A 71,431-nucleotide genomic window follows, 5' to 3' on the forward strand; every position below is an offset into this window, starting at 1 on the left:
GTGCAGAAATTTCATGATAGTTCACACCATCTAATAGAGGTTGTCTAGTCACAACTCAGAGGAAAACGTTGTCTTCCTCATATGCTTGACAATAACCTTTCTTCCTTGAAGTTCTGTGTACTCTGTCCCACAGTTCGTGCTGTACCTGAGCTTAACTCCGAATTCCTTGAATTCAATAATAAACTTTTCATACAGTTGAAAGATATTTGACTGACAATCTGTTTCCAGGATCTTATCAGTTTATTGTTATTTTTTGTGAGGGCAGTAAGTTACATTGTTATTTGTAATACATGTGCAATTACTGTATGAATTGTGCAAATTTAAATAAAGATATTTTGGTAACGTTTTCTGCCAAGAAGCAGTTCCTGAATTTCACCTGGGTAAACAGGTAGGAAATAAAGTTCAGCAATTTTTTCTCTCATGAAAACACTGTGACTGTAGATTATATGTGACTTCAGAGATGTTCCAAAAGCCAGCAGAATCTTGGTCCTCTAGTGTGAGGTTTGGACAGCAAACTTTAGACTTAGACTATAGATTATTGGAAATGTTTCCTCACAAGAAACCATTGCTGAAAAATGTTCTACTGAAACTATTTTGCTCCTTTCTCTTCTTCTTTATTTTCAGTTTGTAAAAATGAATGTTTTCAGACAACTTTAACTGGTAACTTTTCCTTCATTTAATGCACAACTTCTCACCTAATGAAGAAAACGAGAGACCCTCAAAATCAACCTTCTTCAGGCAGTCATTCAGGTCTGTTTTGCTGGGATTCCAGACAAGAAACCTACACGCTAGGGACATGGCTGACCTGAAGGAACACATTAGTGATGTTTTTGAGGGATCCTGAGTCTCCCCCAAGGGGAAACACTGCTTCATCTCAGCGTTTTCCAAACTGGTGACAGAACCGTTTACTGCTCTTCCAATGAGATGCTGAAAAGGAGAGAAAGAAAAAAAAAGAAAGTGTAAAACACTAGTAGAACTGCTTTCTCTAATTCACTTCTACATTTGTATTGTTTTTTCTTTTTTGGTTATAAAGTGATCTGTCATTAAAAAGCCTTTTCATCCACTCCACCTCCAACAAGAAAATATTTCCTGAAGGCAGCAGAAGAAACTGCACTCTGCTGCCCTTTTGTTCACCATAATATCAGGGCTTCTGCTTGTTAAGCAGCCACCTATGTACTGATTGATGTAAAAGCCTGGAAGCACTTTGCGTTGGAGAGCTGCATGGGGACATATATCCTACAGCACCTGAGTGTTTGGATGGCTTCTGCATTTCCTGGGCACAAAATCCAGAGCAATGAGCCAGCATCAAATAGATTTTTAGAGAGATTCCTGTTGGGAAATTTTCTAGTTTAGCATTGAAAGATGGCGAGTGCAGATGTATGAATACAAAACAACTGGGTGGGTTTAGTAGACATTGTGCTAGGTAACCTCTAAAGAAGAGGAAAATCCTAGTATTAACAGTAATTTTTGTTGAGTAAAATCAGACATTCTTAATAGTGAATATTTTGATAAAGAATCGCGCGTATCTTTTCATATAGTTGTTTACAATATTCTTCAACTGCAACCAACAAATAAATAAACAAAACAAAAATCTTAGTCTTCCCCTTCTTTGCTGTTGTTTGTGGACCCACACTTTCTATTGTGGGTGATTTATGGCACCCAAGTTGAAATACTAGCTGAGAACTGCTAGGATGAGAAAGTGAATGCAAGCTGCTAGGAGATGTCTTCTGGCTGATGTAAATCTGCTGATGTGAGCAACAGTGCGCCTTCTTCCAAGATTTTTCAAATGGGAGCACAGCTCATTTCCTGCCATTCCTATTTTTCACACAGTACAAGTCCAGTTCTGAGCTCATGACCACTTGCTGAAAATGGTGCTCCATTTACATTTCATAGATCTTCACTCCATTTCTTCTTTCTAGGAGGCTTGTTGGGCTCACATCCTCCTCTTCCTGGCATTCTTCCTCCTAATGTCTACAGTCTGTACCTGGAGTTCTCAGTTCTGGCCAGAATTTTTTGCAGAATTTCTCACACAAAGCACTTGATTTTTCATCAGGCAGCCTCATGATTTTCCTTTGAAGGCTTTTGAGCTGTTATTTTAATGTAACCAGATTTATATTTTATTACACAACTTGGTTTGCTGGCAGATTTAGTCAAATGTTCTCAGCGTACCTTGGATGAGTTGAACGGGACAAAAGAGTTTCACAGCCTTCTTTGTAGAGGATAAAGGGCAGAGGCTTGACTACGTTTTTATTCACAAGATTTCAGTTACAAGAAATGAGGCTCTTATCCCACAATGGGAGTGAGCAGGGGGAACCAACTTTCCTGTAGACTTTCTCACTGAAATACGTGACCGGCTGATAGCAAGAGCTTTTTTTCCTTTTCTCTCCCTTTTTTTTTTTTTTTTTTTTTTTCCTTTTGTTTGTTTATTTTCTTTCTTTTAGCTAGTGATCATTTCCCAAGGCTTTTGAGATGTAAACTTACAATCTTCTCTGTTATTTACTTTCTAATACAGTCCTAATTCTAACTGTGCTGTTGTATTTCAAGAGGAGTTTGTGGTCTGTATTTTATTACTTGTTAGAATACTAGCTAGAAGAAGTTAATGTACTGTATGTGAGTCCGGTGATATGAACATTGACTTGAACACTTTGCCCTGCTGGGGAGTGGAAAATCGCCAGAGATACCAGCGCATCGCTTGTACACTGAATACTTTTCCAAAGCTGAATAAAATTTCATCAAAAGAAAACCTGATACAAATCAACATCAGAGCTCCGCTCTGAACTTAGGAATGGCTTACAATGTGGTATTTCTATGTGATGTTAAAAAGAAATAAGCAAACAACAATTGGCTTGGCCTCAATTGATCCATTTCTATCACAGAATGGATCAGACCCTAAAGATCACCAAGCTCAAACACCTCTACCATGGTCTGGGCTGCCACCCATTCAATTGTGCTGCCCAGAGCCCTGTCCAGCCGGGCCTTGAACGCCTCCAGAGTTAATCACAACTTCACCAAGCATCCTGTGCCAGTATTTCAATGCCAGTGTCTTGAGTAAAAAAAATTCCTACTTTCTAATACCTAATCTAAATCTCTTCTCTTTTAGTTCAAGTTCTGCCTTGTCCTGTCCCTATCAGGTTATATGGAAATGCCAAATCACAGCTTGAACAGGTGATCGAGCACCTGGTGAGAAGGTGGGGCCAACCCAGAGAAGCTCAGGTGCATGCAATGCAGCTGAATGACTAGGAGGGGTGAAGCCAGGATCCGTGCCTTCCTAGACCTCATCTAAGCGTTGGCAGTGGAGGTGTCTTGCTGGCAACTCCTGCCTCCTGGAGGCCTTCTGAAGGTAAGCAGCTACGTTTCTTTGTTTCTGCATCTGCATCTGCATCTGCTGCTGCTGCTGCTGCGTTTGGGCTTTTTCTCGTTTGCTGCAGCTGAGGGCTTTGCCACTCTGCTGTTATTGCTGTACTTTTCATCACATTACACAGACTGTGTAAGATGTCATTCCCTCTCCTGTTTATAAGCTCCCTTCAAGTGCTAGAAGCCATAATGGGGTGTTTTCTTCTCTGAGACAGGCAAACCCAATTCCCTCAACTTTTCTTGATAGGAGGGCTGCTGCAGCTCTTTGCTCATCTTTGTGGCCTTTCTCTGGACCCATTCCATGAACTCCACGTTCTCTCTCATGCCAAGGGCCCCAAGCACAGTGCTCCAGATGGAGCCTCATGAAAGCAGAATAGAGGGGACAATTGCTTCCCTTTTCCTGACATCCCTCCCTCTCTTGATGCAGCCCAGGATACCTTTATTTTCTGGGCTGGAAGCACACGCTGTTGGCTCACATTGAGCTTCTAGTCCACCAGAACCCTTGAGTTCTTCTCCACCTCAGTGAGTTCTTCTCCTGGTCTGTGCTTGTATCTAGCAAGGCCCTGAGCCTGGGGTGCGTGTTATCAGGCCCCGTAGACTTGTATGCATTCAGCCTCATCGTGTGGTCTCAAACGCATCCTTATCTTACAGTAGGAGGGATTTTGATCTCCCAGCCTGTGCCCAGAGTTTTAGGGACACAAGAAATATGGAAAGCCTGACCACCAGCAAAGATTGAGTTGAAGGATATTGGGCACCTCAGCCTTCCCTATGTCTGTCATTGCCTTTTCTCATGAGAGTGAGTATGTTTTCCTTGCCCTTTTTCTTCTGAGCAATGTGCATGTAGAAATCCCTTCCTGTCTTGTTTTTTGTTTTATTTTTAAATCTTCTGCTGAGTTCAGTTTCATCTGAACTGCTGGGGGCTGGAGAACTGTCATGCTCTCAGAAAGGTGTCCTTAAAGGGCTCCTTTCATGCTCCTTTCTAATATATATTATATATTATATATTATATATTTTTTTTTTCTTCTCCACATTGAGTGCTGTACTCTGTTTTATGTAGTAATTTCATAATTAGCCTCCTCTGCCTGAGTTAACTGAAAGTTGTGAAGCATATCAAATGCTGCAGAAACAGAACCCATCAGACATAACTCTGCTTGGCTGGCGTTATTCCCCCTCATTGCAGGATTTCATAACGATGGGGCTTATAATATTGGAACTTGTTTTCTATTGGAGGTTTCTTTGTTGTTTATTGTCTTTTGGATTCTAAATGCTTCTCTGAAACAATGGCTCAGGTGTAGGTAACTTACAGTGAACCTCTTTCATTCCCTGTCAAGTCTCAACAGAGAAGCATGGTGTTACCTGATCCTTCTGTGGAGATTGCCGCTTCCAGCATGCTTTGCACTTTATTGGGATTCTGCATACTATGTTCCCATAAAACAATAAATGCTGCCTGAAGAATGCAATTGCTTCCTAGAGTAAAGAGTTCTGGTAGGGGTGGGATAGCACAATGATGTTGTGAATCGCTGATCTGAGCACAGAGATATTCACAAAGGAGGAGGTCAGTCCAACTCTAAGCAAATCCCATGGAAAGGGAGAACAAGCTTAGTCTTGTGATCCCTGAAAAATCTTTATGGCAAATTCACCTTTTCCAAAACTATGAAATTCTTGACTGTTTATGCCAGTGGGCCTTCTTAATTATGTGAACCTTCTGTGGGCTTCTCTGAGTAGAGAATATAATGTGAAGTTAACAATTTGGGTTGCCATAAGAGGATATTTCCTAGATAATTTTTTTTTTATATATCTATACAAGTAAGTGAAATACTCTGAGTTGAAGAGGAAAAAAGTATCCATTGCCAACTTACATGTGGAAATCAGTTTGGTTGGAAACCAGTTATTTCTTGAGAATGGCAATTAAATTTCCTTTAAGAGCTAGATAGTTGCCCTGTCTTGGAACTGGGCAAATTCTTCCTGTGCCTTTACTATCTCAGTGTAATTAATGGAGAAGGGGGTTCAGAAAGTCAGAGGATGACTTCAGGGATGTACTTTTCTGTTTGTTCATCCTACTTTAACTGACTTAACTAAAAACAAAATGAAAGGGCATCAGCCCAACAATCTCCAAAGCTGTTTTCCATGGCAGTACTGACAGGTGAGTTCTCTTTTCTTCCTCAGTTTGTTGGACGTGTTCTTGTGTGTTTTTGCTAGGTTTGTGAAGTCTGTGGGGTCTTATCTCTTGGGAAATGCATTTAGAAGGATAAGCGATTCTGTCCGACTTCTCCAAGGCCAGCATGTCTCTGTAGCCTAAGGACCTCATGCTGTAAGGAATAAGGTGTGCAAGATATCTGAAACATTCTTCTTTCCTTAGTTTTCCTGCTTCTACTACTTTTGTTGTTGTTGTGTTGAGTACATAAGAATCCATGAACCCCTGAGTACAGTTAAATCACATCAAGTTTAAAAGACCTCCTGTTATCCCTGTATGGTTTATTTTTACTGTTATTTCTTTCTATTTAAAAAGAATCCCCCATGGTTTGTCACAAAGCATGTAGGTTTGGGGAAGGGATTTATCTTCTCAGCACAGTTACCCAAAATGATATGGAAGGGAAATAACTACGGCCATAATTACTGCAAGTCAACGTAGAAATTGGAGAAGGCTAGAGCTTCCTCAGATGGTTTGCAACAAGGCATTGGTGTTCAGTATAAACAATGAAAGAAAAGGAAATGGAAGGGCTCATGGTCAGATGGAGTTACTAAGCTTGTGTGAATTAAGGTTATTTATGATTTGTCATTAAAGGAAAACTAAAAAAAGACAAAGGAAATAGTTTCTTCTCTTTACCAATGGAGGAACACACTTGTGCAGCTCACAGGCCTCTAGCTAAAGAGACATTAAAAGGGAGTTCATGTTATTGCGTTTAAGGAAAGATACATCATGAAGAGTGTTACGCATGTTGGATGTTCTCTTTTGAATGTGCGCATTATGAATCAGTGGAAGGGGATTTTTGGCTGTTTTAAGCTTTATAGCTGCAAATGATATTTATCACTCAGCCATTTTGGCTGTTTATGGTAGAAAACATACTGTTACATGAATAATGAAGTGACAGGGATAGCAGCAGTTAAATATCCAACTCTGGGTGAAAGAAAAATCTTTACTCTTTAACAAAAGCAATTACTCAGCCCCATATAAAATAGGCACAAAGTGTTAGAACAAAAAAGAGCATGGAGGCCAGCAGACCAGCACCAGTCAGAGTCCACAGGGCTTCAGTTCAGGGCAAGTTCTCTTCAGTAGTTCTACAACTGATCAGGGCAAGAAACTTACATGTTTATTAAGCCACACTAGAGACTATGGCAAGTTCCTTCATCAGATTGTGGTTGGGTACCAGAAGAAGTCCTGAGGGCAGCAACCACAACCCAGGCTGATCAAGTTGGAGAAGAATTTGGACACTGCTCCTGGAGATAGCACTTGCAGTTCAGGTGATCTCATGCAGAGGTAATAGTTGTAGGTCCCTTCCAACCCAGACTGCATTCCTATTCTATGTAAAACAGATATTTTACTGTTTAAGCTTACCTCTCATCTCAGTAATATACATTTTAGACATCCCTCTGGAAAAGAGCTATGCCCTGTTAAGCACCTGCAGAGAGGTGCACTAATTAGTCAAACTAATAACTCACTGAGATGCTGAAGTCAAGTCATGACAAGAGCAGTTATCATATTTAAGTAAATTAGCTCCATTTTTTTAATCCTGCATTAGCTGCTGTTGCATTTCAATCACAGCAGGACTGCTTTTAATCAGTTAATGATCCAAAAGTTATTAGTAACTTCAAACTCTCACATTAAGGTACAATATACTGCACACAAACATTTAATGCAGAGGCACCACCCCAGTGAAGTCTCTTGTCTTTTGTAAAAGAGCAAATGCAGAGTACAACATATTAGCCATTCTTGCTGGAGTTCGGTCTCAGGGTGGGAGGAAGGCTCCCAGGAACTCACTGAGATTAAACACAAAGGGTTTCATCAGGACACGCTCCTGTGTAATCAAGCAAGAAAACAGATACAATTCTCAGCAGCGTCATCTTAGGAAAGAAAGCCAGAAGTTTGTTGCAAGACGGTCAATGCCACTGCTCTCAGGATGGTACATCTGTCTTCAAGCTCTGGGGAAGCTCTACCACATTCAAGAAAGGCCACTGTGCAGAAATTCAGCTGCAACAATACAAATACCAAAAACATACTGTGATTTCATGTGGTGAGTAAAGCAAGTCTGAGGTATCGTACTGTTGAAGTAGATGATTTGCAAACATTTGTTGTTGACATAAGTTTGTTTGTTTGTTTTCAAAGCAGAACACGCAATGCTAAATGGCCAACTGCAGAAGGGGTCATTTTACTCCCCTTTCTCATCCCTCAAGATAATTCAGCTAATGGCGTCAGCCAGGGAATAAGTCCAAAGCACAGAAATAGCAGGTGCATCCTTTGTCTGTGGTAAGGATTTTTATTTTTTATTTTTTCTTTATGTAGAGACAGACAGGTATCCACTTTACCACAAAAGCTTTAGCTTACTAGCTGTTCCATTTTCATGCAGATACTCTTAGGCATCCCAGATCCCACATACAGCACAAAGCCTTTCCACCTGCAGCAGAAACTGCCTTTTCAAAAAGCTGCCACAAGCTGATATTCTTCTATCAAGAGGACCTATCATCACCCACTTCTCACCCCAAGGGGCCAAACTCTGTTACCAGTATTTTGAGGGCATATAATTTGAAAGGAGAAGAACAGAGTTAGACCTATACAGTTTTGTTTCAGCAAGGTAAAGTGAAAGACAGCTCTTAACCAGAACTAGTTTTTCCACTATTAAAAAGTTACAAACTTGTAAGTTTCAAGTTGCCTGCCCCTCAATGCAGCTCATTTTGAGGCATGCTCGTAAGTATCCACAGGAGATACTTTTTATTTAAACACAAAACCAAGTTGGCCTTGTTAGAGACCTCTGGCAAGAGGAGAGGTCATAAGCATTTTTCCTGTTTGTCTTTAGTTTTTCCATTAGTCTGATCACTTTTTTTTCCCCAAGAGTAGCTTGCAAAAGCCTCAGAGAGCAGCAGCTTCCATCCTTCTTGAGGGGTTTGTCTACTTAGGCTGTTGATATTGTATACATCCTGTGTATGCTATAGCTGCTTTACTCCCACACACTACAGGTGAATACCACCTCCAGCCACTTACCAAACCCCCAGAGTGCATTCAATTAGCACAGAACAAGTAACCTATTAACTCACAAGAGTTGTTTCCAAGAGGGTTTACCTGAGCTTTGAAATAAACTCGCTCCTCCTCCTTTCAGCCCAGGAGCACTGCTGCAAAGCAGTCACCACCACATAAGAGCCACTCTAGCGCTCAAGGGGAGCTCTCCCCCCTCCCTCCCCACTCAGGAGGAGCCTCCCTCAGCCACTCCTCTCTAGCCAAAAAATTTCTGAGACTGACCGTCCCACCCTCCCACCCCCAAAAAATAATCTCTTTCAAGATAGTGCAAATCCCAGCAAACAGCCCCAAACTAGCAGCCAAAAGCACAATCCCCACAAAGTGGGGTGTTGTGCTTTTGGCTGCTAGTCATCAATAACCTCAAAGCCAACTCCACCTAACACACACCAACCAGACAGCTCCAAAACACAGAGACAACCAACCTGCCACACCAAGTGCTAACTACACACAAGACACTTCCAGAAACTAATACAAACCTCAAAGGCAACAAAACCAACCAGGCACATGCCAACATCTTATGCCTACCTGTTATCTCTGCTCCTTCACCAGATCAGGACCCCACACTCCAGCACAGAAGGGCTGCTCACACTTCACTCTATTCCTTCAGGCCTGCAAGAAAAGCACACCACACTCAGTCCCGGCCATAAACTCTATCCCAGAGGCAGCGCACAGGTAAGGGATGAATAGATACAGCTCACCTTGCTCCACAGAGGCACCACTGGGCTCCTCATTCCAGCCCTTAACATGCAGGAAGAGACATAAACCAGTTCCACTCTCCAGTGGGAGGGTTCACATCACTCACGGCCAGTCCTCACCCTGCAACAAGAACAACGTCACAGAGCCATACAGAATGGAAACACCCCTCTAGAAATCATCTGGCCCACTTCCCTACCACACATGACCCAGGAAAGCATCCAGACTACTGGAATGAGCCCCAGCAAAGGGGGATGAGCAGCCTATTCCATCCCTCCCACTTTGTTCGTTCTCCTTTCTGTTTTCATAGACCTTCTGGTGTTCAAGACAATGAACGCTTCCCCCCCAATGCTACCACCCTTCTCTCATCTACCTGGACAATCAATACAACATACAAAACTACCATTTGGCCCAGCACAATTTCCCCTCAGTGAATCCACCTTGTCTGCTCCTCGGAAATTTCTCTTCCAGTCACTTGGAGATGACACCTGGAACAAGTTGTTACATCACCTTTCCAGAAACAGAGATGAGGCCATGCTTCTCACCCTTTCTGAAGGCCTGCAGTGACGTCAGCTATCCTCCAGTCTTCAGACATCTTTTCTGTAGGAAAGAGCAGAGGAAACATGATAGAGCACTATCTGGCAGTCACCTCTGCCAGCTCCCTCAGCACACTCAGGCATTTGCTGGCATCCATCCTGCCAAAACTACCTTTGACCAGCTCCTCCACAATCAAAAGGAAGTTATCTTTCCTCCAGAATCCAGGGTTCCCGAGAAGCAGTCTCACAGCAACAACTGAAGACAAAAAGGCACTCAGTGCAGAAACACATCCCCATTACCAGGGCCTCCACCTTGTAAAGCAGAGGCCCACACATTCTCTAGTCTCCTTTTCTCTGTTGAAAAACTTTTGTTAGCCTGGACCCCCCTCCTAAAGGGGGTACTGAGAGGACCCTCACCTTCCTCAGCCCTTCTTTCTCTCAGATGTGAAAAGAAGAGAGATCTGAATGTGTGGAGTGAGGGGAGAGATCCTGCCGAGGATATGTGATATACCATAGCATTCTCCAGGAGAAGAAGCAGGTTGTGTCATATGTAGATGTCCACTGAATTAACTCTAACCAAAACAATCTAAAACTGTCAAGTGAACAAAGCCGCAACCAACTTCAACAATACATACACATCTCCTTTTAGGAGCAGTGTTTGAGCAGAATAGATATTTTATATCCCAAGAGGATATAAAATCACAAAATCATCAATTGTCAATACCAATGTTATGTGAAATCCACAAGTACTTTTTTTTTTTTTTTTTTAAGAAAAATGAGACTTGTTGGAACAAACATGCCAACCTTCACTGCTCAGGTGGATTGCAAACCAAAGTAGAACAAGGGGCCAGCAAAAACATGGTGCTCTACATTCTTAATTTAATAAAGCACAGTGGAATGCCCTCGAAGAGCATGAAATTCAAAAGCCTTTGGTCGGACTGAAACATTGTGGCAGGCAGATGTTTGTAAAAGTGCTAAACTGTAAATCTTACTGTTGATAGAATTTGCTGTTAAACACTTACTGGATACAACATGACAGCCAAGCTGGATGAAAAGGAGAATGTACGTGAACACCCAGAACTAGCAGACCCAGGGCAGTGTGTCTGGGCTTGAACTAGGCGCTGAGAGTAAGTTCAGACAACGTTTATACATGTTTTTAATATTGAAATTGATCCCCATTGGGACTTAGTTAAGGCGAGCTGTACAAAGTTAATCTCATTTCCTTTTATATTCCATTTCATATTTAATGTACGTTACAAGAGAGATACTGCACTATGCTTCATTACTTTAATCCCTGTCCTGTCCTACTGTAGTTCAACAATGCGTGCAAGTATTCTTGTTAGAGGCACGGTCCTGAGAAGATGGCTGGGGAGCTGAACAGCATTTCTATTTCAGCTGCTGAAGCGTTGTCATGGTTTTGTGATTTTTGGCTTTCGGTATTCCACATCATAACATCATGTGGGGCACTGGGACTTTAACTGTTAATGCTCAAGTCCTGGGTACCTGCCCTGAAGAGAAGAAGAACTACATTGCCCAGGGGACCTTGCGGTCAGGGAGAGGAGGTTTAACTCCTGGCAAGGTCGCCTGATTTCTTCTTTCTCGCCTGCCCTTCATCGGGGACACTGCTCCCGTCTCCCTGCTGCTCAACTGGACTGCGCATCTCACCTCAGCGTTGTGGTGAGGCCTATCCACCTTTCAGACATTCTCTCTCTCATTATATTTGATTTATTAGCTTCAATTCTGATTATATTGTATTATAGTGTGTTATCTTGCATTCCGATAATATACTTAGTAAATTAGTTTGTTTCTCCTCAGATCAGTGCCGCTGTTTTAATTATTTTGGGGTCTCCTGTTTCCTTTTTTTCCGGAGGCGCGGATCTGCGGATCCCTCCGCCCCGCTCATCACGGAACCGGGCCGAACCAGCCCGTAAACCGTTGACAAGCGTCCAGTAACTTTGGATGTCATCTAAACCCTCAGATGGAATACTTTCAGGCATTCTCATGGGGATTGGTACATAGCAGTATGCCATAACTACTGTTGCCAATTTGGGGTGAGCACTGTAAAGTGCATTTAGAGAAGAATGTACTTGAATGTAGCATACATGAAAAGCTTATTTTAGTATTTTAGACAGCTAGATGTAATGTTGGGGTCTTAGAGCATTTTTCTTTGGTGGTCCAGGTTTTTGAAAATCTTAGGAAAATATTTGGAAATGAATATTGTTTTCACATGCGATACAATTGCAAGAGGGGGATGTTTCACCCTTCTCAACAAAGTATCTGTGTTGATGAGAGTCTGTAAATGACTATAGAACTGACAAAGAAGTCCAGAAGCATTTTCTTCGGTTCTGATTTTTATTTTTATTTGTTTTAACAGTGAGATTAAAAAAACAAAACAAAACAAAACAAAAACACAAAAAAAACATTGTCCATGTCCTTGCTCTGCGGGTTTGGGATGTATTGTTGGTTTTTTGTTTGTTTGTTTGTTTTTTCCTGGGAAGTAAAACAGGATAGGATATTGGTAATAAGGGCAAGTGAATTTATTACTGAGCAAGTTGTACGCTATTTGACAGAACATTTCTGAATTCCAGTGTTGATAGCAGTTGGTGCTGCCTTTTCTGAATCTTTTACTTAGTTTGGAGTTCTGGGAAGTGTTTGTGGGTTTAATCAATTTACACTTTTGATAAGTAAATGCATTCCATGAGTAATGGAATGAGATTATTGCTAAGAAAAGATGAATGGAACAATGGATGTTCTATTTTACTATATATCCTGGGAAAAGTTATTCTTTTTTTTTCAGATTATAACCCTGCTTTTCTTAGTACAGTATTATATACTACGACAAAACTACTGTCTTACAATATCATGAGGAGAACCTCTGGGATGATGTCGTGTTAGCCTGAAAAATCCCTTTACTGGATCATTAGTATTGTTATTCTGATGTTATGTAGCCAGTTCTATGAGAACATGCAGGAACTGTATGCACATTGAAATCAATTTACATGATATTAATGTCTTTTTAATCTCAACTGTATGACACCGTATTTTTCAAAGTACTTCAAACTACAAACAAAAGTAAACTTCAAACTAGAAAATGAATGCCCTGAATTATGTCTTCCAACGCATAAACATTAATTTTCCCCACATTTCCAGAAGCAACTTCAGCACAGCCTAAACCTACTGCCTATCATGGCTCTTGAATAAAGTTGCATTTTATGAATAGACTGCTCAAACAAAGCACTTGAAAAATAGTAAAATCCTATGTTAATTTTCCTACTGTGTTCTGATCTCCAGGTTGGACGCCTGTGCTACACACCATCTGTACCACAGCCACTTCGCTCAGGTCCTGGGAGCCTTGTTCCAGGCAGTCCCTTTGCCTGGCTGACATGAAGGGTCAATGGCCTTTTCCTCGCAGCTGATGAGAGCCATTTCTGCTGCAGGCTGTTTTGGCATCACCCATCTCTGGAAGCACCTTATGTGCCGTATCCATCATGTGTCGCCTTCATGGACCCCTTTTCTACCATTGTTACAATGAGAAAGAACGTAGCCAGTGACAGAATGAAACAAATTTAGCAAACACAAACTGCAGGGCACAGCCATTACATGAGTGTTTCCAACCACGGTGTGTAAATGAGTTATAAAACAGTCTATAGCAGGTCTACAGAACAAGGATATCCTGAGTTGACAAATAAATTGTATCTTTCCTACATCAGGTATCACTTTTTTTCACTCTTTTTCCTCCATAACAGTATCTCAGAGCTCAGAAGGGATTTTTGCTATAGGGGCAGAGGTGGAAGGTGTCACACTGAAGAATTCCTTTAAAAATACATACATCTATTTTATTTTTTAATTACTTTTGTGGGCATCTACAGCTCAGAAAGGAACACCTGATGTGTAGACGACTGTTAAAAGAAACACTGAAATGGAAGAAATGATCTCCCCACAGGCAGCTCTGCCAGGTGACCGTTTGTGGGGTGAGATCACCTGTGAGGCAGCTCTGCCCCGAGGGGCCGGGTAGCAACGCCCGAGAGAAGGGCCGTGACCTTTGGGTGACGCCGGCCCTGACCTTCAGGTGACCCCGACCCGGCCGCCCTCAGCTAGGAAGGGTGGGAACGCTCAGGTGAAAAGAGAAAGCGGCGGGAAACGACAAAGGCGGGAAACGACAGCAGCGTTCTAGGCTCCTATTGGCTGGCCGGCAGCCCGGACATCTATATAAGGTGCGCGGGCGGACAGGTGAGAGACGCAATCTCCACAGTGCGTGAGAAGAAGCGGGGGCTTCATGAGGGAAAGGCAGAGCGTAGAAGCAGAGGCGACGAAGGCGGCAAGCGGTCTCCAGAGCTGAGGTACGAAGGGGCCGGGGTGCGGCGAATTTGGGCTGAGGCGTGAGGGGGTCGGAGCCGGACTGAGGTGCAACAGGGCTTCGTGAGGCGGCGCGCCGGCGGGGGCTTCGTGAGGCGGCGCGCCGGCGGGGGCTTCGTGAGGCGGCGCGCCCGCGTGCAGCCGGTGGGGGCGGCTGCTGACCCACTCCAAGCTTGGCAAACTGCTGTGTGGGATAAGATGCTACGAGACAAGAAGCAGCTACAATAAAGGAAATTTATTAGCTGTTGCAGTTTTCATTCATACAGGCTTAATTACAAATCTTAAACGGGGCTGTGGGTATGGGTGAGGACATGAGATACTCAGTGTGGTTGGAAGGTGTGAAGTACTGAAGTACAGGTCTGCTACCTAAGAAGCTAGAGACGATAAACAAACTATAGGAGAAAAAGGTAGGAAGCTCCAACAGAAATATAAACATGAATGTCAGGTTGTTAATTCTCCTCTAAGGCGATAAAATTTAAAAACTACCAGTCTCACTTGTATCATCATCAGGGAATGAGTAAATAAGATAAAATTACAGAACACAGAACCTGACATGAACAAAAAGACGTGATGATCTCTGGTCACAAAAAAACCCAAAACACATCACTGCTGCAAAGGGACAACTCAAATGAAAAAAGAGATAAGATGGCACAATGATTAACTTGGTATTGGAAAAATTACTGCAGAGAGAATGAGTACCTTTGCAATGGAGCCAGTGGCTGGGGGTCCCCTGTAAGCAGGGAAGCTGACTCTTTGGTCACTGCTTTTTGCGTGCCCAGCCTCATTTGCCCAGTCTGCCCGCCTCTGTGATCTCCCGCGGCACCGGCTGGAAGTCCTCCGTGTGTCAGTGAGGTGAGGAAAAGCTGCTCAAAGTAGTTTTTGCTGGGATGAGCTTGGGGGCCGGCTGAGGGGAACGGGGGGGCAGGGGAGAGGGTTGCAAGGCCTTCCTTGGCTGGGTGGTCGCGTGCCGGGTTGTTTGGCGACGCTGCGTTTGCCTTTTCCTTCAGGTGGGAGGCTTGCCACTCCGCGGGTCTAACGGTGTCCCCGCTGATGTTTCAGGTGCTGCTGCAGAAGAAAGAAGCAGCGGCGTGGGGACCTGGGAGGCAGGAGCGAGCAAGAAGAGGAAGCCGAAGCGTGCAGATGCAGGGGGGAAGGAGAGAGGCACCCTGGGCAAAGCACCTGTCCCATTAGCGGGGGCGCAGTCCCATTTGAGTTGAGCGTTGCCGGCGCCTTTGGCGATCTGGCCGGCTTTGTGCTGGGCGACCTCCCTGTAAGCAGGGCTCGGGTCTTTGCTGTAGTTGGCCTTTTGCCTTGCTGCTCCTTTGGCTGCCTGGGGAGCGTGGCCCCCTGTAACGCAGGGCGAGAGCCACCTCTCCGCACCCGAGTGGGAAACGGAGCTCGCCGGACCCCGAGGCCACCCTGTAAGCAGGGTAGTGCCGTTTCCCTGCCCCTCTTCCTCCTCTGGCCCCTCGGCATCGTTGCCTGGTGGCGGCCTGTCAATGCGACGGCCCCGTACTCGGGGTGTGCGTCGAGGCCTCTGGCTTTACCTGCGAAGCCCCTTGGCGCGTTGAGGTCTGTGGCCTCCGTGCAGGCTAGGGACAGGTCACAGGCTCTTGTCTGTTGCCCGTGGCTGTGGGTTTATTCCCAGGGTTTGGCTGCGCTGCGTTGTCCTTCCCTTCTGGAAAGTCGTGCCTGTGTGCGTGTTCCCCTTCCTTTCCGTGTTTGTGTTTGTGGAGCGACTGAGCTTTCCCTTTAGGCCCCCACAAGGATGGCTGCAGCTTAGCTTTGGCTTCCCGGGGGGGAATGGAGGACTTTGGCGCATGCCGCAAAAGGGGTGTTCCCTCTTAGTCCCACGAGCGCAGCGAGTGTCCTGTCTTCCTCCTTTTTACTTAGTACAGATCAGAGCCACACGGTAGCTCTGTGGCCGAGGCCACCCTGTAGCCAGGGCTTGGGCCTGTCCTTGCTGGCGGCGTGACAGCCCCGTACTCGGGGTGTGTGTGTCCCAAGCCGCGGAGCCCTCTGTCCCTGAGCAGCCCGCCCACCCTGTAATCAGGTGTGGGGAGGCTGCGGCGTTGCAGCCGGCTGCTTTAGCCATCCAGCTGGTGGGAATGACCCCTCCCTGTCCCGTCAGAGGGTGCAGGTTGAGGTGCTGCTTGTGTGTGGAGTGACCTCCCTGCTCGGTGGGTCGAGGTTGCTTCCTAGGCTCCCAAAAACAAGACGTTGGTGATGTTGTGCTGCTGCCGGGCGGGCCAGCCTGTAGCTCAGGCATTGGCGGGAGCCTTGCGCTCCGCGGGGCTTCTTGGAGAGGGTGAGGTGTGGGGGTACCGTCCTGTAGGCAGGGCTGTGCGTGCCCCCTGTGTGTGCTTGGGGAGCTGCGTTCTGAGAGACCCCCCGTACTCGGGCGGGAATGTGGCCCCGGCCTTTCAGAGGCACGGGGCCGCAAGATGTGGGGTTGGGCTTGCGCCCTCCCTGGAATCAGGGTTGGGATCCTGACAGCGGCCTTTGGCCGTGCCGCCCCGCTGCCTGGCTGCTGAGAGTTGTTCCTGCCGCTGGGGGGGAAACTGAGCTCTGTGGCTCCAGGGGTGTCGTCCGCCCGCCTGTAATCAGGGTCTGGGTGAGTGAGCGTTTGTGCTCTGCTGGCAGCCTGTGTGGGGTGACTGCCCCGCTAGCGGGGTGTGGGTCGAGGTGCCCCGGACTGGGAGAGAAGGAGCCTCCCTCGGGCGTAGGGATGGGGGCTGCCCTGTAAGTCAGGGAGCACCTGTGCCCTGCAATCCCAGGCCCTTTGCAATGGAGCCAGTGGCTGGGGGTCCCCTGTAAGCAGGGAAGCTGACTCTTTGGCCACTGCTTTTTGCGTGCCCAGCCTCATTTGCCCAGTCTGCCCGCCTCTGTGATCTCCCGCGGCACCAGCTGGAAGTCCTCCGTGCGTCAGTGAGGTGAGGAAAAGCTGCTCAAAGTAGTTTTTGCTGGGACGAGTTTTGGATGGGCTGGGGTCGGGGGGATTGCAAGGCCTTCTTTGGCTTGGTGGTTGTGTGTTGAGTTCCTTTGCTTCTCTGTTTTTTCCATTTTCTTCAGTTGGAGGATTTTCTGCTTATCTTTTCTCATGCTTCTTGTTTCTGTTTCAGGTGCCGCTGCAGAAGAAGCGGCATGTGGAGCTTGGAGGCAGGGGGCAGCATTAAGTGTAAACTACTGGCTGTTAATCTTACGACTTATCTTTGGCCTTTGGTAGCCACTGTTCTTATGTGCGTGGAGGACTTGATTGCTCTGCTTTTGATAGTGTTATTTCCTGAGTATTAGTTTGTTTTTCATGTTGGTCTTCTGTTGATATCTACTATTAGTCTCCTTCATGTGTTTAATTTTGATGTTAAATAAAGTCTTTTTTTCTTTAAACCTCTTTTTTCTTACTGGTTGAATTTTTTGCCAACCTCTCTCACAGAATCACAGAATGGCCTTTGTTGGAATCGACCTCAGCTATCATGGTTCTCCTAACACATTGCCACAGGCAGGACCATCACCCTCCTTATTTGATAGTACACCAAGCCTTGATTGCCTGCTGGGACAGGGCATCCAAACCTTTCTGGGCTGCCTATTCCAGCACCTCACCCCTCTCCTAGTGAACAACTTCTCTCTGACATCCAACCTAAATCTTCCCTCTCTCAATTTGAAATAATTTCCCCTTGCCCTGCTGTTATCCATCCGTTGTAAGTGTTGGCTCCCCTCCTGTTTGGAGGCTCCCTTTAGGTACTGAAAGACTGCAATTAGGTCATCCTGCAGTCTTCCCTGCTTTTCTCGAGGCTGAACAAGCCCAGCTCACTCAGCTTGTCTTCATAGGGGAGGTACTCCAGCCCCCTGATTATCTTTGTGGCCTTTCTCTGGGCCTTCTCCCACAGCTTTCTGTGTTTTCCTCCCTCATTATGGAAAATCATACAAGCTGAGGTGAGGATATTGGTGGATTTTGGTGCCTAGGGCTGACCGATGTAGCACAGCTCTTCCCTTAATCTTGCCCATGTCTTGTGTCAAGCAGCCTCAAGTGCAAGTTTTCATCCAGGTAAGATGCCTCCCTTCCATGTTTGCTTGTGCTTAAGTCTTCTCCCATTGCATTTTTTTTCAGAGCCCAATCTAGCCAAATGCTAGACATTTGCATTTATGGGACAAGCGGGTTGTGCTCAGGGGTAGTTGTATGTCCCTGGTTCCCCATGAACTGTCAGTGTTGTTCTCTGCTGGTGCTTCATTCCTTCTCTTTTTTCAAACTGGTTGTTACTGCATGTTCTGTGATAACTTGGTCTTGATTGATGGGGTAGGTGATTTTGCTTCTATGATGCTGTGGCTAATTTGGTGGGTAGCTTAGTCATTTGAATCTTTTGGCTCTTTTCTCTTCTTCCTGGGTGGGGGGGAAGGAGGAGAGACCAGGACAGGGGATGCAAGTAGAACTAGCTGCTGTCTAAGAAGGAGAGGGGGGTAAAAAGAGCGTTAAAACGATACCAGCAAATGGGAAAGGTAGAAGGATAAGTCACCACAAAGGGAGTAGCAAAAGGTGTGATATGTTCTGATAATCATCTTAATGCTAAGAGTGCTACCTGAAGTTAAGTTCTGAATGTTCTCTGATTGCTGTTGTAAATCCAGTAAAACTTAAATAGGTGTAAGTACTCTGTGCACAAGCTTCAATAGTATTTCTGTAGCAATGCACAGGGATAGAAATAACTTTTCCAGTATAGATTTTCCTGAACAAGTATCTATAGCGTCCCACCTCAAATATGTGGATCAGCCAGTACCTTGCAAAGACATCTGTCTTTCACCTCCCTGCTTTGTTAGTTTATCTTTTCAAAGTGAAATCTTTCAGAACTTGCCATATGATATTCTTTTTTCAGGTAGAAAGAAGAAAACCACTTTTGCCTGTAGGTATAAAGAGCATGCTGAAAAGATCGTACTTTCAGACTTCTTGCATAATTTAGAATTTTTCTGGATCAAAGGCCAAACTTTTTTGAATACGGGCTAGAAAATGGGAGCATTAAACTGAGTGTATAAATTTCTATAGTCTGACAGTCTCAATGACACCTTCATAAACTAATTGCCTTAATTTGATGGCTTTTATTGGAAAAAGAGTTTATAATTAATAGGTCTTGCAAAGTTGGAGATAATCCTACAGAGATGATTCTGTATTTTCTAGTAGACTAGATAGAAATTGTGTGCAAGAGAGATGTCTACGTATACTACATATATCCCAGCTATGTATTTAGAGCCACATGATGCTAGGTATCAACTTACCAACTGTATGCTCCACTTACCTACTGTATGAAGTCTCCAGCATCAGCCTTAGGACCCTGGAAGGCATCACAGGGGTGAGCCAGAAAAACCCCACAGAAAATAAAGTAGGTACCAATAAGTGTTTCTCTACACGGATTTTAAATTAATTACTCTTGAGACTTTTCTGTGTCTAGCAGTTGAGATGCATTCCGAGTGAAATAATAATAGCTTTTACTTGCATTTTAGCTGGATTATTAAGACTATATAGTAATAAGTTGTTAGATTCATATGTTCCCCTTTGACATTAACAAGTTTTTGAGTGGAAAAAGATATGCCATAACTGGAAGTGCAACAAGCTTGAAATGTGTATCACAAATTATAATTGATTTTGCCTTGCATTAGTTTTGAGCTTTTACAGTACAAAATAACAACAGTATACAGAGTAAAATAATATGGTTTTCATTAAACCAAGTTATTCATGAAAAGTTGGGAAAAAAAGAAGCATAAAAGGTCTAAGTAGATGGCAAAACATTTGATCTTTAATAAAGAAAACTTGTTGTTTATCTTCTAATGAACAGCAGCATCCTCTACCATTGCAGCCTGTCAGCACCACACCGCTGTAACTCCGTCGGACCACTTAGTTACATATCTGTTCCTCTCCACAATACTCAGTTTCTGTGTTTCACTACCTCAAAAATATAAAGTTTTAAAATATATTTGATTTTGAATTTTTATGTAAAATATATTTCCATATAAAATATAATACTATCATTTTTTCCAGAACAGTATCTTATATTTTCCCATTTACCCTTATCTGCTGGTACAGCAAAGCTGGCACATACAACCCAGTAACTACAGAGAGTGACTGTGAAACTCCTGCTTGCTTAGGACAAGCTGCCGAAGTGCTTCAGACATGGGGTGAGAAGGGAGAAAGATAGTTCCTTTGAAACAATGGCTGCACCCACGTTCACTGTTCTGCAACCTGTACTGTTTTCATTTTGTGACATGTTCTTATTTCTTAAATTTACTGGTCCCTTATTTTGGAGAAGTAGCTTCCACTGAGAAATGCTGTTCATAGTTTTAAAAGTTTATTAATAGGCTACTTCTTTCTCAAAAAAAAAAAAAAAAAAAGTGTGTGTTTTCTTTATTGCCACGTGTTATAATTTCCTAATGCACAGTGTTAATTATTGTTGACTGTCCCTACCCAGCCATCCCCTTATCTTTCCTGCCCTCTAGCGACCAACCAGGCTTCTAAGTAAATTAAGCGCTCTTCAAAAATCATGTCCCAGTTAGGGCAGGTCATGCCACTAAAATAAATGTGCTGCATAGCTAGAGGCTACTACACAAATGACACGCACAGAATGGCCATCATACCACCATGAGTCTCTTCACTGGCTGATAGCAGTGGCATCAAGACTCCACTCTTCCTCTACAAAACCCCCTGCTGCACCCACTGGGTGAGAGCTGGTAAATATATTTCAGCAGTGGTGTTCTAACTCTATTGAATTTTACTGTTTATCTCACAGAAGAAACAAACATTGAAATATGATTTAAAAGTAGATTGATTTTACATGATGTGACCCTATAAAAGGCAATCGAGTCTGAAAAGCAAGTCTTTGACTCACTGAATGGCTAATCGAATCTTGCTCTTAGAGTACGTTTAAAAATAATTTTCCATTCGGAGTGTCCTGCTGTGGTTTTACACTCCAGCTGTTGGGAAACTGTAGTGGAAAGGGATGTCAGCCTACAGGTAACTTAGTGTAATGGTATGAAAAGAAAGGGGAGTTCCTCTATTTAGATCTAAAATAGCAATACATTTTATACTCAGGGCTTTTTCTAACTCTCATTGTTTTTCAGCGGCATTTCAGAGTGGTTTTTGCCAACGAAGCATAGGTAGAGTTCATACCGAACTAGTAAAATGAGTTCTAGTTGTAAACTTCTTTCAAGGGCCTTGGTAACAGGATGCATTCACACGGACACAGGTATTTGTTCTTCCACAGACACATAACCTCTTGGTCTGCTTTGAAGCAGAAGCACTGATACTAAGGAACATGATTTAGTGGGCAACATTGGTAGCAGGCAGATTGTTGGACTACATGATCTTACAGGTCCTTTCCAACCTTAATGATCCTATGAATTTGAACTTAATGCATTTGCTACTTCTGCCGTAGGCCTGAAGAAGCATCTATGAACTCAAAAGCCTGTATACTTTTTCCAGCAATGTTTTCTCTCTGCAGATCTTGTTTTCTTACACTTTGTACATCACGCTATTATCATGGGTAAAATGAAGAGCGTTTCTCAGAAGTATGCCTTGTGATTTCTGGCCTGCTCACAGACTGCCTGCTTCTTCCAGACGGGATGATGTGACAAATAAATACTTAAGATCTCTGAGAGGTACTCTGCCATGAGTCTCCCCAGCAGAAGACAGGTTCAGGGGGACCTGGCAGTGCCCATTCCCTGCCTGCACCACACTAGGGGCTGCCTGGGGTCCACTGGGTCTGACCCACACTACCTCTACAAACCCTGTGACCTGAAGAGGAAAGGCAGTGTGATGCTTCAGGGAGTAACCACAATTCTGGCTCTCAGCATTTATGTGCTCTTTTGTTATTTATTCTGTATTTCCTCAGTATTTTTGGACAACATAAAGCACCCTGTCAGAGGAAGAGAGTTTTGCAGCTATTTTTTCATAAACCCCCACCCTGCCTGTACCCTCAGTATTTTCAGCCCTGTTTGCCTAGCTGGAGTTGAAGGATACAAACCACGGTGCTGCAGAGGAGCTGCTGGGAAGCTCTGAGATGGCTGCAGGCCCACACACTGTATCTGTGACAGTTTGTGCCAGAGCATTATGACTGCATGCAAAGCTGCAGATGAATTATGTGTGTGACAAGCTGAGGAGGAACAGTGCCCACAGCCTGACGTTTTCATACCTGCGGAGCACAGCTAGCAAGTGGAGGAGAGCCAATGGGACGACACAGGGCTGCTTGTCACGGTGTGTGCTTGCTGTCACTGTGCTGGCTGCATCGTTTGGTCTCAGTTCTACTGTTGGCTGTGTGCCTATTTTTGGGCTAAACTACACAGCCAGGAGCACTGGACCTTGACCTCTTCCTGCAGCACCGCTGTGGCCTGGGCAGCTGGTACTCTCCCTGCAAAAAAAACATGGGCACAATTAGGGTTAGACATTAGCAGGGACAGGTAGTTTGGTCTTAAGTACCTTATTGCAGAGGGGGGTGGTGTTTAACAGAATGGAAGTGACTAAACGGCACAAATTAGCAGCTAGATCCCTTTCCTGGCTCTCAGGCCATTTAGTTTACTGCTGTAACAATAGCCTGCAAGTTCAACAAGTTTGAGGTACTTATCCTTCCTGCCTGTGGAACAGGAAGCTCCTGGCCCCTGTCAACTACCTTTTCCAAAGTGTTTTTGAAAGATTACAGCATGAGTGGAAAAATGCATTTCAAAATTACCTAATTAATCCCCTTCTAGTTAGTCCCAACTAAGCTCAGACTTCCCCATCAGGCTTGTTAGGCTTAAAAGAAAAAAAAAAAAAAAAAAGATACTCGCCATTCCTCCTCAGATCCTTGAACTGGCAGTCATGGAATCACGGTATCATATAATAGCTTGGGTTGGAAATGACCTCAGAGCTCTAACCCTGGTCAGGGCCCAGGGCCCCACCCGGCCAATCCTGATCATCTGCAGAGATGGGGCACACACAGCTCTCTGGGCAGCTGCACCAGGGCCTCACTCCCCTTTTGCCAGGATAGAGCAAACTGTTTAAGTTATATCACTCCTATTTCATAAGTATGCAAACACTTATTTTTGAGTAATGTTTTTTGTTATGTAAATAAATACTTCAGGATTTATTTTGTAATTGCATCAGGAAGTTATTAGCACCATAATGCACTCAACATTTTTTTGAAAAAAAAGTCCTTTATTAGCACATCCTAATTGACATTTCATTAAGTACCATGGGAACGCTTCTACAGCTGTGGGACAAATCATCAGCTCTCGTGAAGATTTTCCCCTAGTAAGGATCAGGCAGCACGTATCTGTTGTCTGTCGTGATTCCTGCCAATGTGTGAAAAAAACGTTGGAAAAACTGTTCTACCAGGAATGCAATGCCAGACTGTATTCATAGCGGTAAGAGCCTCTGCGAGGCAGAACAAGAGCCAGCACTACGGCCGCAAGACGTTCTTGCGGGGAAGCAGCACGAAAAGGGACATCGCAAATCCACCGACTACCGGTACCCGCAATCGTCAGCCCGCACAGCGGGAACAGACTCCCAGAGCCGCACCACCCCGCCCGCGGCGGCCGGCCAGCACCACGTATGGCGCATGCGCGCCGCCTCCCGCCCGCCCCTTCCCGGCCGCAGCGAGGCTGCCGCCGGCTGCGGTTGCGCGGCCGTTCCGCTCGGATCCCTCCGCCGCGATGCGTCGGGCCCAGTGCCCTGCTCAGCGGCGCGCGTCCGGGGCCGCCGCCTTGCGGGGCCGCGGCCTGTGAGCGGAGCAGGGAAGGCCGCTCGGCCGCCTTCGGGGGGCCCGTCCCGGTATGGCGGCGCGGCGGTGCGCGGGCGGCGCGGCCGCTTTAGCCGAGGCGCCGGGCTGCGGCGCGGCGGTGGAGCCGGCCAGGGAGCTGTTCGAGGCCTGCAGGAATGGGGACGTGGAGCGGGTCAAGCGGCTGGTGCGGCCCGAGAACGTGAACGGCCGCGACACGGCAGGCAGGAAGTCCAGCCCGCTGCACTTCGCCGCAGGTACGGCCTGTGGCCGCTGCGCCGGGGAAGGGCCGAGGGTGGCCAGGCCGCGCATCGCCGCCTCCCCGAGGCGCAGAGCCTGTTCGGGCCGGGCGGCGGGGCGGCCCTCGGCCCGGGTCTCTGCCGCCACTCTGCCCTGGGCGCGCTGCCCTGCCCCCGCGTCCGGCTGCTGGGCTCGGACGGGCCGGCGGCCTCCCGCGTTCCACGGGTAAACGGGACGGCCCGGCCGGCCGCGGGCCGCGGCACCTAGTGCCGCCTGTGCTGCGGCGTGTGGGCTCGGCAGCGCCGAGTGCTTCTGTAGTGCTCCCGGCCCATCGGCAGGCCTGCTCCGCAGCCTTTCGCCGGCGGAGGGTGCCGGACAGACAGCACGATTCCGAAGTTTTTTTGCATTCTTGTCGCTAACAAATAGACTTTGTTAATTTGGCACTTAGGCAAATAGCTGACATCACAGAACAACTGCTGTCTCTTCTGGCTGGCCGGAAGACTGTATACTACCTTTTCAGACAAAGGCACGATTGTGGCTGTTGTTTTCGTGGTGTTTCTCTGGTTGGATTGCGGCCTTAGTGGCAGGAACGTGGAGCAGGCAGGGTGCGAGGGCAGCTTTTAGCTAGGCATTGTGCATAACTAAGAAACACGTTTGTTTCCCTGGTGAATTATTTTGGAAAAGGTTTCTAGTTAAGGTGTCATTTTCTTACATTCAGTAAATTTAATGGATTTGAGTTCCTGAGAGCTGCTTTTTTCAGACAGCTGTGATTCGCAGATTTGGGAATCTTGGTCAGCAGGGGAGCCCAGGGGACAACATAAAGCATCCTGTCAGAGGAAGAGAGTTTTGCAGCTATTTTTTCATAAACCCCAACCCTGCCTGTTCACTCATAAACTGTGAACTTCTAAATGAATGAGACTGCCTAACAGCATTTTGTAGAAGTGGGTTGTTAGGTTGGATTTTGGGGTTGGTTGCATGTTAGTTTTGGATGTTGTTATTTTGTTGCTTGTTTTTGTTTTGTGCCTGAGGTGTTCCCCATAGGCAGTGACCTAGTTTGCCTCTCTGAACAGGGCAGATCTGTCTTGGTTTTAAAAACCGGGTCTTCTAACTTACTGAAAGCTTTTTTCCATTAAATAGGCCTCTAATATAAGGCGAAAGTGTGTGTAAGTGCTTTTGTCCATGCTTCTGTCCCCTTCAAGCTTGATAGAGAGAATTTAACTGCCTTTCTCATAGGCCTGTAGCATGTGCGAAAAGTTTCTAGCTAGGGCAGGATGTAAAATGCATGTGTAATGTCTTGATTAATGTGCTTCCGCTGCTTCAGATGGGCTGACAGCAAAAAGGGCTCTACCTGCAGTAGGCTCAACTTGGAAGTTGGTCATAAGCAACTCCTTGATTTGGGGGTTAAGAATGTTTTTGTTTATTTTACTTTTTCCATGTTATTCACAGTTTGAGTAATACCAACTTCTTTTGTCTCTGTTGCCCGAAGGAATTACATTCCAGGATGCAAAAGCAAAAGTCTGTTGTATTCTTGCTTTGTTTAGCCTAGGTGCGTGTTGTTAGAAAAAAATGTTACAAAACTTCTCTGACTAGTTTCATTCACTTGCAAGGCTTTGTTTTGTGGTTGAAACATGAAGATAGTTTTTGTGTTGCCTTTTTTCTCTTTCAGGGATACTCTGGGTTCTGAATTTGGTTCTTTTTTTTTTTTTTTTCTTTAACTATCACTGTAATGGGAAAAAAACACAAACACAAATGCTCTTTTTTTCCTGTGTGTCCTAAGTAGCTCTGCTGCTTTGCAGTAAGAAACAAGAGCCTGGCCGCCTCCTCTGCGCACATAGACACATAGGAAAGGCTTCTGCGTGTGGTGCCTTCCGGTAGGGATGCTCCCACAAGGCTGTGGAGAGCCCCTGTACCACACTTCATGATGAAGCCATGTTCCAGAAACTGGTCTGATGCAGACGATCCTCCATCTCCACTCCACCTTAACTGTGGGTGGTTTGGGGGTGTTGCTATTCCCCCAGCAGGGGGATATTTCGCAGCTAGGTTGGCTTTGCCCTGAGAGAAGCTATGGGTATGAATTGTGTTTGATTGAACCTACGTACTGACTGGAGGGCTACAAAGTGAATTCTCTACAACTGTAGTGAGGCTTGCCACAGCTCATTATGCTCATGTTGGTTCTCTGTGTTCAGAGCTGTGTGCACACAGCAAAGCTTTGATGGACAGGCATGTCTTCTATGCAAGAGTGAGTGATGTTTATCCGTCAGATGCGTAACTGAGGCAGAAAGTTGGATCAGAGGCTTTTCTAACCCAACTAGTAAAGTAGTTTCTGGAAAACATTTTATGGTACCAAAAGCGGGTGCCAAACAGTCTGTTGTCAAATAGCAGCAGTTTTGATATGTTTACAAGACTGAGGCACTTGTGAAAAGACTCATCTGAGTAGATCCTGTAAGAATTAGGCAAATTGTGGTTATGCCTTCACCCTAGAAACATGATTTCTGGAAATTTTGAAGATGTAAGAAAAATTCAGTGGAAGAACGAGAAATATGCTGCATATGATTTAATATGTAGACAGTGTAGCTCTTCAAGTATATCTTCTACAGGAGCTGATTTTTGACATATAGTTCTATAGAGATTGCTTTCGTAAAGGTGCTAGCAAACTAAAGTTTGAATAAATGTGTTTGTCCAGGCAGGTATTGAGTATGTGCACCTCCTCTCTGGGCAGCCTGTGCTCTGTCACCCTCGCTGTAAGGAAGTTTTTCTTGTGTTCATGCAGAACTTTATGTGGTCCAATTTGTGCCTGTTGCCCCTTGTCACTGGGCACTGCTGGGAAGAGCCCAGCCCCCATCCACTCAACTCCTGCCCTTCAGATAATTGGAAGTTGATAAGATCTTCTCTGAGTCTTCTCTTGTCCAGGATGAAGAGCCTCAGGTCTCTCTGCTTTCCTCGTGGGGCTCCAGGCTTCTGTTTACTGTCTGTCTGGGAGAAGGAGTCACTGAAGTCAGGTTTAGTGAGGAATGCGGTATGAGAAACTTCAGCTGTGATGAAACTAAAACTGAAAAGTTCTGTTGGAAATAAAATGCTGGCGCATCTTGTGCGTCTGTGGTTCTCTCGCTGGAACTCTGTGCAGTGGTCAGGAATAAATACCATTTTAGCTTCTGATTTCCTTGACTCCTGGCTGCCTGCTGAGGCTGGGCAGGTTGGGTTGTAACAAAGATTAAACCCACTGGCCCCGAGTGTGCTGCTGTTTGCAGTCACACAGTGATTTGTCCTGAGGGAAAAGCTCTCACGAGGAGCTTCATCCCACACAATTCTTGATTTCCCCTGGAAAATGGTTTGCAACTCTGGTTTTTAAAGGAAGGAAGGCCAAGTCATGTGCACAAGGGGTCATTACCCAGCAGGTGCTTGGTATACCAACATGTGGCTCTTACCTTTCCTAATAAGTTCGTGACTCAGATGGGTCTTCGTGAAGCTTTGAGGGAATTTTGTAGCCTGTGTCCCTTAGAGCATCTCTGTGAAGGCATGGGAGCAGCGGTTCTGAGTCGTCGTGTCCTCTTAACAAAGGTCCTAGAGAAAGCATGGGCACAGTTGGTAGTAGTTTGAGATACTGGTGTATGTGCCATTACATAAATGTGCAAGATACAGCTGAAATTAAACAGTAGTAGCTATAGAATTGGCTTTAAAGAATCCATTATTTTACTTATGATGCATTGCTACCCACAGATGGGCCTTGTTTTTGTTGTCCACTAACATGAATGACATGAGTAAAATTGCCCCTGAAGGTATAATAGCATTTCTGTGCTTCAGATCAAGCTTTTGTAGTCACGTAATGTAGACTTTCTGGATATCCTTAAAGTATGGTTGTGCATGCTTATCATAAATGCTCTCAGATAAATGTTTTACATTCCTAAGGATTTTCTTGAGAGAATTTCAAAGATGAAAACAGTGTGTTCATTATGCTAATGAACCTTCAGAGAGCAGGTAGCCATACTGCTTGTTTTAACCTGTGAGTAACGCTGCATGTTTTTTCAAACAAGCCATGTGAAATAATTTTCAAACTATGTTATATGGTTTGTTTATTTTTACTTTATATAACTTGTGCATGCACAAGCTCACCACTTCTGCTCCCTGAGCTCATCTATTGGTCCTTCTGCAGATGTGCTGTGGGGTGGCAGAGTATCATACAGAGTAGTATTAGCTTTAATGGCCACATGAAGTGACTGAAAAAGAGGATTTGTTGTCAGTAGTCTGTCCTTTTGTTATGCTTTCAAGAAGCAGTTCACTCGTGGGAGCCCTACCAAGATATTCATTGTTTTAGTAATCTTGAATTTTACTTTTTTACTGATTTTAATAAAATAATTTGGGGTGTGTTTGAAAATAACCTTCCTTTAGTAAGAAACACCAGCTGAGGTCTTTATTTAGAGTGATTGCTGTCATTTAAATACGTTTCAGCATGGGTGAGAGGGACGGGGGTTTGTCTTTCCCTGCACCTTTCTTTCATCCCCAGCACATGAGACAAAGCTGTTTCTCTTCCAGGTTTTGGTCGGAAGGATGTAGTCGAATACTTACTGCAGAGTGGTGCCAATGTCCACGCACGAGATGATGGAGGCCTTATCCCACTGCACAATGCTTGCTCTTTTGGTCACGCCGAAGTTGTCAATCTCCTCCTGCGGCACGGTGCGGATCCTAATGCTCGGGACAATTGGAATTACACTCCCCTTCATGAAGCAGCCATTAAGGGCAAGACAGATGTCTGCATTGGTAATTTTCTTGCACTTCTACCGTGACTTGTTTTCTTTCACTGTAAAAAATGCGATGTACTGTATTGTAAAATGTAAAAGATAACCTTTTAAAGATTATTTTTACTTTATGAAGCCATGTCTGTAAGGCTTAAAAATCTCTGATAAACTTAAATTCCTGCCAGTTTTTGGAGAAACAAATTGACTATAATTTTTAGATCTGTCTTTGTTAATTGCCCAAGTATAATGATTGACATTGAGGGAAAAGCACCTCAGAATGATCTGATAGATGTAGATATTCTTCTGCTTCTGCACAGCCTCTTATTTTGCTTTCTGCTGTTACTCATAGTGCACTAAAAATAACAAAACTTTTCAGTAATGAGCTAGTTCTGTCTCTTTTCATAGCAGTCATGTTAAATGAGCTGAGGATATAAATAAAATTTTAACAAGTTGAGCACGTGAATATAGTTGTGTGTATTGACTACACAATTCTTAAGAGAGAGGAAGAGATAGAAGTAGAGGTTGAGAAATTAGTGTTTGGACTGTGTGACTTCCTCCAGTTTACTTTATTCAGGAGCACGTCTGGAGAGCAGTATATGTAACATGGCCTGTTTGGCCCCAGTATCTGTGCAAGGTCTATGAAGATGCATGGCTTGCTACTGCTGTGTGCTATTTAGGGAGCAGTCCCCTGTGGTTTTGAGGCAGTATGCTCTGGACCTGTCGAGAAGGAGGTGCTGGTTTTAGGGCATATGTCAGTCTCAGGTTTTCACTGAAATTGCTTCCTGCTGGTTTCTGATTGTTCCACCTCTGTTCAGACTTTTTTTCCTCATGTGTTTCACTAGTTCCCAGGTGCCATTAAGGAATTCTGACATCAAAAGGTTGAAAGGGGAAGTTGGGAACAATGATGGCTTTTTGTTGTTGCTTGTTGCTTACATTGTCTCATAAGTCTTGTCTTGTCAAATTGTTTTCTCATGAAATACTCTTGCATTTTGAAGTATTGCTGCAGCATGGTGCTGAACCGACCATCCGGAACACAGATGGAAGAACAGCTTTGGATTTAGCAGACCCATCTGCAAAAGCAGTGCTGACTGGTACGTGATAATCTTTAGATTAACTAATAATACTCCAGTGATTGTAATACAGTATCTGTGTATTCTTTTTCCCTCAGTAACTTTAACTCATTTCTGTTTTAAAATTCTAGATAGAAATTCCTATATGGCCTTATCATGTTAACAGGATGCATTTCGGATAAATACTTTGTTATAACAGTTAAGAAATAGCATCACATTTTTAGTACTTAGCTCCCTGCAGCTTTGAAAGAGGATAAACTGTAAGCCTCAACTCATGAACTTAAATATATGGATATTTATTTAATAACTTTAGAAATTCTCTTCTATCTTCCAGGTGAATACAAGAAAGATGAGCTCTTAGAAAGTGCCAGGTATGTGTTTTTATGGACACATCTGGAACTTGGTTACTTTTTTATAACTCTTTAAAGGTTTTCTGTGTAGTGAATATATACATCCATGAGTTGACATTCCGTCTAGGTAGTAAGTTTTGGCTGTTTCTATTAATAAAGCTACAAAAATAACTACATAAACACTTTTTTCTTGCTTTGCCTACTGAAACAAATAATAAACATAACTTTAGATTTGCAGAATGTTATAGCAAGGAAAAGTATGAAACCATAAGCTGCTAACAATTTTAATAAAATAACTCTGCCTATTTCATATCTTGTTCTATAGGAGTGGAAATGAAGAAAAGATGATGTCTCTCCTTACACCACTGAATGTTAACTGTCATGCAAGTGATGGCAGAAAGGTATTTTTCTTTAAAAATGCAATTTAAACTCTGTATCATAAACTGTTTATCATTTAGCAGTCATTGCTTGTACTGGCTGTCTTAGTTCCACCTTTTGCAAGCAACATTGTTTGTCCTGGCAAAGTTCTTAGAAATAAGGCAGTCTAAAACACAGAAATGAATTGCAGAACTCAAAAATCTGTCGAGGTCCTTTGTCCCAGAATGTATTAGAAATAAAGCAGATTCAGGATTTGTGTTAATTATGTCAGTAGAAGTAGACAATGAGAAATGAACGCAGTTATGATGCGTCTGATTCAAACTCTCTGGGCTTTTTTGATATTCCAGGTGTTTTAAGGACTTCAGTAATTAGTACTGTTAATATGTTTGGAAAAAAAAAAAAAAAAGAGCAAATGCTGGTTTTGTGTTACTGATTACTGCTATGTTCTGTCGTTTCAGTCTACTCCTCTACATTTAGCAGCTGGGTATAACCGTGTAAAAATAGTACAGCTGTTACTCCAACATGGGGCTGATGTGCACGCTAAGGATAAGGGGTAGGTTCATTTTTCCTTTGTTCAGAAGAAATGAAAAATGTTCAAATTTGAGGTGAGGTATAGTAACAACATGTTAACTGTGAAGATTTTCTGAGCTGAGACTATGAGTCTTTCTGTTGTGACAAAAATACTATGTGGACAGTCTTCAGTATTGTGAAGCAGAAGAATTTAAACAGAACTGACCGTAAAATATGTAGCCTTTCAGGTATTATTAGCCATCTTATTTTTGCTTAAGAAAATACATCAGTAAATCACTGGGAAGTCAGTAAATATCATAATGGCCTAGTCTTAATTTTATTCCTACTTTTAAGTTTCTGGACTTCTTTATCAAGTGATGAAAAATTGAAGATCTGTTCTTCAGAGTTATCTGTGGACTACATTTTTAAGTGTTTGGTTGTTATCTCAGAACATGTAGTAAAATACGGATGTGCTGAGTTTGTTTATGGTTGTATAAAGTATTTTTAAAATACGTTTTTCATTATATGTATGCCTGTGTACGTTAAAGATTATGGAAAACAAACTCTTATCCATCCTTTTATCCTGTGATCCCTTCACTGCTATGCAGATAGCTGTCTGATCAGGCAACTTGGTCCATTCAGTGTTGAAATGCACTTTTGTCGTTTCTCCTTTACTAGCCCACAGTAGAAGAGCACACTTTGGCTAATTTCTCACTGGCTACTAAGACCATTCAGCTTGGTAGAACGTGAAACAGGCTTTAGAACTAGCTCTGCTGTCACTGTGGAATAATGTCTTAACAGTTACTTAAGCAGTACCAGTAAAACTCCTCTGGTATCCAAGGGAGAAAATTTTATAGCAGTGTTCTTGTGAAAAAGGAAGTAACAACTGTCACTCTAGACAGCTATTGCCTTTACTTCTTTCTCACTAAGGTTCCAAGTCTTAGAGGAGCCCTTCAGTTGCATTAAGACAGTGCAATTCATTTCTCATCTTCTTGTTAACTTACGTGTTTTTTGTTCTGAAAAAGGCTGATCAGTTTATATGGGCTCTTTTCAAACTTCTCATTTCCCCTCATTTTCATTTGAACAACTCAGGTACCACTGTTGTTTTTTTTTTTAGTGTTTAAGATGCAGCATAGTATTATTAGCAATGCTTAAATTTTGGAATTTAAATAGGAGTACTAAGATAATTTCTCTCTTCTCTCCTGTATAGAGATTTGGTGCCACTTCACAATGCCTGTTCCTATGGTCATTATGAAGTAACAGAGCTTCTAGTAAAGGTTAGTCTTTGGGGAAAAAAAAAAAAAAATTAGATTGGATAACATTAAATAAGAACAGTTTAGACTAATAGACTGATTAAATTTGCAAATTTTTCATCTTTTTAAAAACTTAAAAGTTGATAGATTCTGCTTGCTGTATGTTAGTTATCAAGTTACAGAAGTTACAGAATTTTCTGCTTGCAGGGAAGCTTTCCTCTTAAAAATGTGCTTTCTGTTTTTAACTCTTGTCTTAGAAGTTAAATGGTTTTATACCATCAAGTAAGTACTGCTGCTCTCAAGCTTTCGACCTTCACACATAAAAAATAGCCAAACGAAAAGAGCAGTACTATGTATTTAAGAATAGAAAAGTGTAAGTTTCCTGAAGGAGTGAACTTTACAGCATAAATTCTGGCCCACAATCACAGCCCTTACACCAGAGAAAAAGAATGTAAACTCAATTTGCTTATCTAAATTGTGTTAATCTTGAAGATGAAGTCTGATACACATTAAACCAAGGGCTTCAAGACGTGCCCTGCAAGAGTCTGTGCCACAGAGGGACTTAGGAACTGTATCCATTCTCATCTGTCACAGTAAATCATGAATTAAAATAGCTGAGGGGTGCTGTCAGATGACTTGGGCTGCTTGGGTTCTCAGGGAGTAGCTGGTTTTCTACCTTGAGATCTCAGTCCCCACCAATCTCAGGTTTAGAAGAAAATAAGTTAAAAATGATTAAAAGAAGCATATTTTGTAGTAAATATAAACAGACAAGTTTTTTGTTTGTTTGAACTTCACAGGCCAGTCGTAAAGTGAATCTTCTGGTACTAGGTAAAGAATGTACCTAGCCACTCCTTGTGTCTTAACTGCCAAGCTGCAGTTGTATTTCCTGTTGGTATCTGCTCCAGTAATTACTGAATTATTTTTTGTGAGCAATACAGTGTTAACAGCAGCAGTAGGTATAAGCATGTCCAATCAGACTTCCTTATGGTTAGAACTGAAGGTGTCTAGAGAAGAATTACATAGATGTTAAAGTCCAAGAGTCTTACTCGCAGAACTGTGTACTTAATGTTTTAAACCAAGATTGATTTTGCTTATTTCTTTCTGGACATCTTGGCTGTCGTTATTTGGGGGCATTTACAGAATGTGTGTTGTTCTGAGCTACTGTAACTGTTCACTGTAGAGTTTTTCTAGAGCGACAAGTAATAGGAGCTTGTCCAGAAGTGATTTGATGTAGGTGATTTAGACTCTTAATTTGATTTGACCTATTGATGAGCTGTTTGATTTTCAGAGAAGAATACCTGATGAGACTAGCTTGCCTTTAGCTTCTGTAAATGTAACTTAGAGACACCGGAGGATTAAAAACTGCAATATGTTGAAATATTCAGTTATATTGAATGTGAAAATCTGGAGAATGTCTTGGATACCATTTCCATACTAGCTTTGATTTTTATTTTAACAGTCTACTGCATTGATAAGTTTTTTTTCTAGAAATCTGGGTTTGATATTGATCTTTTTTACTGCTTTCCTTTTCAAGCACGGAGCATGTGTGAATGCAATGGATCTGTGGCAGTTCACTCCTCTGCATGAAGCAGCTTCTAAGAACAGGGTGGAAGTATGTTCTCTTCTGTTAAGTTATGGTGCTGATCCAACACTGTTGAACTGTCACAACAAAAGCACCATTGATTTGGCTCCAACGCCCCAATTAAAAGAACGATTGGCATGTGAGTATAAAATCAGTTCTGCAGTTTTAGATTGGACTGTATGCTTAGGTTCCTTGAGGTTTTCCTGTGACCCAGCAGAAGTTGAATGTGGAAAATGCTTACACTTTACTCTTAATTGTGCAATGTTTGGCATTTTATTTCACTACTTAAGATTTAAAGTTGCTGGAATGTTTCTGAAAGTAGGTCAGTTTTATTTGTAGTCAGGATGTTTTTTATGGCCTTTCTTCCCTGAATACATTTTCCCTTGTGACCTTACTGGTACGCTTTTGTTTTCCCCATTTACTCCTGTCATTGCATCGAGACTGCTGAAATATTCTTTTTTATTCCATTGTACTTTGTTAGAAGAAAAGAAAAAAATAACTGTTTTGAACATTGACTGCGTTTGTTTTGAGTATGCCACAATCACTAAAAAAAAAAAAAAAAAATTGATGAAAGGTGCTGATTTTGTTCAGCATACTTAACAGGTTGAGAAAAATGCTTTCAAATCCTGTCCCTCTGTGGTCAAACAGTGACTCTGAGGTATGTTGAAAATCTACACTAGACTTCATGGTGGCAACTAGAAATGGTTTTCCAAAGGGAAGTCAGAAGCAGAGATACTCTTGGACTTTGTACATATGCAAAGAGTGGAACCTAGAATGTGGTGGGTGGAGTAGATCTTGTTGGGTGTCTCTGCCTTTAGTTTAGAAACAAAGTGGGATTCTTGTGTTTTAACTTAACTAGTAAGTTCTATCAAGTGGTGTAAAAGCTTAAGTCTGAGCTGGAAATTTTTTGCACCAATGACTGTTGCAGGGGGAGAAGCCCCTTCAATGTCCTATCAGGAAATAAAATGGTTGTTTTGGTCTAACTCAAAGAATCAATCTTCTTGATCCTTGTAGTGTTTAGGAATGTAATGTTCTGGAATGTATGTATTTCTCTTTAAAGATGAATTCAAAGGTCATTCACTGCTACAAGCTGCAAGAGAATCTGATGTTGCTCGTATAAAGAAACATCTTTCTTTGGAGACAGTTAACTTCAAGCATCCTCAAACACATGAGACAGCACTGGTAACATTTCGGAATTTCTTAATTGTCTTGCATGTATCGTGACTGACCTAAACGTAGTAGGCAATACTTGAGGGCTCAGTTGCATTGTTAAACAGTGTAGTTGTATAATTCAAACCAGTGTCTAGAATTAAAAAAAAAAAAAAAAGTTGTTTAAGGGTAATGTTAAGACTAATACAAATTGCCTCTTTTACTTACGTTGTATGAATTCTCTTCTATAGACTGCTCTAATTTTTAGTATTAGCAAGTTAGATGTGTCAGCTTTGTAAAGCTTAAAATCTTTTGAGAGTTTGGGAAAGTATTAGAATGAATCTAAAGAGTTCATCTCTTAAGGAACTCCTTAAATTAGTAGGCTTCTTTGTATGTTTCTTTTTATGCTGCCTTTGCACACAACCAGATCTTAGTAAGTAATAAAACCTTGTGTTGGTAACTGGTTATTAATGGTTTTTAATGTTTGTTGGTTTTTTTTTTTGTTTGTTTGTTTGTTTTCAGCACTGTGCTGCTGCATCTCCATATCCTAAGAGAAAACAAGTATGTGAATTGCTGCTGAGGAAAGGAGCTAACATTAATGAAAAGACAAAAGAGTGAGTGGTTACAAGTGAATCCTAAACTTTCGTTTAGAAGATTTTGCCAAATACCTTCTGAATCACATTTTTTTTTTCTTTAAAGCTTCTTGACACCTCTGCATGTGGCATCAGAAAAAGCTCATAATGATGTTGTTGAAGTAGTTGTGAAACATGAAGCTAAGGTATGAATTAATATTTTTACTTTTCTTTTTGTTGTTTAATTTCTGTTTGTCTTTTCTTGTCACGAGAACGGAGAGCAGAGTAGACACTTGGCTGAATTTGTATTGGTAGTTATAGATTTATACCCTTAAGACACAGACTATCAATCCAGCAGTACAGTTATGCACTTTGAGACATTGTCTTTGGTCCTGTTTTATAAAATGTGCAGACATCGTTCTTTTCATGTTATTAAAAACTTATAAAATATCTTATTACCTGCTGTGTTATCAAGAAGGAGAAATTATACTCTGCTTTTAAAAAAAAATGGGAGATGCACGAACAAGAGGTTACTCAGAACTGCAAAACAGGTAGACTTTATCATGTGCAGTAAAAATTACAGTAAAAGCAAAATGTTACATCAGTACAGTGTTTTGACCCAAATGTCCACAAAAAGAGAATGTAGAAAGGAGATGCTCTGTAATTTGGGCTTGGGTTGTTCCAGACTGGTATTTTAAGTTCTTCTATATGGAAACTTGGATACAGCTTTTGGATGTGGCCTGCTGTAAAGTTTACAAAGTGATAATCAAAAGCAGTGGGACAGTAGGAAGTACAGATAAGCTTTGGGTACACAATTTTGAATGTTGGTTGCCTTGGTTGAAACACTATTATAAAGTCCTAAATCTGAAAGACTGCTCTAAGCCAATGCAGATAAAAGTGACTTTACACACTGGCACAAAAGATGCCTGCTGCACAATGAAAATTACAGTCTACATCTGTATGTGGTAAAACTGCCATAACTGTTCACACATGTTTACACACATGTGATTATTCCCGTGATTCTAAAAGGAGTCTATTCTTCCTCTGTAAGTGCAGTTATAACTTTATGAACAGCTGTTGTTTGTCTTACCTTTTTGAAATGTCGTGACCTTTGATTAGAATAACATTCAGCATATTTTCAAAGTAGGAAGAATACTTGTGAAACACTCCCATTCAGCAATGAAAGTAGCTTTAACAGCGTTTTGTTGTTACTATTTCCTTTAAGAATGTATTCTAAAGATTGTTTTATTTTTAGGTTAATGCATTGGATAACCTTGGCCAGACCTCTCTTCATAGAGCAGCACATTGTGGTCACCTCCAGACTTGTAGGTTGTTGTTGAGTTCTGGATGTGATCCTTCCATTGTATCTCTGCAAGGCTTTACAGCCTTACAAATGGGGAATGAAAGTGTGCAACAACTACTGCAAGGTACAACTGATTTATTCAAGATGTGTTTAGAAGTGATGTGATAACAAGTTACTTGCTATTTCAAGTTCTGTCAAGGAATAATAGCGAACAAACCAAAAAAGGTACTTTTTGTGGAAGGTAAAAGCTGGCTTGAGTTATTCAATTCTTATGCCATAACCTCATGAGCATGGAAACGTCCTGCTTATAGGTATGATTAAATCTCTAGTGGTGTGCAGATTGTTGGAGCTGCTCAGAATGTTTAACGGTAAAGCCACGTGGAACCATTTTGTGAAAGTCCTGATATATGGAGGGGAAGGTACAGTCTTATAAGTAGAAAATGGATTTAAAAAGAAAAAAAAAAAGGTTGCTGTGCAGTTGCTAGCAGAGGCAACAGGCTGTGTAGATTTTAATGACTGAGGTTTAGATACTATATGTGTAAGTAAGTTTCTTCAGATTAGTCTTATTCTGAAACTGAATATTTAATTGGTTTCACAGCATTCTAAAATTGGTAGGAATCATGTTCCCGTAGGCAACTTTTTAAACACTTGTAGAGTTAATAGGTACAGCTGTACATAAAAAAAAATACAGAACCAATCTATAGTTGAATAGCTTTTTCCATTAAGTCCTTGACTTCCTTTAAGTTCTTGAGATACAGAAATTATTTCCTATCCTAAATTATTTCAAGTATGTACAGTTAATGATCTGCTGCGCAATCTCACTTGTTTTGCAGAAGGTATCCCTCTAGGTAATTCAGATGCAGATCGGCAGTTGTTGGAGGCCGCAAAGGCTGGTGATGTGGATACTGTTAAAGTAAGTTTAGATCTGTCCCAGAAATAAGTGGGAATTGCATCCTGTCATTTCTTCCCCCACCAAAAAAAAAAAAAAAAACAAATGAATAGCTTTTCTTACTACTTTATGGAAGTTACAATTCGTGGTAAAACCTTTCTGTTGTGCAAAAACTATGGATAACGAAATTTTGATGTTTTCCACCTTCTGAATTTGCATTCAATTCTTACTTTAAAAATGTATGTATGTCACAGATGTGAGATTGGGAAGAGAAGGTAATTATTTTTTCAGGGGATACAACCTATGAAAAGTAATATTTCTATTTAAAAAACAGTTTTTAAAATGAAAAAAGTTTTTTCAGAAATGGGTGCGTATAACAGCATTTTATGACTCAAATTAATATGTTTCTACACCATATATAGGGATTCATGTTTTGTCTGTTGGGTTTCACAGAAACTGTGTACAGTTCAAAGTGTGAACTGCAGAGATATTGAAGGGCGTCAGTCTACACCACTTCATTTTGCAGCTGGATACAACAGGGTGTCTGTTGTTGAATATCTTCTTCAGCATGGAGCTGATGTGCATGCAAAAGATAAGGGGTAAATAATCACACTTGTGTATTTTCATGGCTATTGTTACTACTTACGTTTGTGAGCTTTTGTCTTTTGATAGCTGATGTGCGTCCCATCTTTCTTCAGTCAGTCTTTTATTTTCATGGGCGCTTCTGTTGCAACGAAGCTGTTAGTATATCCAGAAAAACATTTTGCACTTGAGACGGTTACTGTTATTCTGTTTTTACTTTTACTCACTGCTACTGGCATTTGTACTACTTTGGTAGCAGATATACGCAATATATGCATATAAGCTACTATGGAAAATGTAATTTTCTTAAAAGAGTTTTTATTATAATTGTTTAAGGTATGTTGTGCTTTAGGTTCATATCTGTGTGTGAAAAGAGATTGTTTTTTTTTTTAAGATAACCTTTTTATTATTTGTTTTCCAGAGGACTTGTTCCTTTACATAATGCTTGCTCATATGGTCACTATGAGGTTGCAGAGCTGCTTGTTAAACATGGTGCAGTTGTCAATGTAGCTGACTTGTGGAAGTTTACTCCCTTACACGAAGCTGCAGCAAAAGGAAAATACGAGATTTGCAAACTCCTATTGCAGGTACTATATATGCTTGAGAAGGGTTACTTTCTTACGTTTCTTATTCGGCCTGAAATGTGCTTGTACTTCTTAGACAGATTGGTTTGTGGTTGCTAAATGAATGAGGTAAACATTTCCCATAGGAGGACAACTATTGGCAAGTGTATTTATTTTTTTCATAGTAAGTGGAAGGCTCTCTGCAAAGGAGTCAAGAATGTGTGAAAATATTTGCTTAGTAAGGTGAAAGATTCCTGAGATGCACAATGTTTATTCTGTGTATGTGCATGCTTAACACCTGTTTTTTGTGTGCACAGCATGGAGCTGACCCCACAAAGAAGAACAGGGATGGAAATACTCCTTTAGACCTTGTTAAAGATGGTGATACTGATATTCAAGACCTACTTAGAGGAGATGCAGCTCTGCTAGATGCTGCTAAGAAAGGTTGTTTGGCTCGGGTGAAAAAGCTCTGTTCACCTGACAATGTCAACTGTCGAGACACGCAAGGGCGGCATTCAACACCACTCCATTTAGCAGGTCAGTGTTCTATTTAACTGATTAGGGTTAGTAAACTGAAGTCCTTAATTTAGTATTCTATGCATATTAGTCATCTGTTTCTCCACTCTTCTAGACTGTTTAACTTCAGTTTTCCTGTTCTGTTTAGCCCAAGAGGGTCTTTTATTGGGCATATATTGACAGAGGTTTTAAAATCAGTTAGCCTTAAGTGGGAAGCTGTCTTCTGTAACAACGCACTGTCTTCACTGGAAGGGACGTATTAACTTCCAAGTAATTTAAGTGAATTATCATTCTCTGCAGCTTGTTGAGGTAGTCTTTAAAGGTATGTTGTATTCATTCTGTCCTTTTGCACCCTTCCAGCTGGTTACAACAATTTGGAGGTTGCAGAGTACCTGCTACAGCATGGAGCAGATGTGAATGCCCAGGATAAAGGAGGTTTGATTCCTCTGCATAATGCTGCATCTTATGGGGTAAATATGTTGGACTTTGAGGATATTTTCTTACTAAAAAAATAAGCAGTGCATTTCAGTGACAGCATTGTGACCAATATTCTCCAAAAAGCTTCTGCTATTGAGTTATAGCGTAATCTTATGTATAAAAAAGTAAATAAGTAATTCAGTCATAGCAAGCTTATTGTCGTATGCAAGCAACTCTTTGAATTTGTAAAACAATGGTATGAATTGACAGAGTTGTTTTCTGAATGTGAACACATGCAAAGTCAACCACTTAAAAGGTGTTCCACAATTTATTTCTATACCTGTGCCAGTTTGATTCTACCAACAAGTCTGGTGTTGAGATACTAGTTGTGGCTCAGGATCTTTGTGCTTGGATCAAGTCTTTAATTCTTCTGGATTTGAATTCTGTTGTAGTCCCTTTTTTTGTTGTTGTTGTTGTTTTTTTTTCCTCCCCCACTAGAGAATATTAGTCTTTTATCAGAATGTAGTAGGTCAGGAAGAAAACACCTCATCTTAAAACTTTTATAGTAATGGCAAAGTAAATGCATTGTAAGGAAAATCAAAATGAGAATTGCAGAGAAATTATCAGCAGTAGTTGTGAGTTAACTTAATATTTGGTAGTACACTGGAATACACCCCTGATGGTTTTATTTTTCCAGCATGTGGATGTGGCAGCTTTGCTTATAAAGTATAACGCATGTGTGAATGCTACAGACAAGTGGGCTTTCACACCTTTGCATGAAGCAGCCCAGAAAGGAAGGACACAGCTTTGTGCCTTGTTGCTGGCACATGGGGCTGATCCTACACTGAAAAACCAGGAAGGACAAACACCTTTAGACCTGGTCACTGTAAGTATTGGGGTTCTTGGGAAATCTGTTCTTACCTGGTTCTTGTGGCGGCTTACCTTAAATGACTCTCACTATGGGTTTTCTTGTTCATATGTGTCTTACAGGGAATGTTAGTAGAGCATTTTTAAACCTTTAAATATTTTCTTGCTCGAGGCTTACTTCAAAATGAGGCAGGGGAAAAAAGCACAAAAAGAATTTGTGCTTATAAATTAATGCTCTTAATTTAATACTTAGATTTTTAACTAATAAAAAAATTGTAGTAATCAAACGTAAGCAAACTTTATAGCAACACGAATTTGGGAAACTATCTGACAGTTAGGGCTTTGATGGCTTGTCTCTCTCTCCAAGTTTTATAATACAATCCAAAGTTACCCAGAGTAAATTTGATTTCATAAAATCTTAAAAAAAAAAAAAAAAAAGTAGTTTTTCCTACAAACGTAGTTTTATTTAACTGTCTTATAAGCTTTTGAGAAATATTGAAGTAAAAACTTTTTGTTTTATTACCATTTGTGTTTATAAGCATCTTACAGAATTGTCTGTGCTATTAGCATAAAAGCTCTTTGTTGAATTGCACTGTAAAATATGTTTTCCAATATGCATTTGTTTGTTTTTTAGTATACTTAGGAATAAGTCTGGAATGATGATGATGCGTTTAGGATAAACAACTCTGTAAAAATGTTTCTCTGTTTTAATAAATTGTCTTCTGATGTTCAGGCAGATGATGTCAGCGCACTATTGACAGCAGCAATGCCTCCTTCTGCCTTACCATCTTGCTACAAACCTCAGGTTATAAGTGTATCTCAGACAGCAGGTTCTACAGCTGATCCCCTGTCATCTGTTCCGTCCAGTCCATCCAGTCTGTCTGCTGCAAGTAGTCTTGACAATTTGTCTGGTAGTTTTTCTGAACTTCCATCAGTTGTTGGTACAAGCAGTGCAGAGGGAGCTACTGTTCTGGAGAAAAAAGAAGGTGAGGCTTTCTCAATTAGGAATGAGTAACAGTTTCTACTGTGTTATGGAACACATCTGTCAAGTTTCCCAAAAGATATACGCAGTTTCTGTGATGTAGAACATACACAATATCCCTATTCATTACAATTCATTACACTGTCATTAGTGAAGAGCAGAAGTCTAAAAATCTTGCAGTACAAGATTTTAGTGTTTTCTCCTTACAGAGTATCTTCAAAAGATTCTTTCTTTCTTCTATACAGACTCAGAAGGGTGAACTGTCTTAAAAGAGAAATCAGATGAAATTTGACTCCATTCCAATCAGTGTTTTACAACTAATTTTATCCAGTTTCTGAAAGGTTAGACCAGATGTTCTGAACAGGTTACTTCTATAATGTGTTAGTTCTCAAAATATTTGCTGTTTGAACATCCATTTCTATTAGGTAGGTTGTTGCTTATCTCATGGAGGCAAAAAGACCACTTCTGTGTGTGTACACATGTACACAGATGATGGAGTCAGGGTTGACTGATTGTTGTCACTAGTTAGTGACAGATATTTATTTCCTATTTTCACAAGGCCAGGAATTTCTTTACCTCCCATAATTGTCACTGATAGTAAGATTGTATTTTGTTATGTAGTACATACATGAATATTTCTTCTGAGGTTTTTCTTTTATCCAGTCTCAGGTGTAGATTTCAGCATAAATCAGTTTGTGCGGAACCTTGGCCTTGAACATCTAATTGACATATTTGAGAGAGAACAGGTGAGTGAGTATGTACACTTATTTCCAGATACTCTGTTAGAAAGTAAGGCAATAAATACTGACTGGTTAGAGTAGTGTAGTTAGGTATATTTAAAATAAGTCAGTGTTACCAACTTGGAATGGAATGAAGGAAAGGTTCATACTTGCAGAATTTTTTATGTATGTTAATGTAGATGTGCATTATATATATATATGTGTGTGTGTGTGTGAATATTTATATGCATGTAAGTAAGACCTATGAACAAGAGTGTACCAGTTTGAGAGTATAGCTCTGTTTCCTTTCAGTGGTATACATGGTGAATAGTAGTACATACTGGTTAGAAATTTGTGTTTATTTCTCAGTCAGAAACGTGATCCTTGCTAATGATACCAGTTGCTTGGTTGTGTGTTTCATAGCATATTTATTTGCAGACAAAAGTTTGGAGAAAACAGTTGAATCAGAGCTAAGGACAAGAATAGTGTCCTAAGTTGTGTATATTTTCTTACTCGCTTTTTGCCTCAGCAGTTGTGCTGTATGTTTCTGCTGTCATTGGCAGCTGTGTTGTTCTGTTTATGCTGTTGTACAAAAAATGATCTATCTCCCATTCTAGATAACACTTGATGTGTTGGTTGAAATGGGACACAAAGAATTGAAGGAAATCGGAATTAATGCTTACGGCCATAGGCACAAAATCATTAAAGGAGTTGAAAGACTGATTTCTGGACAGCAAGGTATATGCTTGTTTCAAGTTATTATGTAATACTGCTTTTGTAGAATCTGTTTCAGTAATACCTCAGATTATCCCAGGCAGTGACATTGTTGTCTGTCAGTGCTTTTGTTAATTTTCTGTATCTTGCTCTTGTGCTCATATACCTTAGTATGTTTGTGTTGCAAGCACTTCAGACTGATTCTGTTATGATACCATTATCAGACTCTGGGACTCTGCAAAAGGACAGGTTCCATGTTTTTCCACTGCCTAATGTTGAAATGAACTCTCAAGCAGGCAGCAGCTTATGTGTAGTTGCCCTGTCGTGTATGTTGGAAATAGCAGGCTAAGCACAGGCACGTGGGTTGATGTGTCTGAAATGTTCATTCCTATGGAATGTGTTCTCAGAAAATGGATCTCTTAAAACTGTGTTAATGGTGATCATGCCAAACTGGCAGTCTGAAAGCAGTTTCTGAAGCTGCTGCTATGTTTTGTTGTATTCACAGGACTTAACCCATACCTGACTCTAAACACCTCCAGTAGCGGAACTCTTCTCATAGATCTTTCCTCTGAAGATAAGGAGTTTCAGTCAGTAGAAGAGGAGGTATGCCTCTCTTTGTAACTTCTCAGTATTTTTTGTTAGTTCCACTACTGATATGGCCAGAGGGCATTGCTAGACAATTGAAGTATGATTAATATTTATAAGTATAGTAAGAAACTTGCAGTAAGGATACTTCAAGTTTCCATCTTAATTATACCACTATTACAGTCCGTGCTCATGAGATTGGTATTTTTTTCTTAGTAATGTTGTTACTGCTGCTCATGTTTTTAACACTGTGCAATATAGAAAAGCTCTTGCATGTAACACAAATTCTATACTACCAATTGCCTGCCTGTTAAGGCATGTGTTTAAGTCACTTCCTTGCGAAGTATAGTAATCACACAAGACAGTTATGAAGAAACATTAGTCCAAACAGAATAAAGGCAATCTTTCTCATTTGAAATCTTCAGATGCAGAGTACTGTCCGAGAGCACAGAGATGGAGGACATGCTGGGGGAGTCTTCAATAGATACAACATTTTAAAGGTGACTGTCACGTTTTCATGACTAAGTGATCTGGCCAAAATTATCCTTGACTTGTCCATAAAATGCTCTGCATTTATTTGTTGAATTCTGTAGGAGATGTGTCATTCTGAGACATGCACAGGGAAAAGATTATCCTCCAGGGAAATTCAAAGAGTAGGATGATATGGGAAAAACTACTTACAGGTCAATAAACATTAAAAAAAAAAAAAAAAAAAAAAAAAGATTTGACATAAAAGGACCTCACAGAAAACTGCAGAATATCTGAAGAAAAATATAGAAGATTTCATAGGAAACAAAGGCTTACTTCCATTAAGGAAGTGTGAGCAAAAAGCAGGAAACAAGGAGTGAAAACAAAACTTTTGAGGGATGGAAGTGAAGGGACCTAGTATGGCTTGATCTAAAACCAAAGCAGCTTAAAGCAACAGGAAGTAGACAACCTTTGTTTAAATAATTCAGCAGAATTTCAGTTTGCATTTTCTCCTGGAGAAATGGTTGTTTTAGTTAAAATTGTAAGTTGCTAATTTCTTAAATACAGATTTTATGCTAACCTAATATGACACTTCTGTAATAGAACAAATGCACTGTCTACACACAAGGCTTTGTTACTGCTCACCCTACCTTTGCTTAGGGTACCTTAATTATTCTAGAGGTCTTCCACGAAGACTCTTCTTTATTTAGATGGCTTTATCAGTCTATTCTCGGAGGGATACTGCGGCATAATTGTGACTGGGCCTGCTAAATGCAAATTAAGAAGGTTTAAGATGTTTAAAAGTAATTGATTCTTAATTAAACGTATAGTATTTACTCAGTATACTGCAGTAACACTTGTGAGGGTAAATTAAAGAATTCTGTTGGTTTTTTTTGAGTTTTAAGGAAAGAAATATTCTTTAGGTATTCTTTAAGCATTTTAAAGTGTTGTGATACAACTAATGTATGTTAAAAATCTGTCATGTAAACACAGGTTTTCAATTTGGGGATTAAACTTATATTTTTACTGTTTCAGATTCAGAAAGTCTGCAACAAAAAGCTGTGGGAAAGATATACTCACAGGAGGAAAGAGGTCTCTGAAGAGAATCATAACCATGCTAATGAAAGGATGCTGTTTCATGGTGAGATGTTGGAATGTGTCTTAGATACTCATCTAACTGTCAGTGCTATTTAGTGGAGGGTTTCTGTTGGATATATGTATTAGATTTTTTTTCAAACATTTTATTAAGGCACAATTCACTGGATTCTTCTTCTGAAACTTGCACAGCCATGTTTCTCCCACAGGAGACTATGAAGTTCTAAGTGAAAACACTTTAGCTGTAACGAATGGAGGCTAAGGGAATGTGCCTCATCCTTCATTAAGTTACCAGAACAATGTTATTGGTTGTTTGATGAAAGTGATGAAGGATCAAACTATTCTACTATGAGCTGTGGGGGTTGTTTGTTTAATTGGTAATTAAGTTCTTACAGCCTTTACTGGAATGATGAATAAATAAATAAAGGTTATACCAAAGCTAGTGGAAAGATGTCTTGCATGCAGTTATGCAGTTTGTGCTGATAGAGAAATTAAATACATCTACTGTGCTTTCGTACAGTGAAAAAAACTACTTAGTTCCCAACACAAGGTTACTCTTGGAAGTTGCAGTAACACAGCAATTATTGCTTGCCCAGACTGACAGAGATCAATATACTGTCTTTTGATTGTGGTCTGTACCTGCATAAGAGGAACCAGCCTCTTGATGGAATGATCTTTTTTTATAGAAAAGACTGGAGATTATTTTTACTGTAACTCCTTACATAACTGAAATGCCATGTTCTCTTAGAATAGCTTTTCTCTAAAAATTCCCTCATATTCATACCGTGGTATGAAATCTTACTAAAAGAATACATTTTTATCAGAATTAAAGAATATAATGCATCTCAAGATCCAGAGTCTAACTTTTTAATAGGTTATTTTTGAAGTCTAAATGTTATGACCATTGGTTGCAAGTAAATAGTGAAAAAGAATGCTGGAGAGACAAACAGCTTTTGACAGTTGCTGCACAGTTTTGTTTGGAGTCTATTTTTTAACTTCTTTTTTAAGTGCAACTTATTAAGAAGAAAATGGGATTTGTGTAGCAGCGCAGCCCAGAATCTATGATATGAAGCCATGCTGAAGGGAATGCAGATTCACTGAGCTTTCTCTTGTAGCAAGTTATTTGAGATACTATCCTTTGCAAATACGTGATAAGCTGACACTTTTTGGCACCTATCCCTTGCATAAAATCTTTAGCAAACTGGTCCTGTAAATTGGAGCTCGGAATTTGTGGAGATAGATTTCGCTCTGTGTGTGTGAGGAAATGGGATACCGAAAAGAAAAAAGTTGGGGGATGATAGTAAAATCGTTACAAATTTCTGTGTGGTGTACTTTAAATATTTTACTTCCCTTCTCTTAGGCTCCCCGTTTGTGAATGCAATCATTCACAAAGGCTTTGATGAAAGACATGCTTATATAGGTGGCATGTTTGGAGCTGGGATTTATTTTGCTGAAAATTCTTCCAAAAGCAATCAATATGTGTATGGGATTGGAGGTGGCACTGGATGTCCAATTCACAAAGACAGATCCTGTTATGTTTGCCATAGGTAAGTTATGATCTTTTACATAAAAGAATCCGATCTTGATTTGCTGGTCTACAACACGGTGTGCAAATTAGCAGATTCTGTGGGAAAAGATTTCCTTGGTAACAAGGCCTTTTTAGCACTGCTGTACACTGAGCCTAGCAGAGATGATTAAACAACCTTGATATTTATATTTCAGAACCTTCAGCTATCTTCATTGTATATAACCAAGACTTTGCTCTTAAAAATCAGACTTCGAGAGCAAGGAGGGTCTGCTAGCTGCTTGTGTGAAAAATGTAGCACTATCAGTGTGCTGCCCATTTGATCGTCTGTCACAGAGACAGGAAAAACTCAATGATGCTCAGATGCTGTATTGAGGAACAATTTGGCACTTTGGAAGAGATCATCTCATGTCACTGCTGCTTCAGACAATAAAATATAGGCATGGATTTATGCAATCTCTGATACTACCAGCATTCTTAAATCCTTGAGTCTGTACCCGTATTCACGTTATACTGTTACCATTTTCTGGTACTCTCAAATAAAAATAAGAATCTTCTTGAAGTCTAGAGAATGTCAGTTTAGTCAGGCTGTTAGATAGAAATCTGATGTTAGAGCATCAGGGAAATATGATGTTAGCATGAATAATTTGAGAGCGGGGACCCATAGAAAATTAAAATGGAAAAGGGGAGGGGAGGGAAAGCTCAGTGAAAAATCTTGAGTGCTTTGTTAAGCACACTGTGTCCAGTAAGTATTTGTTTGCTATTAACAGCCCTTTTCTCAGATGGAAGAACTTTTCCAAAGATGCCATAACTTTTGTCCTTCCAAACAAAATTTCAGAATTTTGCAAACTACGGAGATTACCTGAAGTGTTCATAAAGTGCGCAGTTCTCAAGCAACAGTTTAAAATTACAGTCTTTCTAGTGCTATACAAGCATTCTTTAGTCACGATCCTTTTTTCCCTTTCAACACAGGCAGTTGCTGTTTTGTCGTGTAACACTGGGCAAGTCTTTCCTGCAGTTCAGTGCTATGAAAATGGCCCATTCTCCCCCTGGACATCACTCAGTTACTGGGCGACCCAGTGTAAATGGACTGGCATTGGCAGAATATGTCATTTACAGAGGGGAGCAGGCAAGTTGCTTTTTTGGTTTGGATTTTCAGACTCTTTTTTTAAGGCAGTGTAGTATGTTGCCTTTTGTGGGGTCTTTTTTGTTTTTGTTGTGTTGCTTTCACTCTGTGTGGTAGAAATAGCTGTTGTCTTAAACTCTAGCTGTGGCTGAAAGTGAATTTTCTTTGTTGTCTGAATACTTGAGGCATTCTGCCATTTGGCATTTTGTCTTTTTCTTTGACAATAGACATTTTTTTCTTTTACAGCAAATGTTCTGAATGTATCCAGAAAATGTAAACTTAATAAAGAATGTGTGTTACTCTTTCAGGCTTATCCAGAATACTTGATTACTTACCAGATCATGAAACCTGAAGCCACCACTGAAGCTTAAGACAAATTACGTTTGAGAAACCATCAGTCTTGGATGTGAAGATACCAATGTCTGCCATCCTGTTAACTGCAATGAGTTGTTGAAAAAAAAAAAAAAAATCTTCCATCCACAGGTGGTGTGGTAGCAAATGTGAATAAAATCTGCCGTTTTTGACTTGATAAAGCTTTAATAATGTATAGTATGTTTTTCTAAAATTTCAGAATTGTCCTCTTTTTCAGCACTTTAACAGACACCATTCCAGGCGTAAACTGCGGTTTGCCTGTACTAAATTAAAACAAAAATTAACTTGAAACAATGGTTTTATACAATACTGCGTTGAAATATAACAGAAATTATAATGCTCTATACAGGAAATCATTTTACTAATATTGTGTTCTTTAAAACACTGCATTTACACTGAAAATGTTTCCGTTTGTAAAACTGTAAATAAGAGCTTTTGTACTAGCTTGGTATTTATTTACATTGCTTTGTAATATAAGTGTTTTAGAACTGCAACCTTGTACAAAATGTTTTTTTTCCAAATGTTGGTTTGTTCATCTGTTTGCTTATGCACAATAGATTTGAAAAGCCAATTTTTTTTCAGGGTTTATAATTTGTTTGGGGGAGAGAAAACAAATTTTATCTGAAGAAGTTTAGAAATAGCCAACTTTAGATTGAATATTCAAATTTTTGTTCTGTAGTTTTATTTATGAAATATACATTCCTGAGAACGATAGGCTATGAAAATATTCCAACTGAATGCTAGGGTGTTCTTCCACCTCTTTACTAGAGTCTCGTATTTTTATTTCTGTAAAATGTCTTCTGAAGTTTTTATTTAACTGTAGCGATAGTTGAGCTGTATCCTCACTTCAAGGCTAGTAGACCTTGCAAGTTAGTTTTAATAAATTATTTTCCTTGAATGTAGTTGGCAAATTAACCTCAAGGAGGTCTGTCTCGAGTTCCTCTTGCTTCCATTTAAGCCTGGAAGTTAAATGGTTCATTCCTAATGTGAGGGTGGCAGCTTGGCCTTCTCCATATGATTATTTTGCTAAATGCATCTCCTTGTTAGTGCCCTCAGGATGTGAGTATTGCAAGGTGGAAATGTTGAAACCATCACGTCGTCTCCTGTGTTTCTTCCATGTTCATGTTCAAGCTGCAGTTGAAGCACTTGTCTAGAAGCGTGCTTGCCTGCAGTGCTTCTGAGTGAGTGGAGCTGATGGAGGCACAGCTCAGGGCCCTTGTGCTCAGGCTGCTGGATGAGCAGCGCAGAAGTGGGACCTGCGGTTCTCCCGTGGTGACGGCTGCCCACGGTCCTCTGCTAAGGCACTGCTGTGGAAAAGGAATGCCAAAGGTATCGCCCCGTGCCAGGTCATGTTCAGGGTTATTGAATGCGCTGATGGGTTCGGTCGGCCCTCCCATAGCTTTCATGTGTATTCTACTTCTTTTCCATCTGCAGTTTTTGCCTACATATTTCAAAAATATGTAAATACCAATCAGAGTTCGTTTGTTTTTAACGTGGTTAGGAGTATGTTTGAGTTGTTTTATATTTCTGCACACAGCATAGTGTCCCGGAAGACAATTTGGTTGCTGGCCATGTAACCATGGTTTTAAATGTAGTAACTGGTCAAGATAATGAAAACGTCTTGCTGATGTGGTGGTTATGTGATTATGCTCTATGTAAAAATGTACTGAATCTTACCCAGTTATGTGGGGAATCTGAGTAATAAGATTGCATAACTTATCTCTTGCAGAAAGTGACATTGGCTATGAATAAAAAAGGCTTTGATTTTTAGGTACTTTTCCCAGCATGTTGCCTGTTCCTTTGGTGTAGTAACGCTGGAATTGGTGTTCATGCAAAACCTGTTAAGTATGTTTAAAACTTCTTTGTTATTACTACAATGCTTCATTCTCTATGAATGATCACCTAATGTCTTGTAAAATATTGTGGTATGATAGATTTAAGTGGTACCACAACACTGGTTTTGTCTGTTTGGGGATTTTTTGAGCTGTTTTGGTTGTTTTTTGTTTTTTTTTTGCATGACATACCTTGCACTCTGAAGATGGAAGCTGTAATGATTTGATAATATTGACTGTTGAGGTGAATCTTTAATCTCGTGTGCAATTAGTTCTGCTTTACTCATCCTAAAGTGTCTTTACATGTACTGTATAACATTCCATATTCATTTAACACTAAATAAACTTAATTCACCGGTTTTCTGGTAGCATGAGTAATTACAGATGTAGTGTGTCAACCCATCGTTTTGAATGTTAGCATGCATTAGCAGAGGGGAAATTAATTGCATTAGAGAAGCGTGGACAAAAACCTGTAAATACTGTGGAAACTTGTAGTTTGGTGTATAACTAACTAACTGCTTTAGCTGACAGTGCAGATGTTTTAGTGAGCTGAAGCTTCCATCTACATTTATTACGCATTTAAAACTGCATTATCTGGTCCTAAGCTGGAAGAAAATGGCCTCGAATTGCTTCTATAAAATGAAGAGTAGCCTGAAAATTTGGACCTTTCAGGTTAGCGTATTGGTAGCAGTGTGATAAACAACTTACTGATAGTACTAAGTAAATAGTTCTCTTTCAGTAGGAGTGTTTGTGTGGTAGGTGATTTCCAAAACCAACTTGAACAGAAGGTGTAGACAGAGATGATCGCTAGATGGCAGGAGAGTAAATCTGTAGTAAGACAGAAGATGATGAAATTCCTTAAGGTATCTTGGGAATAAAATTACAAAGAAAATCATCTCTGAAAACTTTTCCTATCTAGGTTGTTACCAGAAGCAAACAAAATAAATTTAACTTTCCATTCTGCATTTTGTAAAGTAATTAGTGTAAAAAAAACTGCTTCAACTAAAGAAATTGAAAATGTTAATTTTTTTCAAAACTATATTCATAGTAAGAGTTCAGTTCTCAGAAATAATTTGGCAAGACTCTTCTGCTGTATGTAACTGAAAACTAAGATTTATCCATGCAGTGTGTGTCCAGTGTTCAAGAGCTGTGTTGACACTGATTTTGAGTGGAGTAGATTGTATAAAAGGAGTTGCTCCTGTCTTTTTCTACCCTGAACTTCCCCATTAAGCGTCATGCTGTGTGTGCCTGTACATGTGTATTTTTGAGTATGCACACACATGCTTTTTCCCTTACCTCGTTCACTACAGAGGAGCAATAACACTGGAGCTGCAGTGGCTGAGGATGGTGGCAGCGGGGGCAGTGCTGTAGCTGAAGGTGCACAGGGGGCACGTGCCTCTTGCTGCCCCATAACAGAAGCCGTGGGGAACCAGAAGCCGTGGGGAACGGTGCTCTGGAGCAGCACAGGGAGGGGATTTTTACTCTGGCTGTGTGCCTCCCCAGGTGACCAGGAAGAGCTGCAGGCAGCCAGAACAGAGAGCAAGACAATGAGAAAAAGCACGTAGATGACTGGTTTGGAGTTAATGTGTTCTGCTCTGAAAAGGGGAAGGTTGATAACAGAGAAGACAGGAGGGGACAGAGACACTGCCTTTGAAGAAAGAAATGCAAATTGTAAGGGTGCTGTGAAGTTAAGGTTATTTCTGTCTCATTTTTGAGTCGAAATGGCAAACAAATGTTGATGCATAGACATTACAGGGATTTCAAAATAGCAGCTCTTGTTAAGAGCTCAAGTAGTTGTAAGGAGAAAATTGCAGCCAATTCAAAACCATCACTTTAGACCTGGGAAGTAACATATGCAAGCAAATGAAATAGGATTCAAAACCTGAAAGCAAACATCCTGAGCAGTAGTTCTTAAAAGGATTGTTTGGTAAGCAGTATCAGAGACAACTGCCAGTCAAAACAGCACAGCAGCTCATACCCTTACTCTGTATACCACTGGATGGAAGTAGTCTGGGAGGCATAGTGAAATCATGAAAACAATTTGCAAGAGATACAAGAGTCTCACGTTATACGCATAGCAGCTTTTAATAGCCAAGAACCTGCTGTAAGCAAAGTGTTCTGCATTAGGCGTGCCCACTGCCTGCCTCCTGAGCCCTCCCTTCTCCCAGAACCGCCAGCTTTTTGAAAAAGGACTTAACTCAATGTATGGCTTAAATGCTTCGTGTATCAAGTTTGGGTTATGTTTACTTTTGCAGGAAGAAGAAGAAGAAGTAATGATGTAGTGTTGTGCAATTAATAGCTTAAATGTTGTTAATTGTGTAGTAGGGCGAATTATGTATTACAGATGCTTTATTGTAATATCAATAAATAGCATATTTTCATTTTAAAACTATTTTTAAAACAATGTTTAAAATGTCTCCTTCACTGGACTGATTCTGCAGCGCAGGTTTGGGGGATTTGGTGGTTCATTGTCTTTGCCTGACTGGAACACTGCTATGACAGCAGGGTTGGACTTGCTGAGCAGATTCCTGGTTTTAGATTAACAAATGTTCTCATATAAGTAAACAGGATAAAATCCCACGTGTTTGTCTCAGAATTTCAGTATTTTCAGAAAAAAGTAATCAGGACTGTATTTATTAATTTAGCAACAAAGATACTGTATGGCTGTGAACTGGAACAAACTCAGGCTCAATGTACTTGTCCTTTTGTATCTAATTCTGAAGGTAAAACGTAACCAGGAGTTCCCAAGCAAATTAATGGCATATGTCATATAGCTTGAAAAATTTATTCTGATTTCTTCTTTTTCATAGCGCTTATCTCTTTCAACGTAGTGGAATTCCTTTATCTATTTGTACTCAGTCTGGGTAGGTTCCTTCCAAGTGCACTCTTTAACAGTGCTACCTGAAGAGGAGTAACAAGCATTGCTCTGTTGTCATTACTACATGGAGGTCAGATCAGGATTCAGAGCGTGGCCTTGCAGAGGAAAGGCTGTGCACACGGCTTGGCTGGAATGGCATGTCCCAAGCTCAGCCCGGGGGGCTCAGCAGGCTGTGTCTGATGGCATGCGGCCGGGATGTACGAGTCCTACATAAAGTGTAATTTCCATCACCTATAGATAGCAGTCAGCCTGAAATTGTCTGTGTTGATGGAAAGTCTTGTCTTCCCGGTTGTTTCTCTGCAGCGTTCTCTGTAACTGAGCCTGGTTTATCTTTCCAGCTGAGCTGTATACCAAGGTGTTTCAGTCAGAGCTCAGAGAGCCACAAGATCCAGTGAGAAGCTGAAAGGCATTCCAGTTTGGATGGAAGGAAGTTTCTTACCTAGGAGTAACATGGATGGCTTTCACACAAACATAGCTGCTGTTGCTCTTTACTGTACACACCTGTGAAAGCAAAATAGATTGATCTGGGTTGATAATAAAGAACCTAAAGTGCAATGGGCAATTTTCAACTTTGTATTTGAGTAGGATAAATGTGTGTATGTTTTTCTTTGATTTTGAGAACTGTACTTGCTTTGAAGTAGGACATTTTTATTCTTGATGTTAAAAGCATGAAAGTAAGATCATGCCAGAGCTGTTTGGTGTTTTAAGCAGCTTCAGAGTAAGAGGTATCTGCCTCCATGAAGGGAACTATGTCCACTTGTACTTATAGTTTAGAATTCAAGAAATTAAGTTGAGAAGCACATACCACTAATTGTTAAGAACAAGATAATCTGCATATTAACGCTGTAAAACCAATGGGAAATCTATAGCTCTGTATGTGGAAAGCAGCACAAGGGAGACCACCAGTTCTGACAATCAGTCATTCACATTTCCCACTGTTTTCCCCTATTGTAGCAAAATGTGAGAAGCTGCTCTCAAGGCCACACATACAATGCTCTCTATTGGTCTTTACTGAGGCATGATCAGCATCTCTGCTGAAAGTGCCAGCATCAAAGAAGTGCTACTTGATGACATCTGGCAGCCTGGCTTTGCTACAGATAGATTTATGAGCTGTGAAAGATGGTCAAATTAACGTCTTCTGCATTCTTGATAGGATTAGGGTTTCTGGGACATGCGGGTATTTGCATATCCCCTGACTTTCCACATTGGCATTGTGTTTCTGGCTCATTTTAATAGATTTTTGTGAGGGGCTTTCTCCCTTTTACATCCTGCTATTTTTCAGTTGCTGTTGGCAGTGACACAGATGTGTTGGTTTAAGAGACCTGGTAGAAATCATACCTCTTGGTCTGACTTCTTCCAGTTAAAATCTTAATCAAGAGCAGCAGCAGCAGTTGCAGTAAACAATTTCACTTGAGGAAAGTTGTGCTTCACTGGGGATGAGCTTGCATGTGTGTGCACACGTATGCATCAACCTGAATGACCTTTTATCAGAGCAACACTGAAGTTGCTGCTAGGAGTTAAAGAGAGATCTGACCCAAGCCGAGCCCAGAAAATGCAATTCAGAGCATTTACAGAGATGAGGAGAACAGAACTGCTATCAGTTCTCTGTAACAAAGATTTCAAATGTTTGGTGATCTTTAGAACCAGAAGTCAAAAGCAGATGATTGTGCCCCTTTGCTGCAATGAGGGAGTGGGAATGCTCCAAAACTTGGTGCCTTGCTCCACAAAATGGTCAGCACTTCTGGGAGGGGCCCAGGAGCTGCCAAAAGCATCTGCCAGTTAACTGCAGGTATTAAAGAAAATAGTAGAAGGCTGTGTCTCCACATGCAGTTTAATGCACAACCATTTCATCTTGCTGTTAAGCACCAGTATATCTGTTTTGCCTTTTATGTAGCACCAGTATTTCATTTGGCAGGATGATGGTGAACTGAGCGTTTCTGCTGCCTGTCTATAATGACAGCTTTTGATACTTTTCACTACAGCCTACTGTGGGTTTTCTTGACAAAAGAACAGATTATGCAGACATTTGGAGTAGCAATTCCACTTTGTTTTCCAGTTCCAAATAGTCTTTTTTTCTGATCATAAGCTGTCCCATCCAAGCCTGCCATCAGTGAACTCAGAGAGAATCTATTAGAACACCTTAAAGCTGCCTCAAAAATAAGTATTTTGTACCTCCTTTCTTCCCATGTTTTCTTCTTGGGTTGCAAATTTTTTATGGCATAAGGACTGTCTCTACCCAGATGTATGCAGTTAAGCCCTTCAGGTGCTCCTGTAATACAAGTGATAAGCAAATCTCTCCATTGTCAGACCTGCTGCTCTGTCTTTTTGTCTTCCAGGGAGTTTATCTGATCACTGCTGAGTGACACAACCCAAGTCCTGTTTCTCTGATGACTGTGGCATCAGTCTTTCTGCAGCCACTAGGAAATGTGCGTGCGGAATATGGAAGCTACACTGGGTCACCTTGATTGTTCTGTCTGATTCTGTCTGATGATGCTAAGGGACATGCTGCTGTTAGCTAATTTCAAATCACCCTTTCTTCAGACTAGGTTTATGGAAAGATAAATGAATGGATCTTTGTGCACTCCTAATCACCTTCAGTTGTAAGACTGAACAGCTTTTATGCTGTAAACTTACAGTTTTCAGAGTTTTCAGCAGGTCTGTTGCTGAAAGCCACGCTTGCCTGGCTTTGGACCCTCAATTCATCTCCTATGTGATGATTTCCCTGCTGAAAGCTCACTCACCCTTTAAGCTGGATTGGATCCCTCATCTTGTTTGTAATAGAGCTGCATAAACACTTGAGCTGACATTAAAAAACAAAAACAAAAACAAAAAAAACATGGAAGAGAGAAAAAGACAGGAGAAGGACAAGGCTGGCTCTTTCAAATGTAAGGCCAGCTTCTGCTGGGGCTGATGGCATAAGCAATGTTTCTCAACCTTGGCTTGCCAGTGAGAGATAGCTTGAGTTCATTGCATGAGCATGTGGTGAAAGGGATTTCCAAGGTGCACAAAAAAAACGGTGTACAACATATCACCTTTCAAAGTTTACAGATAGTAATTATATGTACTTAGCCCTTACCTGGAATGTGTAACACTACAAACAAATTAGCTATTCATCTTCAGGAAATAATGACTTTTTCTAGCACCATCTTCTGATCCCCCCACTCCAGCTTTTGCACTCACTTCCATTCCAATTTAAAGTTAGATGATGTCTGTTCTCCAGAGCTGGCTAGCATGGCTTGGCCACGTAGGGGCCTCATGTCCTGCTGGAAGCAGCACCAGGCAATTTGGGCTACCTCTGCCAGCCTGGTGCTCTCAGAAAGAGTCAGCCCAAGGCCTCTTGGTGGCCCAGTGCTTTGTTGTCCCCACGTGTGTGTCCTGCACACAGCCGGCCTTCACTGTAGAACTGCCTTCATCTTCCAGAGAGATGGGAGACTCTGTCTCCCTTAGATCTACAATAACTTCTTCAATCAAAGCATTTTTTTGTTTGTTTGCTGGTGCTGTTCTGCTGTTCTGCTGCATGACTAAGGCACTGTCAAGGCTATGGGTTCATTGCAACAAACCGTCACATTACCTCTGCTGTTTACCATGGACTAATAAAGATTTCAAAAGCCCCCAGAAGCTATTAAGATGCCGTTGATATGCACATCTCTGGCTGGCTGTGTCGGCTGTGGGAGCGCGCTCATTGGCCCCTCGCTGGGTGGGATGACATCAGGCCCTGCTCTCAATAGGGCCTTCAGTTTGCCTCAATGTCTGCTGAGGGCTGCGAGAGAATAGAGCGGAGGGGAGAAAGCGTCCACGCTACATGGCCTTGAATCCAATAAAAACACAGGCAGCTTCAGCTGGGGATAATAGAACTTTAAAAAAAAAAGAGCGAGACCGTAGTCTTGGAGCTGCTATTAGCAGGGGATGAATCGCAAGGGACCATTTCATGCCAGGGTACTTTAGAGAGTAGAATCCCAAAGAGCCATTAGCTCTCAGTGAGAGTCGTGTTGAAGCCCTTTGCTGTCAGGACAGAAGCATGCATATAAATTTTATACCATTTGTCTTTGAGCAGAGACAAAAGATCAGCTCTAAACCCTCAACATCTTGTCTCAACTAACATGAAATAATACTCTCTTGTGTGGCTGTCTTGTTACCTTTTACCCATCAAAAGAAAACGTGATAAATTTATTCGCAATATCCAAAGGTTTTGCTCTTAAAATTAAAAAAGGAGATGAAAATGCAAGGAGTTGAGTCTAGATTTATTCCTGTTAGTACAAATCATGTTGCTGTTAAGGGTGGCGACTTTGGAACGAAACAGCACTTTGTTTAGTTGAAAAGAAATACAGCTTCAAAGTCAGCCACTGGGGTTTCATCCACAGCTTTTCACTAACTTAACTTAGAGGATGATGTCTCTTATATTCTCTAGTTCCAAATACAATCTTAAATATATACATATATATATTTCTGTCAGACTTTTTGTTCTTTCAGTTTAAATCATACAGAGGTTTTGGGACCTGAGACCTTCACTTAGTCGTGCAACAGAAGATGCTGAGTGCAGTAGGTTTGCTCAGACTAAACAGTGCCTCTGGTTATGATTTACAGAAAAAGATCCTTTAAAACTTTTTGCTTTGAATTCAGTTTGTTGTGTGTGCTGAAATAGATCAGTTCTGTTTTAGGATTTTGATGTCTTTTGTTAAAGAAAAAAAAATCTTTTGTATATATGTTCTGTGTTAAAGAGGTATTGTATTCCCCTTGATAAATAGTTACCTTATCTTCAGTACTTTGTCACCATGTAATAAGAAATGATGCGTGGCACTGAGGGACAGGGTTAACGGGCATGGTGGTGATGGATTCATGGTTAGACTGGATGGTCTTTTCCAATCTACAGCATAATTCTGAGTTTGCCATGATCCTTTCAGCAAACATTCTCTCATTTTATGACAGTTTAAATAGAGAATAGTGGAATATTAGAGTCTCAAATCAGTAAATTCCTTGCTATACAAGGAATAATTATTCCTGCATTTCCTCTGAGAGATGATCATAAAACTTCTTTTGTTGATCCAATAGCTCTGCAGTGGGTATAAAACTGAAGTAACATCAGAATTATTCACTGTGGTTCATTTATGACAGAACACTTCTGAATGGCACAAGACAAAACTGAACAGGTGAGCTCTACATACTCAACAGTTTTACACGTTTGTTCCATCACATTTCCTAGAGCAAAGTATGAGACAGCTGCTCACACAGCAGTAGTGCTGGCTCCAGGTAGCAGAACCCTCTTCCCAACATGCACACTGGCAGAGAGCAGTCAGGAACACGAGCACCCAAGCAGAGTGTGAGAGCCAGCAGCGAGGTCAGGGCTCTGGAACACGGAGATACATCACGTTGTTGCTGTCAAATAGGCATCTGTGTGTTCCTCTGGTGCTTCAAGACTACACGGGTGGGCCCACAGCACTTGTCACAGGGGGCGTACGGCTCTGCAATGGGAAGGCTGGAGCCAGGAGTGGGATTGCAGCACGGCGGGCAGGCCAGGCCGCTATTCACCACAGGAATGCAGACTGGTCTGCTGCCTCTTGCTGTCCCTCTCACGCCCTCGTCCCCTCCAGGGACACATGGCAGCATTAACCTCTCGAATGCCTGAAATAAACTGGCAAAATATTTGCCTTTGCAGCAGCCAACACGGAGCATATGCATTTCCCAAAGCATGGCACGTACGAAGCGAGGTTAAGCCCCAAAACTTGGAAGCGTTTCTAAAGCTGCAGATATTTTATGTGTGATTGTACTCAGATCCCACCCACTTAACGAAATGTTGTGAGGACCGGGAGAGTTAATCTGAGCTTTGGAATACTGTATGGGTAAAAGCCTCTTTCATGTAACCACATTAATGTACCGAGCTTGGAATTCTTATAAATCCAAATTATTACAAAGGAAAGGGTTTGGTGTTTGGCAAAACCACAAAGCCTGCCATTCACTTGCATGGCTTTGCTTTGCTTTACAGTGGGCTTCAGAAAAGAGCTCAAGGCACAAGAGAGAGACTGGAATACATTGAAGTCATTTAAAGAGAAATTCCCAGAGATTTAAGGTTCTTTTATCCAACCCGCTCTCACTTGCTTTTTTGTTCCTCTATCTTATTATTTGTTAATGGTTGTTTTTAAGTTGCACCACAAGTCCCCACAGACACACCATCCTTCTTTGGGATCCCCCCAGAGCAGATTGTGCTCAAACCCGGGGAGAAAACAACAATGTCAAATAACCACAGGTGTCACAGAAACCCAACACTATAGCCTCATCTCCTTTTCTAAAACCCGATCTTCCACAAACAACTAAAAGAGATTCTGCAGGTGGCTGAGGTTTTACCAGGCCTGGAGGAGGAAGGTGGACAGCCTTTTCAGTGGTGCCTTGTGGCCCTGGAGCAGTTCTGATATGCTGAGAGTGCAGAAGGCAGTGCCTGACAAGTCAAATCTGTATTTAAAGTATGCCTATGAGAGCTCAATAACAACAGCACCTTAAATTGCAACTTGTACTCTATATATTGCAGTATATTGGCACGCATTGGCTTGTTTTCAGTTTCCCTCTTAAAAAACAAGGATAGATAGATGTTCCTTCAAAGCAAGAGCTAGAGTTGTCCACATAGTGCAGAACCATCTTTTGCGGATATTGGACTGCTCTCCCACCTCGTTCCAGACTTAACCTGTAGGTGTCGAACTGACTTCGAGAAAAGGAAAAGCTTTAAGGCAACTCACAGCCATGGTGAGCCCTACAGCAGACATTGCTGTGGATATCACTGCTATGTAAAACACTGACAGATACCTGTTCTTAGTTTAGCTCTGCTCGGTTACTGAAGAAAGATTTATTTCATGTATTAACCTTGTGGCATCACTTTACAGGCAGGGATTGTTGCAAACAACAAGACAGCTTGCTATATTTTTTAACCTCACAAATTAGAGTAATATGTTGTAATTCTACCTCCAAAATCAGAAAGTGGTGAAAGAGACTTTCAGTTTGCTATTAATCACGGATTTCTATGTGTAAAAACCACAGGCAAAGCCAGCTGTGTTACAAACATGCCCAGATTCAGCATCATTGATATTTCTCCTAAGGAAAACTGATATTGTAATTCTGTTAGAAACTCCAGACACTGAGATACTTGTTTATTTGTATAACCTCACTGAACACATGTGAATTCAGACTAGTTGCCACCTTTACTGCGCAACCAAAGGAAAGAAAACAATTTTAATTGCGTACAATGTGGGGCAAAGATGATTTTTTTAAAATCCTGAAAACTTGAAAGAAGTTACATCCTCTGGTATTCAAAATCCAGAAGCTAAAAAGCAAATTGATTTTTTATTTTTAAAGATAAGTCATGCTTTTCCTTGAATGACAGCTTATTATCCTGGTAAGTTTAGCTGGAAGCAACCTTGTGAGAGTAACAGCAGCTGCAGCTGCCTGTGGGGAAGTGCCCTCTTGTTAGTGGAGCTTGGGATCACCTGCCTGTGGGACAGCACAGCTCATAAGGCCTGTGGGGTAGAGCAGCTGGGCTGGGTTCTAGTATTGTGGTCAGGCTGCTTGTTGATGTAGGCCCTGGCCAGAAAGAACTGAAGAGGGAAGGATGAGATGGCAGGAGCCATCTAAATTAGGAATCAGGGAGGTGGTGAAGGATGGGCCTAGCTGCAGTGGGAGAGCAGAGGTAAGGCTGGCTGCAGCATGGGCCTGCGCAGGCTTGGGTGCCTGGGTTAGATTGGGGGGATGACAGCTTTGCGTTGCGGGGTTGGAAAGGAATGGATTCTGGTAGAGGTGAAGATATTAGCTATAAATTCTTCCTGTGCTTGGTTGGCTTAATGGCTACAGTCAGCTACCATCTAATCATAGGAGAAGGATGACAATACTATTGATTGAGGAGGCATGAATCTACACTACTTAAAATCAGTTCTATGGATCTGACTGGTTTTTTATCCTTTGGGATCCACAATACCCAAGGTACAGAAATTTGGTATTTGTTGCTACTAAACTCTGGACATTAGTATTATTAACCATAGATTAAATGAACATGGTCTCCTGGATTGTTATATTTCATTATTTTGTGATGTGTAGGAAAGGCTTTGTGCTCTTTCAGAGAGCAAGGAGGGTAATGCAGTGAAGCACTGAGCAAGGATCCTCTTCTTTCTCTTCTTCATGGGGCAAGACATTGTATTTGCTCAGAATTCCTAGTTGGTTTTGTAAATGAAGTGTGATGTGGATTAGCAGATCAGTTGCCATGGTGTTGCACCTTTGCGTCTGATAGTATGAAACACAAGCTCTAAAGGCACTGCACGAAGCTGCTGTGCCAACGCCATGGAAGTAAAACAAAGCTGCATATTATTGCGAGAGCATGAAATGCTATGGCCACTAGCCTCCTACATGGCTGGTTGTGTATTATAAGGAAAAAGTGAGATTATTTTAAAAGTGCAAAATGCAAAAATGCATTGACAGTCAGCCTTTTGCATAGTGCTGCTGAGCAGTATCCAAGCTACTTGCTATGAAGAAAAATACCTTGGGACAAAGAGATGTATGCAACAGCCTCCCACAGCCCTCTTGTGGGAGCCACTTGGCAGATCCTTATTGCCTTGTGGTGGTTTCCTCTCAGCTGCCCTCAAAACCAGAGCTTACAGGTGCTCCCACTTATGGCTGCATAGGAGCACAGGAGCACCTAAATGTATCTGTGTGGGCAGCCAAGGAAGGCTGGCTTGTTCAAATTCTGTTCTAACTCAGTAGCATTGTGTATGTGGACTGCTGTGCCCATCTGTGAGATGGGATCACATTTGAGATCCTAACAAACACTCTTAACTGTGAGAATCAAACCTCTGTGATGTTACTTCCCCTGTACGAAAAGGTAAAATTCTGTCTACTGTTGTAAATAATGTAGGGTGGCCATGTGTTGTAGAAATTGCTGTTCCTTTTCTTGTAGGATGAGAGCAGGATGTCTAAATGAAAAAGCAAGACTGAAGAAAACCTGAACTATCTCCATCAAAGTGTACCGGAGTTCTGCTTCAGTAAGTGGATGAAGTGTTCAATATCTCAAACCCCTCCACCACCTTTGTAAAGCAATTTGCTTCAAAGAAAAGATGCTTATGTGCTACAAGGACATTTCTGAAGGGAGACAACTAGAAAATCAGCCTAATTCCTTCTGTTTTGCTCTTACTTGTGCTGAGTGCAGGAAAACAGATAGTTAGGAAAGTCTTGCAAGGTTTTTGCAGGACCTGGGGTGCTCTGGTGCCTTTGGCCCTCAGTGGGTGGTTTGAGCAGGCAGGGGCTGCAGCTGTGTTCTAGGCAGCATCTGGATGGTGTGGCTGCAGCTGGTGGGAAGCATTTGTTATCTTATTGGCCATGAATAGATAACATTTCCTAATTAAGTGGCAAGAATATATATATCCTGAACACATCTGTACTTTTAGTTTTCAGCAATTTGAGGGGAAAAAAAAAAAGCCTTTTCAGTGCATGTCTCTTGATATTCTGTATAATCCAGATGCAATGTGAGAGAGTATTTTATTGTGAATGGGAATGCAGCTTTGGTGATAGCTCATTAGCTAGGTAAAACATCATTCACTTCCGAAGCATCATTTGGAAGACACTCTTCTGCTGTGAGAGTCTCTTCACAGCTGTTCTCTCAACTCTGCCTGCTTACATCTTCCCTGATCTGCTCTGTGGGAACGTCTGGGCAGCTTGTTCTGTATGTGATAGATCTGTGGGAGCAAGGCAACTTTACTAGGGCTACGCAGTAAAATCTTTGTGCTGTATTGTGGTACCCATGGCTTTTAGCTGGACAGTTTCACTGCGCCTTGAACCTGTTATATAAATTTGTGGTTATTTGTTTTCCGTATCACTTTCAGTGTGCTCCGTGCTGCACACCTCACCAGCTCTTGGCAGCCACTCGCTGCTGTGCTGCAGGCTCTGGGGAGAAAGGAGTTACGCGAGTTTCCAGAGTGTTATCAAAGTTGGCACTTTATTGGAGAAAGGTTTAAAAAAACTGACAAAGTGGAGGGGCGAGGGGCTACGAGGGCCGAGTGGCTCAGCTCAGCCCTGCCAGAAGCCGGCGAAGAAGGCGCACAGCGAGTGCCAGCGCTGGGCGCAGTAGGTCTCGGCCAGCTGCTCGGGGGAAGGCTCGGCGGAGGCCGCGATGGGGCCGGGCGGCACCAGGCGCAGCTGAGCCTCGGGCGGCGCTCGGCCCGGTCCGCAGAAGCGGGCGCTGAGCGGGCCGCCCTCCGCGCAGGGCCGGCGGCGACGGCGGAGCCGGGCGACGATCTGCCGCCAGAACTGCCGGCTGCGCGCGCCGTAGGCGGGGCAGCGCCAAGGCTCTCCGCGATACACGCAGCTCTGCTCCGCCCCGCGGCCCGACGGCGGCCGGCAGCTCAGCCGCAGCTCGCTGCTCCCCGCCGCCCGGCGCACCTCCCAGCCGCACCGGTGCTGCTCCGGCGTGGAGAAATGCCCCGACGGCGCCGCCTCCGGGCCCGGCCCGCCGCCCGCGGCCCCCAGCGCGGCCAGCGTCAGCAGGGCCAGGGGCAGCCTCATCTCTCAGCGCCGCGGGTGCCTCCTCCGGTGCCTCGGCGACGGCGCGGACCGGCGGAGGACCCGCCGCATGCCCCGCGCCCTGCGGGGACACGCGGCTGTCGGGGGGCGGCCGTCCCGCTGCTGGGGACCGCGGCCCCGCTCTCGGCTCGCCTCCCTCCCCTTCCCCCCCCCCCCCCCCTTTCTCCGGCAGACCGGGAGCTCTCGGCATCGGGGCTGCCAAACACAGCTGGGGATCGAGCCGCTCGCCTCGAGTCTCCCGTCGCACCGCTCCCTCCCCTCATCCCGCCATGGCACCGCTGACCCCCAGCCTCCCCGGGAACTCACGGTGCGCGGCGGGCAGCTACGGGTGCGGGGAAGGCGAGGCGGCGGCTGGCGGCGGCGGGGAGGGTGCGGGGGTTATCAAGGGCCGGGGGCTGTCCCCCTGCCCCCGCTTGCCACTTTCCCCGACGCCCCTCCCCAGCCGCCGCCCCCGGGGATACGCGGGGCTGTCCGGGGCACCCGGCAGTGCCCGCCCCCTCCGCTCGGGGTTCTTGGAGCTCTGACGGCCGGGCCGGGGGGTCCCGTCCGGCGGCGGTGGTTCTGCGGGCACGAGTTATGGCTTCAGAAGTATCGAAGTGGGCAATTCTAGGACGGTTGTTTTCCTTAGCTTGGGAATTTTATGTACAGATGCGTGCGTTCCTGCGTATACCTACACCATCTCTCCCCGTCGGTGGGGCGGTCCGTGAAGCAGTGCCGTTATCCCGAGGCAGAATTGCCGGCGGAGCTCGGCCCGGCTGTGTCCCCGCGGCTGGGAATAGCCCGAGGGGGACACCTAGTGACACCTTGGTGTCTCACGTCTGTAGGAGAGACGTGCGAGGAAGCGGTGCCCTTGGAAGCCAGCTGCACCCAGGCACGTAGATATCGACTTTCGCACATTGGTTATAGGGCCTCTGAGCCTGGCTCGCTGGCAGCTGCCCTGGTTGCTGAGAGCAGAGATCTGGCTTGGAGTGGCAGCACTGGCAAAAGCACGCTTTAGTTACCCTGGGTCTTCAGGGATACCAGGCATCCTCTGATCTTTCCTGATTGAGCTGTTCTGCTTTGAGCAAGTGCTGTCCAGCAGGATTCAATGGGGAAGACTGATACTGACTTGTTTGTCTTTAAGTCCTTAAAAAGAAAACAAAAAACAAAACAAAACAAAAAACACTACATTTCTGCAGAGATTGAGCACAACTGCCCGAAGTGTGGGGTGTGGAGATCTTTCTCCAGTTCAGGGGAAGATTAGGGAGTGGTTCCATTTCCCAGCTACAGGAAGAGCTGACATTGCTCTTCCTGTTTGATTGTTTTGGGAATAGGAAACAGCAGGGGAGAGAGGGTCTGGATAAGGAAATACGATGGCAATAAAACATAGGAGAGACTTTACAACCAGAAATTTCAAGTAGAAGCCAATAGCTCCTTTCCTGGAAATACGTATATACCTACCTCTGCAGGACATGACTTAGCTGCTGTTAGCTAAGCACAAGATGCTCTGCTTGGCATGTTGGGTTGAGCAAATCCCTTTCATAGGCACTGAGGACCTCCCATGGATTGCAGGCGGAATCTTGGCATCCAACCTAGGGATGTGGGTACCATGAGGCACGATAATGCACTGCATTGTGACTATTTAAGATCCTCTGTGGCTCCAGGGAACATAAGGCATATCATGTGCCTTAGCTTATTCGTCCACCAAACCGTGGTGCTGCATTCAGATTAAGGTCCAACCACCTGTAATTGCTATATTCTATTACAGCGAGCTCCTTTTCCATTTTTCATATTCTTAATATCATTTATGCAACATGAAATGAGGTTGTCCCACATTTGAGATCACTTTTAAAGCAGGTTATCTTAAGTATATCAGATTTGGAGGGAAATAACTGATTTAATGAGCACTTTATTGTTGCACTTTGCTTTGGACAGGTTTAAGTAACATACAAGTTATTACTGATCAGGAATTGAGGAAATAAAAGGAAACAATGAAAAACTGCTTAGACTTCCTATGTGGTAATTGTATCTTCCCTGATGTTTTTTTGCTGTGTTCTCCTGGTACGTATTTGCACACTTTCCTCCATTATTGAGACTCAACTTTTGTGGTAAAGCGGATGTTAGTTCTCAGTACTGATTACTTCTGTATTAATTCTCCTGCAAGTGCTGCAGTTTTCTCTCAGTTTTGATGAGCGTGTGGGGGGAAAAAGAACACCTCTAATTTCTTACCAAAGTCTCTGTATCCCTTTGTTCTATTTGCAGTTAGTAATAATAATAATCTAGCCCATGTTGCTGCTGTGGTTTGGTTTTGAATTTCGTTTCCTCCCCCTCACCTGTACACCAGGACAGAAATACTTGCTTTATATCTATAGAGAACCTGAAACCTCTTGGAAGTTAATGGCCCTGTCCTTCTAAATAAGTAGACTCATGTAGGGAGAAACTGGAAGGATTTACAGTTGTGCTGGGTTAGATTGCAGTTTGGAGTCAGGCTTGAATCTGGATTAAGGCTGACATAAGCACTCCCAAAACAGTCTAAAGCATGGGAGTCAGGTCAGTGCAGAGAATCATAGGATACAGGTCTGTGCATCTCCAGGATAAGGAAAGCTGACTGAATAACAGCTCTGCAGAAACAAACCCATGTAAGGCTTCGGAGAATCACAAGCTGAAGCAGAGACTTCTGTGGTGTAACTGTGAAAGGCAGGTGGAATCAAGGGTATCACTCATAAGATGCTTGAAGCTAGCCCTTGACTGGGATGTCGTATACAGTTTTAAGGACTGATCTTAAAGATCAACAGGACTGAGGGCAGATGCACAGTGAGTATGCTACAGACCTAAAGAATATGACTTCAGATGAATTATTTTAAGCTGTGGGTTTATTAACTTAAACAAGAAAAGAACTAAGAGGAAAAACATAGCACTATAAGATGTTCAACCACTGCATGAAGCTGTCTCCTTATACATCTTTCCATTTCAGAAGCACAGTCCATAGCTTTAATCACAGTTATTTTACCAGTGGGTGAATTATCCTGGCTTTTTTGTTGTTGTTGTTGTTAACTCTTTGGACAAAAAAGGATTCTTCCATGTACAGGCTATTTCACCCACATAGAAGATAGCATACAGGCAATCAGGTTAGGGTTCTTACTTCAGAGTGTGGATCTTTCAAAATTCAATTGAGTTCCAGTTAATGGGAAAAATGATGCTTATTCTTCTTACTGTATAAGAGTGCAGCAATAATTATTGCAAGAATAGACTTGCTTTGTGGGTGTTAAGTAGCCACAGCCTCTAGGCCTGTCATCCAAAGTTCCTTTTCAGAGAAGTAGGTGGTATAAAGAATGATGATTCGTAGATCTGAATTTAAATACACTACATGAACATAGCTGTGTTTAACCTATTGTCTGAGATGCCAGTCTTCAGATTTCTTGCTTTTGGCTCGAGAGAATAAAATCATGTGGTAATAAATGTTGTCTGCAGGGAGGCAAGTAATTGAGAGCCTCATTCTGCTTTTGTTGAGAACAAGCCAAGCTCTGGATGGTATAAAAGACAAGAAGTGGTGGCTGAAGAGCCATGGGGAGACAGGTGTCTCAACTTTTCCCGGCAGAAAGGCAACTTAGGCCTACCCAGCATGGTGCCCAGCTCTCCAAGCTATAGGGTACTTCAGAGCAAAGTCACTAAGCGTGTTTCATTTTTCTTCCAGTACAAGCTGGTGAATAAGCATGGTTGCTGGGAGGTATCGTAAGATTATTTGAACATTAATGTATTATTATCAGATTTGACTTGCAGACAGTTGAAATCTGGGTCCTGTTTCCAAGAGTACAGTGGGAGTAAAATGAAACAAGAAATTTCTTGTTGAAATTTTGTTTTCTTCTTAAGTCTCTTCTAGAACCTACTGAAGTGCTTCTCCAAGGTCAGAGTGAAGGCTTTGTCTGGGTTTACTGCCTGGTTGTGGGCCAATTTTTTTCTTCCATGCCAATAAGATTCCAATAAGTTCTACTCAGCCTGTCATTTAAGAAGACTGATTTTTGCAAAAATTACAGAAATGTTAAGAAAAATTTGTAGCACTGATCAGAGATTTGAAGACTTACAATTTCTTATGCTGTAGAATCTGTTTAAAATCTGCCTTTCAGTTACCAGGTCATGCTGCTGCTGAATACCGTCTTGGTGGCATTTCAGAATCACCCCAGACTACGATGCTGCCCCTAATTCATTGGCTGTAAAAAAAAATAAAATATATATACCCCTCTCCTTTTCTCTTTCCCCCCTGCGGTTTTTTTTTTTTTTTTTCCACAAGCTGATCTGAGTCATACATCTGTTGACCTCCAGTGCAGTTTTTCACAGTGGAATTCAGGAGATCTTTGTGATTTGGGTTGTTGGTAGTGATTCCAATGCTCTATAGGAATCACTTTGTTCTCTGCATCCTGTGTTTTCATTCCTTGCTTTCACTCGCAAGTGAAATTTTTTATCCATTCAGGCTGTACTCTTGATAGGAGTTAAACAAGTACCTGCTAATTTTTCTTTGTATTTTTTCTGATTTCAAATTCCACCCATTCAGAGTTTTCTTATCTGCCTTCCACCTTGAGGATGCTTCTCTTTCAGACATGTTAAGCTTGCCATGCTTATTCTTCCCTTGTTATGGAAGGGAAAACTCAGGATTTTTCTTCATTTGTTTTTTCAGATGCATGTCAAGGATTTATTGTCACCTTTCAGGGAAAAAAGGTGACCTTGTTTCACTATTTCGAATCTTCATTCCGTAATTAATGGACTGACCCAGGCACTGACAATGCCCCTTGTTTTCCTTGCTGTGCTGAAATACCTCCACCACTCCAGCTTTCTTATCAGCTGATCAAAAATGTAAGCCTTGTGAAAGGCTGAGCTTCAGCTTTCCCTCTTTTGTTATTTAATCTGGTTCAAAATAAATCAGCGTCTGCCCTGACATAGTGAAGGAAATTGCAGAGAGAAAGGATTTCTATCACTGTTTAAGAGAATTTCACTGGAATACCAAAAAAGACCAATTCTTTCTTAGGACTTGTAGCTGGTTATTCTGAATCCATTTAAAGAGGCAGAAGATATATTCCTTTTTGTTTTAGCAACAGACAGACATACTTTAAGTCGAAAACCATGCAAGTGCTATAGGATAAAAGTTAATTCCCTTCTTCAAATTGGCTTTTACCCTTTTAGATGCATGAAAGGAAAAATATCTTCGGAATGCTTCTAGAAAAGTGAAGTTTTTTGTAACTCAAGAAACACATCTCAAGACTATTTCTTTGCTGGCTTTCACAGTGTTAGTGGAGATGACCAGTGTGCTGGGAAAGGAAGATTTTCATTTCATAATTTAAATGAGAAGAGTCAGCAAAGACTAAAAGAGAGAGAGAGAGAGCTAAATGATGCAAATCAGTTATTAGAAAGGTAATATAGAATATTTGTATCAAATGGTGTGTGAGAGCAGTTTTATTCAAGACACAGCAGGCAAAGTGTGAGGATATCAGGCGGCTGTTAGCATGAAGCCTGGTGTGCAGCATGAGATCCCCATTCCTCTGTGGGAGGAAACACGTACACACCACCAAGAAATAGAAATAGTGTGGCCAGCAGGAGCAGGGAGGTGATCATCCCCCTGTACTCAGCACTGGTGAGGCCGCACCTCGAATATTGTGTTCAGTTTTGGGCCCCTCACTACAAGAAAGACATTGAGGCCCTGGAGCGTGTCCAGAGAAGGGCAACGAAACTGGTGAGGGGTCTGGAGCACAGGTCCTATGAGGAGCGGCTGAGGGAGTTGGGATTGTTCAGTCTGGAGAAGAGGAGGCTCAGGGGAGACCTCATTGCACTTCACAGCTTCCTGAAGGGAGGTTGTGGTGCAAAAGGGTCTGGCCTCTTCTCCCAGGCGAATGGAAGACTGATCTCTTGAAAATAGATTAAATATCTTACGGTTTGAATAGACCACTTCAAATCCAAATATTGCAATGCAATTGTTTTAAAATGTTGGTTTCTAGAACAAAAGGTCTGATCTGTGATTTTTCCAGTACAAATTCTAGAGAACCTAAATGGTACATGTATTTTAAGCAGGCTGACCTGGTAGGTTTAACAAAATGTTTTATTTTGTTAACAAATAGTCTATTTTTATTTTTTTTTAAGAGAAAAAATGCAACATGAGTAATGTTTTCTGTCATCCCTATGAAGTATCCTGCCTGAACTTTGAGAGTTCAGGTGTTCAGTTTATTCAGAGCTTAATCCTTTTACCAAGCTGCTAATGGTCTGAGGCATGGAAAATTTGATTTCCATGCTGTGTGCTGGCATGAAGACTTACTTACAAGGAAGAGTAAATGTCAAAAATTAATTGTGAAAGGTGTCATGTATCCAATGATCTATATCCTGTCTCTCCCCCCCATCCTCCCAAAGAAAAAAAGCCACACGACTGCACAGCACACCTTGACTGTAGGATAGTGTTTATTTTGATGTTTGCACAGAGGCTTTACCTGATCGTCTTGAAGCAGTGGGAGAACACTGTTATATGTGATCTAAAGAGGAGGTTGGGCCTGCCCTACAAACTAATGATTTTTAATGAGCCAGAATACACAGGCTGTACAAGCCTGTGCCAACTTTGACAACATACAGTTTGTGGCTCTTGTATTAAAAAAATTAAAATCAGCTTGGTGTTGTGTTTAAGTAGAGCTATAATATCTCTAAGAGTGATATGCCATGATGAGTTTTTCCTTTCTTACCACATACTATCCCTTGCTAAATTTGGGATCTTTTGCCACTGAAATCTTTTAATCTAAGTGAGAATACAGTGTTAGTGAGGAAGAACATGTTTCATTGCAACCATGCTACAGCTGAGCCTAAGCACGATGAAGCAGAGCACCATGCAGGTGTCTTACTCACATGGAACAGACCCTGCCCACAAGTGCCACTGCACTGGAGAAGGAACATACTCTTGAAAATATTAGTAAATATTAGTAATTCTTTTTTCCTAACTGGAGCAGTAACTGAGCAGAAAGTTTCTATTTATCATTGCTGTGAATGTGAAAGGCTTAATAGCAGGGGTGACTGTAGCAGAGGGCTCTCTGGGTTATGACAGCACAGCTGTTTTCTTTTTTAAGCTCTTGAAGAGCTTTAGATGGAGGCTGGCAGCACAGCAGGCAGATCTTACCAGTCTGGTGGGAACTCACGGCTTAGAAGCACTGGGTCCATACTGTGAAATATGCTTGCTTAAAGAGAGAATATTATGGTTATTAATTATCATTATCAGTTGATTTATTATAATTTATTGGGCTGACAGTGCTAATGTTCTGCTATAATCCTAAATCCTAAATGTAAGAGACAAAATGTCTAATCACTGGTTTGCTGCCTTGAAACTCAGCTCTGTTATATAATTTCTTCCCTCCATCAACAAATACCAAGAACATTTTCTGTGATGCTGCTTTTGGTGACCATATTACTGATCTGGTCATCCGTAAACACCTTATGCACTGTTATTTTATGCATACATTTATTTAAGTTACTTTGGAAAACTGATAGTTCATTTTCTGTTTTTTCATATTTTTATTTCCTGAAATGTATGTGGAACACTGGAAAGAGTTTTCAGATGACCATCAAACAAAAGACAAACCAAGCTCTACATAGCTACTAAATATCATTACAACTTGTCACTTTTCAGTATGATTTCTGGTTAATTCAGCTTTATTAGCAGCAACAATTGCAGCAAGTGTGCAAAACCAGAATGTATTATCCCATCTGCATCACTTTTTC

General features: G+C 42.0%; 2 protein-coding genes across 2 annotated transcripts; one reads left to right on the forward strand and one right to left on the reverse strand.

Annotated features, from left to right (window-relative positions):
* Positions 1-23,952: 23,952 nt before the first annotated feature.
* On the forward strand, positions 23,953-52,681 carry TNKS2 (tankyrase 2). The gene is made up of 27 exons (XM_042863110.1): positions 23,953-24,154; positions 28,668-28,892; positions 29,866-29,961; positions 30,275-30,311; positions 30,616-30,691; positions 31,127-31,221; positions 32,389-32,455; positions 33,966-34,152; positions 35,074-35,195; positions 35,685-35,776; positions 35,862-35,940; positions 36,990-37,161; positions 37,871-37,950; positions 38,380-38,525; positions 38,930-39,095; positions 39,389-39,608; positions 39,948-40,057; positions 40,702-40,890; positions 41,605-41,857; positions 42,517-42,599; positions 43,190-43,310; positions 43,792-43,889; positions 44,297-44,371; positions 45,375-45,480; positions 46,795-46,981; positions 47,932-48,088; positions 48,394-52,681. Exons 1-27 carry the CDS (start codon positions 23,953-23,955, stop codon positions 48,454-48,456), a joined length of 3,504 nt encoding a protein of 1,167 aa, XP_042719044.1. The 3' UTR covers positions 48,457-52,681.
* Positions 52,682-63,199: 10,518 nt separating this feature from the next.
* FGFBP3 (fibroblast growth factor binding protein 3) lies at positions 63,200-63,694 on the reverse strand. The gene has a single exon (XM_042863163.1). It carries the CDS (start codon positions 63,692-63,694, stop codon positions 63,200-63,202), a length of 495 nt encoding a protein of 164 aa, XP_042719097.1.
* Positions 63,695-71,431: the final 7,737 nt, after the last annotated feature.

The sequence above is a fragment of the Lagopus leucura genome, unplaced genomic scaffold (genome assembly GCF_019238085.1).
Source record: "Lagopus leucura isolate 7727_CA_CO unplaced genomic scaffold, USGS_WTPT01 Super-Scaffold_739, whole genome shotgun sequence".
Lineage (NCBI taxonomy): Eukaryota > Metazoa > Chordata > Aves > Galliformes > Phasianidae > Lagopus > Lagopus leucura.

Excerpts from the sequence above, each read along its gene's own strand:
- TNKS2 (XM_042863110.1), top strand. The coding sequence starts at position 23,953 with ATGGCGGCGCGGCGGTGCGCGGGCGGCGCGGCCGCTTTAGCCGAGGCG. Across the intron at positions 35,196-35,684 it reads AAACACATGAGACAGCACTG|CACTGTGCTGCTGCATCTCC; the intron begins GTAACATTTCGG and ends GTTTGTTTTCAG. Across the intron at positions 35,941-36,989 it reads TTGTGAAACATGAAGCTAAG|GTTAATGCATTGGATAACCT; the intron begins GTATGAATTAAT and ends TTTTATTTTTAG.
- FGFBP3 (XM_042863163.1), bottom strand. The coding sequence starts at position 63,694 with ATGAGGCTGCCCCTGGCCCTGCTGACGCTGGCCGCGCTGGGGGCCGCG.